The 70201-nt window shown below is 41.5% G+C and overlaps 2 protein-coding genes and 1 long non-coding RNA gene across 8 annotated transcripts; 2 read left to right on the forward strand and 1 right to left on the reverse strand.

The window, feature by feature from the left end:
* Positions 1-2502: 2502 nt before the first annotated feature.
* On the reverse strand, positions 2503-23668 carry ABCC6 (ATP binding cassette subfamily C member 6). 2 transcript variants are annotated; one of them, XM_069870330.1, is made up of 31 exons: positions 23627-23668; positions 23052-23228; positions 22560-22685; positions 21776-21913; positions 20626-20751; positions 20149-20210; positions 19235-19366; positions 18439-18651; positions 17957-18134; positions 17332-17493; positions 15742-15834; positions 14983-15186; positions 14660-14806; positions 14038-14125; positions 13667-13736; positions 13236-13362; positions 12571-12747; positions 11998-12165; positions 11306-11483; positions 10765-10828; positions 10133-10253; positions 9494-9701; positions 8498-8808; positions 7570-7769; positions 6962-7088; positions 6281-6382; positions 5382-5528; positions 4780-4938; positions 4373-4539; positions 3741-3935; positions 2503-3200 (listed from the first exon to the last, which is right to left on the reverse strand). In XM_069870330.1, the coding sequence occupies exons 1-31, from the start codon at positions 23666-23668 to the stop codon at positions 3092-3094; spliced, it is 4518 nt and encodes a 1505-aa protein (XP_069726431.1). In that variant the 3' UTR covers positions 2503-3091. The 2 variants fall into 2 exon arrangements, 1 of the variants encoding a protein (XP_069726431.1); XR_011338588.1 differs by lacking the exon at positions 4373-4539 and having other exon boundaries at positions 3087-3200.
* LOC138727679 (uncharacterized) lies at positions 11902-23074 on the forward strand. Of its 5 annotated transcripts, XR_011338591.1 has the most exons (6): positions 11946-13654; positions 15735-15868; positions 19275-19392; positions 20153-20712; positions 21399-21504; positions 21785-23074. It is a non-coding gene; the product is annotated as an uncharacterized lncRNA (long non-coding RNA). The 5 variants fall into 5 exon arrangements; XR_011338593.1 differs by lacking the exon at positions 21399-21504 and having other exon boundaries at positions 11948-13654; positions 21785-23073; XR_011338590.1 differs by lacking the exons at positions 21399-21504; positions 21785-23074 and having other exon boundaries at positions 11949-13654; positions 20153-21026.
* Positions 23669-24045: 377 nt separating the features above from the next.
* Positions 24046-48593, forward strand: LOC138727758 (BOS complex subunit NOMO1). Its single transcript, XM_069870527.1, has 31 exons — positions 24046-24192; positions 24757-24846; positions 26014-26059; positions 26482-26582; positions 26706-26812; positions 26980-27052; positions 27594-27746; positions 28212-28349; positions 28551-28640; positions 29251-29356; positions 29795-29945; positions 30576-30753; positions 31500-31641; positions 32538-32669; positions 33498-33634; positions 33903-33990; positions 34132-34195; positions 35260-35355; positions 37762-37971; positions 38284-38366; positions 39382-39541; positions 39664-39790; positions 40415-40528; positions 41180-41307; positions 41891-42032; positions 42841-42924; positions 43296-43406; positions 44386-44487; positions 44712-44831; positions 45767-45859; positions 46780-48593. Exons 1-31 carry the CDS (start codon positions 24046-24048, stop codon positions 46909-46911), a joined length of 3645 nt encoding a protein of 1214 aa, XP_069726628.1. The 3' UTR covers positions 46912-48593.
* The last annotated feature ends 21608 nt before the right edge of the window (positions 48594-70201 follow it).

A 70201-nucleotide genomic window follows, 5' to 3' on the forward strand; every position in this document is an offset into this window, starting at 1 on the left:
AAAGAATTTGCAGTAAAAAATTGTTTGAAAGATAACGTGTTGAGTCACTTCTCAGTTTGTATTTGACAAAGGGTTAGCTTTGGCAGCTCATGCCCACCAGGAGCATCTTCATAGCTGGTACTCTTGTGCTTCTGTAGGTTCTCACCTTGTGCAGAGCAGGTGGAAGCCTAGCTCCATGGTTTTTCTCCTTTTTTTCCCTCCTTAATTTTTTCTATAAGGATAGCACAATTAATTTCATTTAGGTCAGCATAAAGAAAATGGGAACTTTATTTGGCTGTGTTGCTGGCTGGTTTTGTGGTTTTTGTGAAAAATTTGCCAACACCCGTCTCTCCAGTTCATTCTGTGCTCTTTGCTCTCCCGACCATTTCTTCTACTCCAAGACCTGTATCTTTCAATGCAAAGCTTTGCTTTCTTTGACAACTGTTCTGTTTCAATCTGTTCATTAAAACATGAAGGATCTGTAAAGCCAGTTCAGATCCTGCTGTGCTGTATCTTCTATCTTACAGCAGTTGTGTGTGAGCTGCATTCCATGTGAAGATGGTGGTGGTGTTAAAATAAACATTAACATTTTTATAAGCATGATAATAATTACAGAAGAGTAAAAGAAAGTATTGAATTTACTGTATCAGATTTTGGTGCATGTAGATGGATCCTGGCTGACATTATTTGCTGCAACATGGAAGATGCCTCACATCTGGAAAAGCTGCTTCTGGTGAAAAGACGTGGGATTTTCAGGAGATCTGCAAATAATGCCCTGGTTCTTTGTGTGTGAATACAGCTACTACAGGGGAGATTTAGGCTGGACATTAGGAAAAAAATTTTCACGGAAAGGGTCATTGGGCACTGACAGAGGCTGCCCAGGGAGGGGGTTGATTCACCTTCCCTGGAGGCGTTTAAGGCACGGGTGGACGAGGTGCTGAGGGACATGGTTTTAGTGTTTGATAGGAATGGTTGGACTGGATGATCCGGTGGGTCTCTTCCAACCTGGTGATTCTGTGATTCTATGATTCTGTAAAACTACTGCTGGTCTTGAGACATCTCCAGATATCCCTTAGTGGTTCAGTCACAGCGTAGCACAGAAACAGTTGTGCTCTGGGTCACTGAGTCTTTAACGTGTTGGCAGTCCTGTGCTTCTTGTGATAGTCTATGAGTTTAGAAACTGCTCGGCATGAACTTGCTGTAAACCAATGCACAACACCTTCATTCTTATTTTCTAGCTTTAGTAATTTCAGTATATCTAAAACTTGGAATCATGGGACAAGAAAAAATTTTTTTAAGTTGTTTTTCTCTCCTACATGTGCTGTGCTTTTGCTTTGTTTGAGACAGCATTAAATGAGGAGGGAGAAAAAAAAATAAATTGCAGTTAAAAGCCTTAACTCTTGATGTCCAGATTAGAGAGATGACAGGAACAGTGAAAGTTTTAAGCACTGATTAAACTCTTGACCTCATTTCATAACAAAATCCTATACTGGTGGAGCAGGTGGCTTGTGTGGAGTGGGTGGCTTTGAGAGGATGGAATGATGCCATAGGTAGGTGCTCCTGCTGGGCTGGACCCTTGATTAAGGTCTGGAGAAAGAGGGGGAAAAATTGCCTCTCCTGGTATTTGAGCACCAGAATGGCAGCAGGCACTGGACTTGGATATCTTGGGCACTTGTCTGGAAAGAACTGGTCTTAACGTAGGGGAAGGGGCTACTGAACAGCTGTTAGAGAAGAAACTGCTGGGTTTTGCTGGCCTGGTTTGGCTACTCACCAGTTTGAACTGTCCCATCCCCTCCCCCATTATTTTTTTAACACTGCATGTACTTTAGCTTACTGAAGAGACCCATTTCAAGCTTGATTCTATTTTTATTTTAGCTTTCTAGAAAATGAAGTACTTTAACAAAAGTCAGAGTAAACAGCAGTATCTCAGTGTGATCTGTCTGTCGCATTGTCTTGTGATTCCTGAGGAGAGACTTGGGGACAGCTCTGACTGCAACTCCTCAGCACTGCAAGAAACCCAGGAAGGCTTTGCTTTCAGCTGCCCTTTCAGCTTATTGAAGTAACACTTGAAAGATGCCAGAGGCTCCGCAGTGCCAGGATGGCACATCAGGCACTCAACTTGCACTCAAGAAGAAAACCAGAAATGAACAGGCAAGTCCCTGCCGTTTTCCCCATCTGCCAGGCTGCCACGCTGCAGGGATCAGGGAGGACACTTTCCACCATAAAAACGCCTTGTGGCCAAATCAATTCAGTAATGTTTGTGTTGGTGTTTGGATGTGCTCCCCTGTGACCAGCTGGCGTGTGGCAGCAGGGCTGTTCCAAGCCTTCAAGCTTAAGGAACGATGTTGTGCTGCCCACTCCCAGCCACGTTACTGTCCTGTGTCAGCGAGCCTGTGGTTTAGCCGGCTGGCTTCCTGCACGCACTCTGCCTGCCCTCTGTATAGCACGAGTCAGTCGGGGCCTCTCCAAAGCTGAGGGGAAAGAGATGGAATGGGTCTCATCTCCAGCTGTCACAACAGGCGTCCCCCAGGCAGCCTTGTGCTCAGTGCCATCCCGCTTCCTTTCCCAGCTCCCCAGTGGTTTTGCACTTGGGGTGACTCGATCCAGCCACTGCCTTGGAGTTCACTCTGTCTGTGCAAGAACAGCGCTCAGGCAAGCAGTCCCTAAGACATCACCAATTGCCTGGAACTTGGAACAAGCTGTAGACAGTTCTGTTTGTTTGCTACCAGTTAAATTCTTGTTTGCTGCCCATAAAATTTCGTAGGCTTTTAAAAATAACCTGTGTAATCTTTAGTATGGCAGCATATTTGCTATCCGTTTGTAGCATAAATCAGAAATACTGTGGTCTTTTTCGTTGTTTGCTTTTGTACCTAAGTTCTGGCTCATTTTCAGTGAGTGAAGTTTTGGTATCTGGAAACATAATTAAAATGGAATCACTAAGTTTCCTATGGAAATAACGGGTATTGCAAGTCATCCCTTTTCATCTACTCACTGTGGTTATGACTCAAACAAGATTTTGTTGAGTGCCAGTCATTGTAGAGTGAAACGAAGATTATTCAATTACAAGATCAATTATTCCTGGTAGTGGTGGCATTATGGTGTACTCTGTGAGTCAAGCAAGGCCTGATTCTTCCATCAGTCTGTAGAACAGTCCCTTCTGAGCTATTAAGCGCTCCACAGTATCAAATTCAGCTATCCGACCATTTTCCAAGACTAAAATCCTGTAAACATTAAAACAGAAGGGTAAGCTTTGGGATACACCAGCAGCTGTAATAAACTCTGTTATTTCTACTTATTTCTAAAACACATTTCTATACTTGCTTGTTATTCAGCCAAGCTTTCCAGCAGCTTTTCAGCTGGGAAACAACTGTGGGATAGAAACAGGCTACTGATGAGTGACTATTCAAGTACTGAGTTTTTGGGAGTTTTGGCCACTGAGACTGGAGTAAGATTTGTGAATGTGTATTTTAGCTTTGAGATTATAAGATGAAGCAGAGCTGTAGCTCTGGTTTTGCTGTCAGTGCGGGAAAAGAGGGTATGAACAAAGGATGAAATATAGGTGAATAAATGACCTTCAATTAAACTATTAATACCTAGCTGATGTAAGTTAGCCCCTACAATCTCTAAAGCAAAGCTTTGAGGGCTAAACAAGAAAAGCACAGAAATGAAATCGCTGTTCTCTTAACACTCTATGGTTTTCTAGTTTACGCAGGTCGTCTGTCCTTAGGTTTTCTCCTTAGGAAAGTGGCTGAAGATATTACCTGTTGCAGTCCATGATGGTGTTTATCCGGTGAGCTATTGTTAACACTGTGCTGTCTTTGAACTGAGTCCTCAGTGTGGACTGAATCTGGAGATCAGTTTCTACATCTACTGCTGCTGTGGCCTCATCTAGAATGAGGATTTTGGCTTTCCGAAGAAGCGCTCTGGCCAGACAAACCAGCTGTTTCTGACCAGTGCTGCAAGTAAGAAGAGGGATGGTAAACTGAGAGCAGTACTTCCTTTTCCCTGGGTCAGAATAAGTGATTAATTTGAAAATAGTAATGAAAAGGTGATTGTTCCTTTTTCTTAAAAGGGTTATTGAGGCTGGTGGCTCTGCAGGTAAAGCATGAAACCACCTCAGGAAATTAAGGGAGTGTAATAATGTATCACCCAGGAGAGCTACACTTAGAATGGGATTCCAGTGTTTTAAGTACTGCACAAACACAAGCCTCCACCGTGATTAAGTCTCCAAGATCTACCACTTGCTGTCTTATGATTTGATTTCATGCTGCTAAGAAGGGCAATGTTGCAGCAATTTTTTTAAATGGATTAAGCTCCTTGTCCCACGAGCTGCATGTTCTCCCTGTGCGTGGGCTGGCGCTGCCCTGCCACTGGCTTTGTCCACATGAGGTACCTGAGGTTTTCCCCTTGGTCAGTGCACTGATATTCCAACTGATCTGGTAAATCTGCAACAAAGTTCTTGAGCTGAGTCAGTTCCAAAGCTGTCCAGATGTCTGCATCAGTGTATTGGTTTAATGGGTCGAGATTCATTCTTAGAGAGCCAGAAAACAAAACTGGATCCTGAGCACAGAGACAGTACAAACAACTGAAATGAATTGTAAAACTGAGCTCTTGGCTTTTTTCCTGCTGGGTGGAAATCTCTGGCTAATGTTATATTGGATGGGAGACTAGAATGGCGTACAGATTATTTCCAACTCAGAAATTTCTGAATGCCCCTCCTCTCACAGAATCTTCATAAACCTTTTGTAGGTGTTAAGGTTTAACAACACTGCTGAAGCATTTTGGAAATTAATTTTGTACCTGGGGAATGACAGTTATCTTGGTTCTAAGGTCATGGAGACCTAGTTGAGCGATATCTAGTCCATCAATTAGGATTGTTCCTTCTGCAGCTTCCACTAATCGCAGCAATCCCACAGCAAGAGTAGATTTCCCAGCTCCCGTTCTTCCTGTTATGCCAATCTGTAAAGTGCAACGGAAAGCTTTTGGTTTTGATGTTGCTTGTTCTCCACAGTTGGACAGGCCTGTCATAATTTGTAATTGTTTTGTATGAAAAGGAATCTTGAAGGCCTCTGATGGGAAGAATAACTACACAACTTAGCAGCTAGAATAGGGCCTTGATGTAGCACTAGATTTGGGAAGTGAATTCCCCTACTGTATCTCTGCTAGTCTTCTGTGATATGAAACTTCACTCAGAAGAACACGTGTATGCAGTGATCCTGGATACGCTGTTTTGTACTAGAAGAGGTCTGCAGTGTGACTGATGTGCTCACACCTTCCTGCAGTTTTCACACTTATAAGTTAATACACCTTGGTGAGGGCAGGGACTGTTTCTGATCAGATCTGATCTTTGCAAAGCACCGTTCACACTTCACAGCTCTTCTGAAACAAGTGGCTCTGCTTACCTTCTCTTGGCCCTTGATGGTTAGGTTGATCTGCTTCAGTGCTAACTCCAAATGTGGCCTGTATCGCAAACTGTAGTTCCTAAATTCAATTCTTCCTTCCGTGAGCCAAACTTGATCTCGAAGTTTACCATTTAGAGTCCAGGGTGCCTAAATAGATGAAAACAAACAGCAGTATATAAAGCTGATTTAAATGACCAAATCAAGTGGCCATACTGGAATGGGAAGCTTATGAGGACATCGGTGCCAAATTCCCCTCATCTAGTTACTGTTTCCAAAAGAGAAAAATGCTTGTAACTTTCATACAGTAAATGCTTACTTTTTACTTTATGCAAATATGCTACTTGTCTTAACTAAGAATGAGGACAAACATTTGTTGGCAAGTCAAGAGTTCTGACATTATGAGTGGCTCAATAAAAACAGATTTATATGTCCCTGTAAACAGGACTGTGAAAGTCTCCTTTAGCAGGATCTCAGGGCAGCATATGAAGAAATAGTTTTAATGATTACAGAACCAAAATGATTGCATTGGAGACTTCTAGTGGCTAAAAGGCTATCTAGCAGCCATCAGTTATCAGAGTTGCATCTGAACTTGCACAGTAAATACTCCAAATATGGACAGAAAATATGGCTCATTCCATGAGAAGTTACCTAGTGAAGCTATTTTAATGGCAAGCTAAGATAAGGGCTTAACTGTCTTAATGAAATAATGATGATCAGAGGTTGAAAACCAAGTCTAGTCAGTTGGATAAAAAACAAATGCTGCAGTTCTTTAAAGGAAATATAACTGGACTTTTAGAAGGGGAAAATTAGGGTGTTTGTCCATGTGGAACAGAAAAGTTACTTGTTTAGTTTGCAGAGATGTTAATCTTTGCTAGTAAGGTCAGTAATTGGTTAGCTACCTCCTTAGGAGTCCTCAAGTATTCTCTCACTCTCTCCACAGAAACGATGTTGTTCTCTATTTCCGTCCAGGAGCGCACCATCCAGTTCAGAACACCAGTTATCTAGCAGAAAGAAATGGAAGCATTGGGGCAGATAAAACAAGTTTTGACCTGTGCTGGAGGTATCTGGTACTTTGTATTTATTTATAAAGACCTTATCAGCTACTCACTTCAGAAATCTTCCCTTAAAAGGCTAAAAGATAACCATGAATCCTTGTGCAAGTTTGTAAAGCCTAACCAGCTCCCCCTACAGCTACTTCTCAGCAAGTTATAGAGAATGAAATGCTACTGACTTGGATGCTAAGAGATAGGGTAGCTATTTCTTAGGTTGTTGTGTAGCCAGTCTACAAGCAGATAAGACTGACAGTGAAGACAGTGCTTCACCTGCTCAGAGCAAGCTGTGACTTTGAAGTATGAGTTTAGATGCAGGAAGAAATAATGGCTCGTGCATGTGTTAATCCCAAGGGGCCATGCACTCCACATGCTCTGGGTTTCAGCAATAACAGCAGCGTTTGGTAGAAGACATCTGAAAAGCCACATAAATAGTTCATAATTTCTTAGAAATTAAAATGGAAGCAGAAATTAAAATGCAAATTGCTTTTGATGAAAGGCAAGCATGTTATCACTTAAATGCAGCATTACCTGAAGAGCGTATGAAATGGAGAATCCAGCGGTTCCGGGACTGAGATGTGTTCTCCCCATTGCTGCAAATAATGCTGCAAACAACACAACTCCATTGCCTAGAAACTCCAAGTTTGCAGCAAGCCACCTGAAAAAGGAGAGTAAAGGCCATTGCTAGGTGCCCTCTTCCTTCCTCTCAATACCATCTGTGATGATTTTGCAAAACACTTGTGGAGCTGCTGGGGTACAGGGTGCTCAAGAAAGCTCTGGTTGTGCCCTGTCTGCTTTTACCCTGAAGCTCATGAATGGCTCCAGTCTGTCCCAGCTGGCTCGCTTACAGTTTTGGTTAGGATTTTTTCCAAGGCCTGTTGGATGATACCTCTAGCAGTGGATCAGCACATGTGTGCACAGCCACATAGCAGAGATGTGAGCACATCAGTTGCGTGAGCAGCACGTTGCCAGAGAGAGGCGCACGGTGAGTGGCAATGAAAGAGGCTTCCCTACCCCCAAAACACTGTTCATTCCCATACCATCTTCTGGCTCCTCCACCCAAGCCCCACAAGCAGCCATCTCCACTGACCAAGGCCATCAGAATAAAACATGATTTTCTTTACGCTGCAGATTTGTACCTGTCAGCGACTGCACCAGGGAAGGATATTCGCTGATTCTCATCCACTAGAAAATTGCTCTTCAAAATAAACCTCTCCTGGACTTTGTAAGCACGGATCACACTTCTCCCTTGGAAAGTTTCTGAAATGTGTGAGTAGATGGGTGACCTGCTGGCAGCCTCTATGCGTCTCAGCTGGCAGGAGGTGATGACGTAGAAATGCTGGTACAAAGGGAAATTGAAGGGGAAGTGATTAGAAGGTTTATTCCTCCCTGGAGGTGCTCCCCAGAAAACTTGGGAAGGGTTCAACAAGTACTTAGTATCCTAGTGTTATAAAACGTAATGTGTAGGTAGATGTCCTTAAAATGTAAGGTAGCATTTCTGCCTGTATGTCCTATGTTCATTAAGAATAACACTAAGGTTAGTTAATGCAAAGTAGCCAGTGTATTCTGAACTCAACATTTACATTCTCTCGTAGACCAGCCCTTTGTTTGATGGAGAACAGAGGTGTACTTGCACCCTTATTTGCCCTTTCCTCATGTTCAGTCTTAGCTGGCAAAGAATTTGAGGTTTCAGAGCCCAGTGAGAGAGCTGCATGGCATATATGGATACATTAAAAAGCCGTGTAGGAATTCTGGAGGAAAGGAAAAAATACCTTTTGTCTTAATATGATTTTGTTTACAGTTATGGACAGAAGGAATGTAGCTCTAGGTGGGATTTGATCTGCAGATCAGAAAAGCACAAGCCTTTTTGTGAGGTCTCTGGGATGCTTTGAAACGCTGAGGTGATGTGTGAAGAGCCACTGTCATTATTTTTGTTCAGATGGAATTTGAGAAGATGAAACTAGTTTCTGCGTGTGTCCTCTCCTAAGAAAGGGAAGGAGGCTTTCTGCAGAGATACAGCCAAGCTGCCTCAGCCTCTATGGTTTGTGTATCGCTGTGATCTCCTACCTGGAATACAGCATAAAGAACAGTTAAGGGCACTATGGCTATTGCTGCCATCGGTGTAGCCACTAGAATCACAAGGTAGATCTCCAGCAAGTTGAACAAGAATCCCAGCAGGGACTTCAGCTTGTCAGGGATGACAGAATCGACAGCATCCATTTCTCTGGAGAAGCGGTTCAACAAGTTTCCAATGGGTGTTTGCTCAAAGAAGACCATTGGAGATCTAGCAACGTTCCCCAGCAACTGCAGAAACAGCTTGTGTGATGCTAATACGCCACCTAGAAGCACTGCTGCTACAGAGGCAAATCTGAGCAGGGCTGTAATGTAAAAATAACAATAATTACTAGGTCTGAACAAACTAACCTTGGAGTTCCGCTTTGTAAGGTCATCATTTTTTTAAAGTGACCAATAGAAGTGGCCATTTTTAAAGGGAAAGGTTTACAGAAATCTGGAGTTCCACAACTGGCTGTTTTTCTCTCTTTTTACACTCTGATGACCTAAACCAAGATTTTATTCAGCATGGAGAAAAGCCACTGCTCACGCTTTGATATGATTCATTTACACTGGAAGATGGCAAGGGATAAGAAGGAAGATATGCAGAAGCTATTGGATATATATGGGGGCAGGATAGAAAAATAAGGATGTTGTAGTTCTTCTATTGCTGAATTCTTTTTAAGGGCTCAGGTCATTCAGTTCTATTAGGAAATACAGAGGAAGACACTATTCATAGTGGTCTGCTGAAAGGCACATGAGATCATTTCTAGCATACCATAAAGCAGAATTTCAGGCAGTAGCACTAGAAATGTTTTGCCTTAGAAATCCTCTCTGTGCACCAGAGTCTGTAGCTTTAGGCCCTGTGCCAAACCTTTAGGGCTGGTGCCAGAAGCCCAGGAGGCTAAGCACCCATGGGTAAGCACTTGTTTATATTCCGAGAAAACATTCTGAATATGGGAAAGGGAGATGGAAATACACAGAAGAATTAGATGAGCAAGTTAAACTAACCTTGAATGACTCCTAGTGCACCAAAGACTCCAACTCTCAGCTCTGTGTGCTCTTGTGTCCCATTGTGGACAGGGTCATCTGTCCAGATGCTGAGCCAGTAACCACGAAAAAATGACACAGCTTGCTGACACGTGAACAACAGGATGATGTACACACACAGTGGTGAGCCTGTCGCCTTCAGGTAAGCTGCATAAATTGAAACATTAACCTAGAGCGAAACAGTTGGGGAAAAATAGAAGGAGAGGTTGGGAGGATCAAGCTTGTTAGCAAGGAAAAGCACCTTCAAATCGAGGAATGATTTATTATAGCATATCTACTTGGTAATATATCATGGAGTAGAGCAACTCTTAATTCATTTTTTGTTTTCCTTATGGATGCATAATGAAGCCATACTGAAACAAATCCATGGTATTAACGAGTTATGATCAACTGATGAACGTTATTGCAACAGGCTTGTGTTACTGGAACACATGAAAGGCTTTCCTTACAGAATCACCAGGTTGGAGGAGACCCACCGGATCATCGAGTCCAACCGTTCCTATCAAACACTAACCCATGTCCCTCAGCACCTCGTCCACCCGTGCCTTAAACACCTCCACAGTGTGTGTCTTTGCCTGTACAGCAAGGTGCTGTGCTTACCCTGCCATGCCGAGTTTTCTCTCCCTTTGTTAACCTTTCTTTGGTGGCTGCAGCAGCAGTACAGTCTTGACTTAGAGGAATGGTCTCCCTTCCCACAGCAGAAGCTTTGGCTGATTTGTCACTTCATAAAGAAAACAAAAATCCTTTCAGTTTTTAGCCAAAGCAATGAGTGTTCTAAAGCTGGATATCTTTACCCATCCACCCCTATATTCACGTCTATTCTGAGGGCTGCAGTTTTCGGGGCTCTCCAGACCAATCCCAACCGCTGTCTCTATCCCAAGGACTGGACTTAGTCAGGTTATTAACAAACAGAGGCTTTAGGCATTCACTAGTTGTGGCTGGGTTGAAATGATTCAGACCTTACAGCCCCACTGGGAAGTGAACAGCAAACAAATGCATCAGTGTGCTTTGTGCTTTAACTTTAGTACGAAGTCTGGCTCCTTGTGAGATACAGAGAAAATGTTAGTCACCATCCAGATTCAAGAACCGTTTCTTATCTATTCTTGAGTTTTGCTTGTTTGTTCATATTATTAATTTACAGATCAATCCCAAACTTGTATCATACTTAGTAAGAGCCTCCATGTAGGCTTTTGGAGCAAGTTATTCAGTGTCTGAGACAGCTTTAAGCTTACCTAAAGAGCCTCTCCTGTGAATGACCACTTCTAGAGGTGATGGTGCCTTTGGTGTCTCCTATAGCTGTGAAATAAATGCATTTTTTTCTCTCTAAATGCTTTAGAATCCCATATTGTCCTTTATAGCCTTTGAGAGATTAATAATAGAGGAAAGCTTCATTGCAAATAATTGTTTCTAAGGGTAGAAATATCAAGGTGAGGCTTGAAGAACAGCACGTATAATCAGTAATTGTTTACTGCATGATTGTCTACTAAGATGGATCTGTTTGTTGAAGCACCAATTTTAAGGTGATGAGTCAGCTCATTTGACAGGCAAATTTTCCCCACACAAAGCGGCAGCTTACAGTGATTGGATCTCTACTTTCAATGTCCCTAACAGAACAATCATAAGACTAGTTTTTCCATCCTCTTTTCCCTCTCTTCAACTACAAACAGCAACAGATTCCCTCGCACTCCCCAAGTTCCTTAATGTTAAGTGTAATATTAACGAAACAACTGACTGATAAACCTAGGAAGAAGGATTCCAACTGATTTAGATTACCTGGAAAACCAGTCTTCTCTTCTGCAGGAATGTGTGAATGAAGAAATTCTGCAAAGCCCCCATTTTTCTGTAAAAGTTCTTGGTAGGAACCAATTTCAGAGATTGTTCCATCCACCAGAAAAACAATGTTGTCCACTTGAGGCAAAATGTTGATCGCGTGTGTCACCAACACACGAGTCTGCTTGAACAAGGAGGGAAGGGAACAGTTACAATTGTTCTGCTGTTTCCGTGCTCACTCCAGCTGTTGCAGACAGACAAGTACTCAGTGTCTGTTATGATTTTTACTAATGTGGAGGTATTTTTGTGATTTATTCCTATCACTTCTGACTGTTTCTTTAATGAAGTTTATCTTTGCAGCATGGGTTTGTGCCCACATTGAAAGTGCAGAAATTGGGAGTGGAGGATTGAATCAACTTGCTTTGTGTCACACACAGCATAAAAGAATGACGATGGGGACTGAAGCCTGAAGTCCCAGGCTAGCACCCTGTGTGCAGGAGGACCATTTGGTTGGCTCACTGACCCAGTTCCCTGTTGTTGATTCCCCTCAGCCTGAAGCTCTCAAGTAGGATCATGTTAGCTGGAGAGTATGTCACATTTATTTTCACTGAGTAAGTATTTCAGAATCAAATTTGCGTCTGAAAACTTCATCAATGTGAATGGAGTTAGAGTGCAGTTTGGGATTTGTAACACACCTTGTCCTTCAGTAAGCCACTGGGTCCAAGAACACGTTCAAAAATGTGCTGTCCAACGTGGGCATCAACAGCTGAGAGGGGGTCATCAAGTAGGTACACTGAAGCGTTCTGGTACACGGCACGAGCAAGGTTCACTCTTTGCTTCTGCCCTCCAGATATATTTAGTCCCTGTAAAAATGTATTGACACTGTTTGTTCCAAAGCTACAGCATATTTGCCAACTCTTGGCTGCATTTTGCACTGAGCTTTTATGACTTCCTTATTTATAAATCAGCTTTTCTGCATCCACCATCCCCCAACCCCATCCAGGCTCTTGAGATGCAGAGGCAGCTTCTCTTGAGCTAAAAAGGACCCAAAGATGACTTGGATACGTAGATTTGGCATTAGGCGTATCTCTGGTTAGGTTAACTGTCAGGAGGTGAGCTTCAGATCCCATTACAACGTGGCCTGACTTCAGAAATTACTGAGCACCTCCTCCTGAATGTTTAGACCTTTTGCAGGTGTTTTAAGCAAGACACCCAAAGCTGTAGCTACTCATGGAAAAGTTGGCCAAAATCTAAACCTAAACCAGTACCTTCTCTCCGATTTCACTCTTCTGCCCTGCAGGGAAGTTCTCAAAGTCCAGCTGCAGTGCACAAGCATCTATCACTCTATTGAACCATGTTTCATCCATCTCTTTCCCAAAGAGAATATTATCTTCTACTGAAGCATTTTGTATCCAAGCTTGCTGGGGGACATAAGCTGTGGTGCCCTATAAAAATAGAAGTAGAAGAATGTTAGCAATCTTTTTTGCATAAACTCAATTTGACACTGTGGACAATCATCTTTGAAGAAAAGCTCTCCCAATTCCATAAAGCTAATTAGCTTTGTAGAAATCTGGAATGACCATCACCATTGACAAGTCTCAGAGGGCTTTGCAAATAAGCCTGCACTCTCAGTGTCTTTTAGAAGAGGAAACAGAGGTGCAAGTACATGACACGATTTACCACAATGCCCCTTCAGCTCACCCTCAGAGTGGGAAATGGAACAGGATCTTTGAATTCCTGTTCCAGTTCCCATCCTCAAGGGCCAGGGTCATCCAGAAGGTCTTAAGCACCTTCAGATAGTTGAATGCAGGCTGTTACATACAGCTTTTGTTAAAATTCAGCATTAAATGGGTTTTCATCAAATACCTTATGCCTTGGTTAAGTTTATTCCCGAAGACAGTCCAACTAGAAGCAAATGCTTGGGAAAATTTACCTTCATGGTCACCCAGCCATCTGTCTTCTCCAGCTCACCAAGTAACGCTGACAGCAAGGAGGACTTTCCAGCACCCACCTGGCCAACTACAGCAACCAATGAGCCTTGGGGCACAGTAAGATCTATGCTATAGAGAAAAGATTAGTCTCTTATTACCTTTTAGATACAGGTTTTAAACTGTGTAAAGATGATAGTCCCCATATAATAAGGCAATATCTAAATACAGGCACCTTCCTGTTTATGTGCTCCCAGGCATAAAAGCAAGATTACATTTTGTCTGATTTCATTATATATTTCCAGAATTCAACATTAAATATGAAGCAAACTCAGAAGCCTCTAGATATTCCATACTGATTTCACTTAGGCCCTGAGGAATTAGTCAGCATCCACCTGGACCTACAGAACTGAGATGATTAAGAGTAAGTCTGTACCTTTTAAGACAAGGAGAACTTTCTTTGCCCCAGCAAAAAGTCCCATTTCTTATGGTGATAGTTGCTGGTACTAAAACATGAAAAGAAATAGAACACTTGTAAATTCAATGGTAGGTACAGAAACATCCCTATTTATGTGACTTTATGTTTCAGTGCGTATTTATATTACATAAAATTAACCTTAAGTATGAAAAGAAGGGGTTAATTGCTAGATTAGATGTCATTGTTAGAAATAAATAGGCATGAGAAATAAAGCGACAGTAAGGGGTAAACATTTTTCTCTCTTGACAATGGGAGGCACCCCAAGGGTCGAAGTTGAACAATGGAAGCTACTCCTCTTAGAAGACCACAATGCTAACACAGAAGTTTACCACAGTCAGAAGTATTTCTGCTTGAGCTCTCAGGATTCAGTTCTTCCAAATTCAGAAAAGATGCCAAGCGGTTTAAAGAAACTTTGGCCTGAAATGAAGATGCACACAGAATAAGATCTATAATAGAAAGAAGTCTTCTTAGGGTGCAAGAGGGAAGTGCAATTTCCCAGTTTCTTACTGGACAATGACTGGGCTAGCAGGGTTTCCACTGATCTCCCACGGAGATTTTGTTCCATCTATTCTGAGGTGTTTGGGGATCTTGTTTACTAGTGGACAGGTATGGTTGGACTTGATGATCTGAGAGGTCTTTTCCAACCAAATGACTCTATGCTTTCTGCGATTAAAAACAGGAAGCAACTCTGAGATCTCATGGTGCTTGTGCCTGGCCCTAAAAGACTTAATAGCTCTTGGTGGTGACTGTTTTGTCAATATGTGGACTCCCTGGAAAAACAACACTACAAAGTACCTTTAGCTGCAAGTCCTAGAACTTTGCTGTTTCAATTAGCAATTAAATAGCTACCCGTGATGTTCAAAGCCCTAAGAAATCCATCTTCTCCTGTTAATGATGATATGCGAAAAAACGCTTATGGCCGAAGAAAAAGGAACACAGCCGGCAACTAACCTGGACAGCAGCATTTATGGAGAATGGCAGGAAGGAGTGTGCAGTGTTGAGGATGTTGATCAGTGTTAAAGATACAAAGGCCTTCTGAGCATCCAGAACATGTGTGTTATCCACCAAGGTGTAGACAGCAAACATGACAAATGCGATCTGGAAGGGAGCAAAGGAAACAAACCATTTGCTTCAGACAGGGAAGAGAATGGAAGAGATCACAAACTCCTCCAGGCAGACATTTTCTTTAGCTGTCCCACAGGAAAAAATCTGTCCAGACACGAGTATAAAGATAAATGGAAGTAACAGCACATGTAGGAAGGTGAACTACTAACCAGGAAAGTTGATGAATGGAAAGAAGCTAGTGATGCTGAGAAGAGAATCTGAGATCTTTTTAGGGCCTGAAGTTCTTGCTTCCGGATACCGAGTACTTTCTCCATGAAGGTTTTCTCCCAGCCATACACTTTGATTACTTTAATGTCGCTGAGAATGGCATTGGTGAGTTTGGCCCGCTCATCTTTATGTTTCATCTGTGTTTCCTGTAACAAATGGTTTGAGTTTTATAATTTAATAGGTTGAATGTTTAACAGTGCAATTATTCTGAAGAACATGCCTTATTCCTGCCTGTGAATTCTTAATAAGTTTCCCTGCAGCTAGGCCGTGTATACTGTTTTACTTATGAATCTTCCAGGCTACAGAATATTTTGCTTTTCATCTTCAGAGCTTTATTTTTACTGGCAGTAGGTTAAAAAGGGAGAAAAGGTGGGCAAACTGAACCATGCAAGAGTTTTCTCTAAACTTCAGAAAACTTTGCAGGCTTCAAATCCTCTTATGTTCCCACAGACCGTCATGATTGGCATGAATAACAAATATTAAGCCACTACTTGATGGCAATTGTTAGTGATATGCTTCAGTGCAGTACTACTTTTTTATTTGTTTTCTTTTGCAACATGCTTACTGTAATCATCAGTAGCCTTGGGTTCCATGTCATCCTTTCCTGGAAGAGCATGACACCTTTTAACTTAGATTTAAAAGTAGTATCCTAGCATAATTCAAGTCAGTAAACCACTTTGTTTTTATGAAACAGAATGTACCTGAAACTGACTCCTCTTCTTGGTGATCATAAAATTCAGAGGCAAAAGAAAAAGGAATACAACAATCGAGCTCAAGGCAGATGGCCCAAGAAGCTGCCAAAAAGAAAAGGAAAGAGGAGAACTTATGGTGATTACTAGAAATTACTGTTTTCCATTCTCCCTTGCTTTCCTTCCCTCTTATTTAAATTTGTAACAGGTATTCCTCATGGCTAAGACTTTAATCTTGTCTTTGTCTTTCCTGGGAATTGTGGTCTCTAAGCACTGTGGACTGTTAAATCTCCAGGCAGGGTAACTGCTGTCATCATGCTTTGCTGAATTTATTTGCTTCCCTTTTAGGAACCAGATTAGTGCTGAAAGCCATCCAGAAGCATGCTGGAAATTCAAGTAATATCTGTTTCTGCCCATCTGATCTTGGATGCGTTAAGGACATCTTGTGGCTGGCAGAATTAAGTGACCCAAAACAAAACCAGGTTTTGTTTAAAACACAAACTCAAACCCTCAACAAACTAAATAACCCAGCTTGTCTGGATTTACATCAACTGGTGAGACAAAATGGGAGCAGAACACTGTGCCACGTACTCTTGGATACCAGGGGTCATAACGACTTGCATATCAAACCAGAGAGCTCATCTCTCATGGTTTAGCTACATGGTCTCTACAGATGGCTGAGTGCTGTTTTACACAGAGAGAAAAGCATTTTTTGCACAAATAGTCTATTAATACTCGCAAACAAAGTGTAAATTATGCTCCAACTACATGCAAACACATTCAGCTTGTCATCATCACTATAGAAGGGATGATGATTTTTCAACAGTCTGTACCATGGCTACTAATTTTCCAAGGTCATAGTATCATGCCAAGTACAAGGCACAGTCCATCTTTGTTAGCAAAGGAAACTCTCAAAGGCCTCTGGAAAGCTCTTGGGAATAAACTGTCTCTGCAGTGCTCAGACTTCCATTTGGTGTGCTGCCGAAACAGGGCTTTATCGTGCTGAGAAAACACTATACATTGAGTTAGGGGAAAACAAGGACCTTTTAGATTATCATCCTATATTTCTAATTCAGGTTTTGTTCTCTCCTTGCTAAACTCCTTGATACCTATGAAATTCAATGTATCCAGTAGTCTTTTGGGATAGTACCTTACTTTGCGTCAAACTCTTTCACTGATCTTGTAGTAATCAGGCTTCAGGATGAAGTATGTCAAGTTACTATTTCCGACTACTGCCCTTTACGGTCTGTAACTATGCTGGAGAGCTGGAACTGGACGCTTAGCCTGCACTGGGCCACCACATTTTTGTTGGAAAGAGCTGGAAGTTTCAGTCAGCTCAAGTTGACCGTGCTCATGGTCTTTCCCATACAAGAGACAGAATACACAGGTGACAAAGAGAAGAGAAGGATCAGGTAAGGATTCTTTACCAATAACCATATCTGCTACAAAGAAAAGCGAACCCACCATACTACAGAGCTAAGAAAAACACAGAAATTTCAGGTTATTCAGACCAGGAAAGCTCTAAGCAGAATTTTGAAAACTCTCTTTTCCTTTGATACCTAGAATAGAAAAGGATTGATAGGTATTGTTATCATATTTTACCTGCCACAAGAAGACAAAGCAGATGATAATCCGAATAGGAGCAAGCCAGGTCCCATTAAAATAGATAATCAGGTCCATTAGCTTCTGGACATCAACAGATACCAGATTAACAATTTCACCTACATTTGTTACTTTCCTTGATGCATCTGACATAACTAGGATCTAGACAGAGTAGAGAAGAAATGAAAAGTGTCATCAAACAGCAACTTCAGTCCAAAAATCAAACAACTTTCTTTTCTGTATAAAGAAAGAAAAATAAGAGAATGGAGAAAACTGTCAAATCCTGGCTAATGAAAATGCACTGTTTGCGCCTGGATATGTGACTTCACTTTAAGATGAAGTATTTACTCCTTTTCCTAGCCATAATCTACAGCATAAGAAAGTTTATGTTGCTTTTTCCTCTTTCCTTTTCTTGGCTTTTCTTTCTGAGTTAAAAGCTGAAAAACAAATAGTAAAATGCCTCCCACATACTGTTCAGAGATGAATATAGCACAGAACTAAATCCTTAATGATTATAGTTTCTAATAACATCTCCCATGATCATGTTAAGAACAAAATACCAACATCATCACTAGTAAGGCACGTCTAGAAAAAAAGGAGGTTGAAAAGGAAGCTTCAGACTCACCTTCCTGTACACAAGCCCTGTTACAGCAGTTTTGAGTCTCAACCCCAGAACAAGACACATGTACATATATCGTTGTTCAAACAGAGTCTGGAGACAAGCCAAGAGGAACATGGTGAAGGCATAGAAATAACCATGCCAGCTTGGCGCTTCTTGATCTTCAATGAACTCCAGGAAAAGACTGCAAGTCACAGCAAAATGTTGGTGAATCCTCGTTGAACTGATGAAATATCAGACATGTAAAAATGCAGAAATAACAGGGATTTTTTCTGTATTGTCTCTGCCTGATCATTATCAGTAAAATGATAGAAGAACACGGAAGTGTCCTATAATATTCTGATTTTTTACATTTAGCAGGTTGAAGCAACCTCTGATCTCAGCATCTCCTCGAGGAGAGTGAGTGCTGGCACACACATCTCTGTGTGAACTTATGGACACAGCAATTTTGTACATATGATAAAAATATATCACAAATCTGTACATACCTCAGTACCTTTGGGACAGAGAACAAGAAGACATCACAGATAACTAAGCAGACGGTGCCGAAAAAGAAGTAGGTTCCAAACATGCTCCAAAACATTTTCAGTAAGGGCCCACTCTGACTGTGCTCTGATCGCAGTAGAAGCTCCGTCTCTTCAACTTCTGCTATGCCGCTTTCACTCTTCTGATCCTTTTTAAATGTAACAGACTCTGTTTCTCTAAAGAAAGAAACAATGGGGAAGCTATCCTCAATTGGAGAAAGCTTGGGTATCTTGTGCTTTCAAAGCTTCATTACGTATCTCACACTGGGTCTCATGCCAAGTCCAGTTTAAATGCTCATTAAGAAATGATCCCTCTCACAAAAAACTTACAGGCCTGTGCTTCCAGAAATGGAGGGATGTTCTCCAGCAGATTTCAACACTTAAAGTCAGATTTTGCACAAAGGAACTCACTCACTGAAGAGTAAAAACCCCCAAGTTTTCACAGCAGAGCATTACTTGGACCATTTTATGTATGCTATCCTTTCTTTCCTTCTTGTTTAATGGACAAATAATTCAGTGGGACCAAATCTTTCAACTACTCTCTGGTGTGGATGGGAAGCACCTAGCGGAGCGTACGTTCAGCGCCTGAATGTGTGCTGAAGCAGTCTATCTGACCCTTTGTGAAGAATAGAGAAGTTAAAACCTGTTTTGAGATGGCACACCAGCACTTGTGAGGGTATTTGCTTACACCATCTAGAGGCAAGGGAGAAAAAAACTGCCCAGGTGAGCCCATGATGCACACTCTAGATCAAGTACTCACTGCTGGGTTCTTCTGTGACACTTCTTCCACTCTCTTTCAGCCCAGGCAACAATTTCTTCAGAGGAGTCCTCTTTCCTCACAGACCACAAGTCATCCACCCCCAAGGACTGTTGAAAGCCTTTCTGGACAAGCCTGGAGAACACACAGACTGCTGTAAGGTAAGCACAGAAGTATTTGTAGTGCACGTAATGTTTTCAAAACAGATATTCTTTCAGTCAGTGCACCACAGTGAGCACACCAGGACTTATTTAACACTACTCAGGACTGTCCTTTCCCAGAATAAATATGAGTGTTCAGGATCAGCAGTTTTGCTTCAAATCCCTACGCTATCTTCTGTCAACATGATAAGCATTTGTGAGTAAGCCCTCATTTCTAGTCCATGCTGAGAGCTGGGTCTTGGCCTGTAGGGCTTAAGTTCAGTTTAACTTACTCTGTGACTCAGTGAAACACAGATGAGGCCTTATCATAGCGGCCCAAGGTATGAAATTGTTTTGTATCTGAGTACTAAGCAGCGGGCTGGGCCAATGTCCTCATTCACTACTTCCTCGTGCCCAGTATTTGTTACAGGAAGGCCTGGCAGGCAGATAGGCTGTGGCTGGTGTACAGTAATCTTTTGAGATTGCTGGGGTCTATTTCAAGATTGGGAGGGCAGAATGGAAGTTGGAAGGGGGAAAAGCATTATCCAGAATCACAAATTTGTATTTTGAACTACTTTGAGAAAAGTGTTAAATGTTTATAATTTCATCTTGTAAGAAGAATACCTCAAGTCCCCAGAAAAACAACTTAAAACCTTACTGCATAAGCTAACTTGGGGGCTGAGATTTTTCCTACTGGCTGTCATCTATATCTCTTCTTATGCTGCTGTTTTTTTTCTGATATTCTATCAAACCATGTCTTTTTCTGTGTTTTCTTACCCAGAGAACCACCAGTATGTGATTTTGGAAAGAAAAGAGCTGCTGGCTTCAGGACACTGATTCTGATGGGAGGAAAAACATGGGTGATATTTATATATAGAAAAGGGCACGTGTCAGATGAATATAGTCCCCTTGTGTGTTTCCCCAGGAAAAGCAATGAAGTCACACACACCCCATTCATTGACACCAACAGCATATTGTGGAGGATCAATGACTTTGGAGAATTAGACTTTGAATAATGTCTCAGATGGAGGCACAAACAATATAATTCTTCATACCCAAAGACATTTATTTTCTGAAGCTCTGCCACACTTGACTCTCAAAGAGTACTGCACAGGAAAGCATGAGGAAGCGGTATAAGCCCTACCTACTGGCTTCAATGAAAATAAACACGAACATGGATAGATGAGGTTTTTAGTTTTTAAAAACATGCATCGAGAGACAGAGTAATGTTACGATAAGCTATATTACACTTACAGGATTGTTGACAGCTTCAGAGAAGAAGGGAGGGTGATCAACTAAGCAGAATAACACAAGTTCTCCTAGCACCAGGATGGTGAAAAGGTAAGTTGTAACGTGGTGGAAACGGTCTTCCAGGAAGCCCTAAGAAACAAGAGTACTGTTGAGAATGAGGTTAAGAGGCTTCATGCTATATCAGCGAAGAAAGATAGCTTCTCATGTTTTACCAGTCATAAGCTCTGAGTTTTAGTTTGAAGTATGAGGTACACTTATTTTAACTATAGTTATGTAGAGCTACTTAAATACGTAACTCCTGAAACTGGAATTTCAGAAAATGCTAAATAATGGACACATTTTTTTTTTAGTAACAGTGGCTTCACAGCAGTCTAGTCAAATCAGACATCCACATGGCATCATTATTCAGGGAACTTGAGGTGTTTTGTGGGACAGAAGCTCCTTGCTCACCTAGTGGGATGACCAGTTGATAGAATAAACCGTCTGCCAGGTTTTATGGTGTGTTCAAGGGGCCCCATGAAGGGTGCTCTAATTAATTTTGTGAATGAGAAAGAGAAAAAACAAGCAAAAGGTCTGATTATTTTTCGAACTGAATTTTGATAGCAAGAAGCAACAAAGTGTTATTACTACAGGAATCCTTGTATCTGCATATCATTCAACACAGCAGGACAAGCAAGTTCCCAACTCTCTTTTGACTAGTGGCTACATATTTTTCCTTTATTACTTAAACACACAGGTAACACAAACTTTTGTTTATTTCTTTTTGTGATGGAAAGGTACAACTGTTTGCCTGAGGAAAACAGCCACTGACAATGCCTCAGATGTGTAAACCCAGCCAACGTTCCTTCACAGTCACTGCAAATACCCAAATAAGAAAACTGTGTAAGCTATCAACATATTCATACTGATAGAAAATCTGCTATAAGGTCACTTTTTAGTTGGCAGTGTTTATGTTCATTTTGCTTTTAGTCATGCTCTGCCTGCATTGAAAGAAACAACATGGATGGAGATGCCAAAGTGTCATCAGTCATTTTTCTCAGCATACACCTTAAGAGAGGAATTTCTCCACCTCTCACAATCAACGAGGGAAAAAGAGCCCTGTTGTTCAGAGACTTCATGCCCCTGCATGTCAAATATAGATGATTTCACTTACTCTTTCCAGGGCATGCTGGACTTTGGATGTAAACATCGCAACTGCAGCCATGAACGACAGCAGCCAGTAAATCAACAGGATGCCTGAAGACTGGATGCCTGTCATTCTTTCTGCTTGGGTAAGAAATATGGCAAGGATCTGTGAGGAAGAACAAATTTGGCCAAATAACTAACTGGTAATGGAATGCCAAACGTTATTATAAAATTAATGGACACAATAAGCGAAAAATCAGTTAGTTTCTTGCGCAGACATTCCAAGATGTTCAGAGCTGCAGTATTGTTCCTAAAAGGCTAAAACTGAAAGCATTATGTGCAATTTTGCACTCAAGAACGTCTCTCCAGAAAGGGCAAGTAATAAAGCTACAAGTGGGCCAACAGGCTGGGAGGATGTCGGCCATGAAGATGCAATGACAGAAGGGGAGGATAGGCATTTAACAGAAATCCCATTTCATTCTAAACCATACTAAATTGCACACAACGATTATGAGAAACTAGATCTTGTCTTGGGGCGAGACCTCTTTCTAAACTTGACTGTGTTTTCTAAACATTCTTGTGACTTGTACTCTGCCTGCTGGGGTCTGTACTGTAGCTGTAGAACCAGTGCTCCACCCCAGCTCCAAATCCCTTCTGTGTCACACAGCACAAAGTCACAAAGCTCATCTCCAGCCTTTCACTCCCCATCAGCTACCTTTGTGTTCAGTAATACTGAGGAACGTGGGAAATACAAGGTCTGCCCCAGGAGGGCTAAGCTGAGCCACATGCAGCCAAAACAAAGGAAGAATTACCATTGTGATTCCCACTACAGTGGGACTAACGAAGAACGCTGGAGCCCGTGGGATTCCTTGGGTTATCTCCCACAGTACGAAGAAGACGTTAGAAAAACACAGTATTACCAGGAGGAATCCAAGGACCTGGGGCAGAGAGAGCAAACACATGTTGGAACGGACTGAAATGATGGTGGGATGATCTATTGATCGGACTGAAATGATGGTGGGATGATCTATTGATCGCCTGGGCAGTAAGACTGGGGAGGTGGAAAATCAGGTTTGGGACAGAGTTTTATGAGAAGTAGAAGGGAACCAAATGAAAGTACAGGGGAGAAGATCTTATGCTAGTTCTTCCTAAAACTTTACTTGATTTACAGTGACCTGACTTTACCTGAGCCTGTAAATGTCAAAGCAAACACAGATCATCAGAAAAGAGTTAATGATTTAAAAAACTAAGTTCTGCATCAAAGCTGTGGTAATGCCAGGATCATCCCCATCCTCTACCCTTACCATTTTGGTTTTGAAGATGTGGGACATCCTGATATAGCCTTTGCTTTTGCGTCGAAGGTACAAGTAGTAAAGAGGAGAACAGATCCAAAGATAGGCACAGGGGATCCAAGCAATGACTGTACTCTGAAAGCAGCAGGTAAATCTCGGGGTGCTCGTATACCACGTCTGATTCCAGTCCTGTCACAGAATCAACACAGAGGGGAGACAGGAAAGCTAATGCTTGCAGAATTTCACCAGGTAATGCAAGTTGCTAATGATACAACTGAGATCGGCCTTCATTTAGCATTTGAAATGTCAAAAGCATTTGGCAGCAGAGGGGCTGCTGGAGAGCAGCGAGGTGTCACCCGTGAGCGGGGGAGGGAGGCCTCGGCAGCAGCTTGTGGAGGGCGGTGAAGGAGAAAAAAGAAAAAAAGCTCAGGAAGTTAAAGTTGTGGAAGCAAGGACGTGTATCACAACTCGAGACCGAAAAGAGAAGGTAGCTGAGTTACTGAATATGGAAAGAGGAAAAATAATTCGGGAATGACAAAGATTCTGGGAATAAGTGAAAGGTGTGGAAGCGAGGGCCGCTCACTCACCCCCAGCCCCGCGGGGCCGCACAGCGCGCCGCCCGCCGCCATGGCCCCGCTCGGCTCCGCTCGGCCCCGCTCGGCTCCTTTCGGCTCCCCTCGGCCCCGGCTCGGCTCCCCTCGGCCCCGGCTCGGCTCCCCTCGGCCCCGCTCGGCTCCCTTCGGCCCCGCTCGGTTCCTTTCAGCTCCCCTCGGCCCCGGCTCGGCTCCCCTCGGCCCCCGCTCGGCTCCCTTCGGTCCCCGCTCGGTTCCTTTCGGCTCCCCTCGGCCCCGGCTCGGCTCCCCTCGGTTCCTTTCGGCTTCCCTCGGCCCCGGCTCGGCTCCCCTCGGTTCCTTTCGGCTCCGCTCGGCCCCGTTGCCCTCCGTGCCGGCAGGGGGCAGCAGGCGGCGCTGTGGCCGGCGGCGGCGCTGGGGGAGGCGGCGGCGCGATGGGCGCCCGGCGGGCCGCGGGGTGGCTGCTCTGCGCCCTCAGCCTGGCCCTCGGCCTCGCCCCGGCGCGGGGCTCCGAGGACATCGTGGTGGGCTGCGGCGGCTTCGTCAAGTCCGACGTGGAGATCAACTACTCCCTCATTGAGGTGGGTGCCGCGGTCTGGCTGCGCGGCGGGGCCTCAGACCCTTTCCCCCCCCTCATCCCCCTTTTCCCCCCTCTCGTCCCTCCTTTCTCCCCTCTCGTCCCCCCCTTTTCCCCTCCTCGTCCCCTTCCCCCCACCTCGTCCCCTTTCCCCCCCCGTCCCCCTTTCCCCCCCCGTCCCCCTTTCCCCCCCTCGTCCCTCCTTTCCCCCCCCGTCCCCCTTTCCCCCCCTCGTCCCTCCTTTCCCCCCCTCGTCCCTCCTTTCCTCCCCCTCGTCCCCCTTTTCCCTCCTCCCGTCCCCCCTTTTCCCCCTCTCCCGTCCCCCTTTTCCCCCTCTCCCGTCCCTCTTTTCCCCCCTCCCGTCCCCCTTTTCCCCCTCTCCCGTCCCCCCTTTTCACCCCATCCCGTCCCCCTTTTCTGCCGAGCCCGAGGTTGAACTCAGCCCTTTGCTGTTTCTTGGGGTGAAGCCTTTCCCTGCCCGCCCTGCTGTGTGAGAGCGCTTGCTTAGAGAACACCTGCTTCCATTTGCTCACATTCTTTAAAAGATCTTTTGGTTTCTTTCTTTTAGATTAAGTTATATACGAAACACGGCACTCTGAAGTACCAGACAGACTGCGCCCCGAACAACGGCTACTTTATGATTCCCCTCTATGATAAGGTAAGAGACTGAGATACTAGTGCTGTCCACCCTGTGCTGGAGGCAGAAGCTGCCTGCAGACTCAGTGTCAGAACAAACACCCACCCACGAAACATCTGAGTAGGGTTATAGTTGAGTTTGATTTGGACCAAACTTTCAGCTGTTCCTGATGCGACTGTTCTGTTTCTTCGTGCTGTGCATTATCATAGCAAAGGCAGGTAACTCGCCAGACCCACTTGCGTTTGTGCTGTTTATCTGGGTGACTGCAGCAGTGGGGCCTGTGTTACTGCAGCAACCGCGTGCCAGAAGCTGTACAAATCCTGCACAAAAAGAATCTGTCCTAAAGTGTACAGATAAAGCTTTCAGTTATCTACTCATAGAAATGAAAATAGATGTGTATGAGTATGTGTTTTGATGTGACTGCATTGAAAATAACTTGAATGACTAATTACAGGTATTAAAAATGTCTTAAGAAAATGATACAGGAAGCTCTGTTTCCTAAGTTTGTTGTCTATTTAGACTGGAAAAATGTTTGCATTCGGGTTAAATACAAGCTGCCTTCAGATGATCTAAGTGTTTTGTTATAAAGAGCTAGTTAACTTAGGGATCAGAAATAAATCCTTCCCTTCTAAATCTAAGGATGTAAGATGCTTTCTGATCATAGTGATTTCATTCTTGGGTCTTGGAGCCTTTCCATGGATGAAGTTCAGAACATATGCAGTGCCCAGTGATTTAAAGAGGATCTCTGTGTAGATTAGTACTTTTTTGGTGCAGAGCTTTTAATAGGATTGAAGTCTTGTTATCCCGTGTTTGGGCAGAATGGACCTCCCACTGGAAATGCTGAAAGCTGATTCAGAGCGCATCTGTTAGGGCAGGTAGAGATAGCTTTGAACACTTTCTAACAGCTGCTTGAACATGAGCCAGGTTTGATTTGGAAGCTGTATAAACGTGGTGATATGTAAGTTTTGCTTTTAGCTGGCTGGACGTGAGCCCAGCATCCCAGCCTGCCTTGGTTGATATGGTTGCTTCTTTGAGCAGGTATCTTAGATAGGAGGAAAGGAAAATGGGGCACTTGAATCTTGTATTAGTCTTTGCAGTGTGATGCTTGTGTTTTAACTTGGTTTTTTTTATCCTTTGGCTAAATTGAATTTAGATCAATGAAGACAGTTATTGCATTTTTATTTTTAGGGGGATTTCATACTTAAAATTGAGCCTCCCCTAGGGTGGAGTTTCGGTAAGTGCATATATGTCTTCTTACAATAGGACAGTGTATCTGCCATGTGGGACTTAACTATCTCTAACTTGCAGTTGGCAGTGAAAATCAAATACTTTTCAGAAGAGATAAGCCCTGCTGTAGGGTTCTAATAACTAAAACGTACTCACTGTAGCAGACAAAAATAAAGCTATAAGGTAGACGTTGACAAAGTAACCCTTGTAGTGATTTGAAAGAATGTGGGGTTTTGACAGAAATAGCTGCAGTGGGAGGGGGGAAGAGCTTACTCAACATCAGGATTTGTGGGTCTTTTAACTTTGCTGAGGGAAGACTTCCAGAGCAACATTTGTGTGCTTGAGTTGTGTGAGTTTTGTAAAGCTAAAATAGGACTGCTTCGTGATTGCTCTCTCACTAACTACCGTACTCTTGCATTGTTCCTCCAGAACCAACCAGTGTAGACATTCACGTGGATGGCATTAATGACATTTGCACAAAGGGAGGTGATATTAACTTTGTGTTCACAGGATTTTCTGTGAATGGAAAGGTTAGACTCCTTTATCTTTATTTATTCCATCTTATGCTAATTCTGCCTTCCTAAAATCATCCTACTTCAGCTCTGCAAATTATCTTTATTCATTTATTCTCTGGTTTCTCTTCATTTTGACAGGTTCTCAGCAAAGGTCAGACATTAGGTCCAGCTGGAGTCCAGGTTGTACTGAGAAACGCTGGCAGTGACATAAACATACAAACAACTATTACACAGCCTGGAGGAAAGTGAGTGTCGGTGGCGCATACTGTTCAGTTACATGATATTCTTTCGATTCTGCCATATTGACTGGGATTTGAAATGTTTTTTTTTTCTAATGTGTATAGAGTCTGAGTTATTTTTCTGTAAACAAATGTTTGTGACTACTTCTGAAGAGACCTTTCTTGCCTTACAGGTTTGCTTTCTTTAAAGTGCTTCCTGGTGAATATGAAATCTTTGCATCTCATCCTACCTGGCTGTTGAAAGAGGTTAGAGCCTGCAAAAGTTCTGGTTTACCTGTTCAGTAAGGGTGGATCTGCTAGACCTTGTCTTGATCAAGTAGTGTGAGGAAGGGTTTTTGTGGGTGGGCGACGTTAATGAAGTTTTTGTAAATCTAACTTAGGTAATCAAGAAACTGCCTCATACAGGCCCAGTTTGGTGATAGTGGATCTAGCTGGGGAATAACTGGCAAATGAGCTCCTGCTTTCGGTCATCTAATCCTACGTGTTTTGCAGGAGCTTGAATATTATAGCACGTGCTCTAGTCCTTCTCTCTCAGAATGCTTGCCTTCTAAGGAGGTCTGGGATCGCAACCAATTCCTAAACTAGTGAAGCAGGAAAAATATTGTTTTGCTATGTATATTTGCCTTAGCATCTTTGTGTTTTGAAAAACCTGTGGACCTTCTTTGAGTACTGCTGGTCTGGCCTCTGTTTCTGTTGTTGAATATTCAGCTCCTGAATGTTATATAGGAGCTGTAAATAAGACCTAATGCCTACTTTTGATGTAAACGTATGTGTTTCTGTATTTCAGTCAAACACGGTGGTACGGGTGATGAGCTCTAATGCTTATGCTGCCAACCCTCTGATTGTTGCTGGCTACAATGTTTCTGGGTCAGTAAGAAGTGATGGAGAGCCAATGAAAGGGGTCATGTTTCTCCTTTTCTCCTCTTCGGTCACTAAAGAGGTAATGGTGCATTAGTACCTTTCCAATAATGAGTATGGATGTAAATAAGAAGCAGCTAAATAGCTTCTAGATTCATATTGTCCAGTTGCTCATCTCTGTCCTTGGCTTACGGGAAACACAAGCTGTACACCCCTCCAGCTGTATTGTTTTTGTTTAGTTCTTGAGTTTGGTCTTTTTTTTCTTTTTTCCAACAAGGCCTTTGAGCGTTTGTATACATGTGATTTTTCACATGGACGTGAATTTCCCAGTTTTCTGTCCTTGTTACCATAAAGTGGATTATTGGTTGGTTTTTGCCTCTTTTAGCTATGCGTGAATTGGAAGCCATGCTATGAAACTTTGCCTCTAAAATGGTTTTGTACTTGCTGTCCTCCATTCACAGTATATTTTTAACCCTCCACATCCCCCTTAATTTATTTTCTCTCTTCTCCCATGATAAAAAAAGGTGTATTTAATGTATTGCCACAGGATGTTGTGGGCTGCAATATTTCTCCTGTGGATGGATTCCAGTCAAGAGATGAGTCTCTATCCTACTTGTGCAATGTTGTATCAAAAGAAGATGGGTCTTTCAGCTTTCTTTCTCTGCCAAGTGGGAAATACACTGTGGTAAGTAGCTTTCATCTTGTTTCCATCTGATATACTGCCTTTATTCTTGTCTCCATCAGTCTGAGTTATTTTTTCCAGGAAGCCTGCAGCCCCATTTAACCCTTCACAGAGGTGTCTGATGGAGGGACACGGAAAATGGTAAAGGAAAACTGTTCTGTTGTCATAGCTTCTTAGGAATCAAACCAGTGTGTCTTCTTTCAGATACCGTTCTACAGGGGAGAGAGAATTACCTTTGATGTTGCTCCATCTAGATTAGACTTCCTTGTAGAGCATGACAGTTTACGAATTGAGGTAAGGCATTCAGAGGAAATAATCTTTTTGTGCTGTTCATTCCTGTAAGAAGTGTAACAGATTTTAGCAGAAAGCAGTGTTACGGCAAAGCTTGTTTGTAGGAAGTTTAAAGACATTAGTTATGCATACCCTCTTGCACAGTGCGTAGAAGACAATATCTAGCATCCTGCTACCTTTCTACACTGTGATCCGTTTTATTAAAAAGAATCAAAATGGGGAAAAGCTGTCTGTTTCTGTATATTTCATTTTATATTGCAAAGAGGCAATAATCTTGCAGGTTCCTTAAATGTACTTGTTCAAATCTCTGGAGAGGAGCCTGTAAGTTTGTATGGTTTGCAGAGTGCTCTGTGTATTGGCACCATGATCTGTAACTTGGGTCTTCTGAACTGCACTGATGCAGGTAAATTGAGAATCTGTTTCTGTATGCTGGGGTACAGTGTGTCTGGAGGTTGATATGTACTTTCATAGTGATTATCCTGGTAATTTTTCTTCTGAAAGCTGGAAATAAATTTCCTTTCTATATGTGTGTAAAACAGTCTGTGCTGATTGCTATAGGTCTGTGTTTGCTTTTACTGAATAAAAATTAATGTTAATTATTTTCCTATTTCAGCCTGTTTTCCATGTGATGGGTTTCTCTGTCACAGGCAGGGTCTTGAATGGCCCTGAGGGAGAAGGAGTTGCTGATGCTACTGTGACTCTGAACAATCAGATTAAAGGTATGCGGTGATTTTGGTCCTTGTTGCTACAGGGAAGCCTGTATTAAGCTTAAGTACAGACTAGCGTGCGAGAAGGAATTAAGTCTTCAGGGTAATACACTACTTCTGTTGCAATGTATTTGAAATATTAAACAGATTTTCATGAAGTTGATTTATTTTGTACTTTCTGGCTTAGATGAGAGTGTTAGGTATTAGTTTGTTTTGCTGTAGAAAATATCTTATTTTCTTTCAACCATATGCCAAATTGTGCTTTGAAATACTTTGAAATGCTTTGAAATGAAGCTTGGTCTAGTAAGAAGGCATAATACTGTTTCTTTGTCACACAATGTAAATTAAAAATAGCCTAAAGCAGTGAATTCCCTCTAGCTCTTTTGACACGCAAGGACAGAACATCAAGACGTGCTCATTTTTTTACCTCATCTCTTTAATTTGTTACAGTAAAAACAAAAGCTGATGGCTCTTTCCGCCTCGAGAACATAACAACAGGTACATACACAATTCATGCCAGGAAGGAGCATCTCTTCTTTGATACTATTACAGTGAAGATTGCACCAAATACGCCGCAGCTAGCAAACATCATTGCAACAGGGTAAGTACTGGTGTCATGAAAATGTAATTTGATATGTGGACAGGGTTTTGAAAATGGATAGTTCTTTCCCATGTCATGCCCAGACTTGTGTACTGTTGTTAGGAGCTAAATACTGCTCAGGAAATTAAAGGTAAATAGGACACCATGAGTTGTAGGATAACGTTTTGTCCACAGTATTTTGCTCAGTACTAGTTAAGGCTTACAGCACTTTCTTAACCTCTCGCTTGATGTTTGAGGTCTCTGATGCAAAACATTTCAAACCATTCAAGACCTGAGGGATGACAACCCTAAGTTAATTGCCTGCCTAGCCAAAAATTAAAATAGGAAAGAAAAATGGCTTGAAATGATGTGGTTGGTGAGGAGAAAGAGCAAAGCAACTTGCTGGCAAATAAAAACATAACATTATGGTGGCTTTATTGTAAAAGAAAACATAAGTTTGCACTTGCTCCACCGTGTTTGCTTAGAGTATTTCTTTTATACAAACACTTCCTGGAGAAATTAATTCCTTTTCATGGATTAGTACCTAAATATAGTGAGGTTTGTTCTTTATGGAAGTTTTAAAACAAGTATGTTTTTATGAGCACTGTTGAATCAATATACTTATTCCGATGGCTGGCTTTTATGTTACAGATTCAGTGTGTGTGGCCGGATCTCAGTAACTCGTTTCCCTGACACGGTCAAACAGATTAGCAAATACAAGGTCACAATGATGCCTCAAGAAAAGGACAAAGCATCATTGGTTACAACAGAAACTGACCATCACGGAGCATTTTGTTTTAAGGCCAAATCGGGTACATACAATGTTCAGGTAAGAATGAGTTTCGATTTCTTCACTGTAGAACTGTCATGAGGTTTTAGAAAATTTCAAACGTTTAATTTGTAAAATTTGAAAGTTGAATTTAGATTTTCCTGGTCCTTTTATCCTGTTTACACTATTTAAACAATTACATTTATTTCCTTTGTTTTCCTTAATAAGCTGAGGTTCCCATATTCCTTGGCCTTTACACTTACTGAAAGGACATCAGGCCACTGAGGTTGAAAGTTCTTATCTCTCCCTCCTCTTTTTTGTGGTGTTCATCAAATTACTTGTTAAATTAATATATTATCCTGTTAGTAGAATATGTAATTTGTACCTTTATCAGTTGCCTAAATGGTTCCTGAGATTATAGGTCACAGCGAAGCTTTAGCACAACCACGATGAATTTTGCATTGTGGGAAACAGTGCACAATGGAAGATAAGGCTTCTAACTGTCCTTGTAGATAACGAAACAGCCTAGCGTAGCAGCAACGGTACATCTTGCGGTGAAATTCACTCAGACTGTTGAAGCTAAGCTGTTTGGAGGATTTTTTAGCTCAGTGTTTTTGAAGTCCTTCTGAAGAAGTTTTAATACAGAACTTTGAAAAGCACGATTTAGAGAGTGGTATTGCTTTGCCTAGGACTTACAGTGATTTTCCATTTTCTAATTTCTGGTATGTGGATTGAACTTAGCAGCGTGGATGTATTTGGACTGGTATTTAAAAGCTGGTGATGTCCTGATGTCATATACTCTGCAGGTAATTATTCCAGAGGCTGAGACCAGAGCAGGATTGGCTTTGAAACCCAAAATGTTCCCTGTTACAGTTACAGACAGACCAGTAATGGACGTGACCTTCTCTCAGTTTTTGGCATCCGTCTCAGGGAAAGTCTCCTGTTTAGGTAAGCCAGTTTTGAAAGTGAAGTGGAAATGGAAACAGAGAACATCAGCAGTGTGTGTAGGAATGAGTGCTGTTTAGATCAAGCCACTAACTTCTGGCGCGCAGGTAAAGCAGGTCTTTTCTGGGGAGACCCTGCAGCCTAATAAGGTACCTTATTAAAGTTTGGAGTAAAGTTATGTATTTATTTTTAATATTTGTTAGGAATAGGCAAATATTCCTTCCTCGGGAAGGTGTTCTGACCTGTTTGTCTTCCCCAGAAGATGGGCAAGTTCTGGAAGAAAATGTTCCTGTCTGACACTAGAGATACTGTTCATCAGTCAGAAAAGTACTGGAGGCAAAAAAGACATTGGGGAAAAAAGCAGTGCGTGTAAAAACCTGTAGGATAGAGGGTCAGGCTGTTACCAGAAGCTTGCAATCTCCGTTTTCTTGTGTAAGCTTTTTGCCTTTATTTTAGTCTAAGGTCCTCTCCTGCTGTTTTCCTTGATTACTCACAGATTTCAGCAAATGGTGATTGGAGCTTGACTCCTGTCACTTATAACCCTTCCTTTTTCCTCTCTGAATCCCCTCTGCACTAGGTGTTCTGTCTCCTAGGTGTTTTCTGGCCCCTGTAGTCTCAGCAGAGCAAGGTGGACCCAGGGATTTAATGCTGGCCTCTGGTTATTATTTGCCGTAGATCAATGAATATTAACAGTCTTGAATTTCCTGAAGAAAGCAAAAAAGCAGTAGTAAACATGTACTTAAGAAAGAAAAGTATGAGTTTTAATTGGAAGTGTTCCTACTGGAAGAGAGTAATCATTTTAATCTTAATATACACAAGGCTTGCTTGGTGTGGGGGCTTTGGAGGCAAAGCTGACAAGCTAGGATGCAGTCTCATTTTCTGCTGTCTTTTCTGTACAGATGCTTGTGGTGATTTGGTGGTGACTTTACAGTCTGTGAGTCGCCAGGGTGAAAAACGCAACCTGCAGCTCTCTGGAAACATGGACTCAGTGGCCTTCACATTTGAAAATGTGCTACCTGGCAAGCACAAAGGTAGGATTATGGGGAACTCCTTGAAGTGTAAGCATAGTAGCTAAATTTGTGACTTAATCTGTATACTTTAGTTGTTATTGATACCATTTATGGTATATCCAACATGGAACTAATTTTGAAACTTCATAGAATCATTAAGGTTATAAAAGACCTCTAGAATCATGAAGTCCAACTGTTGAGAATCTGGAAAAATACTGTACACCAGTAGACCAAGTTTTATTAATCTTGTACATTAAACCCTTTTATTAGTTTACAGGCAGCTACTCCCCTGTGTTTCAGGTTCTACATGGCTGGTGTGAGGAAAAAGGGCTTTGTCATGCAGTGACTTGTCCCAAGCCTAAGAATAGGGGCACACCCTGGTTCTGCTTCCAGAGTGCTTCTCCTAAGAGCAATACATGTTTTGGCCAGCCTGCCTTGGTCTACTGTTAAAATAGTTTTCCAGGGAAATGTGTAGAAGGACTATACGCAGATTGCTCTTCCTGTATGCAAATCAATGTCTTTCTGCCAGGTGAAATTGGAGTTAGTTAGGTTCTGATGTCCTCTATGTTTCTCCGACTGTCACGATGGTTGTGCACGCTGCAGAACCTTCCAGGGTGACCAGACTTAATTATCTCTTTTTATAATAGCTTTTCAGTTATGAGATGTGTTGGATTCCTGGTAAAGCTGCAGTGCTGTGGTCCAGGTCTGTTACTGCAGTCATCGTTCTAGATCTGGCTTTGATGATTATTGTTAGGGAAATTAGAGTGATAAAAGCTTTTTTCTCCTGCAAAGCCTGCCTTTATTCAGAGTTTTTTATTGCTAAAATGATTTACGTGGTGTCTGTTCTAGTAAGCATTGTACATGAAGACTGGTGCTGGAAGAATAAGTCTTTGGAGTTGGAAGTTATGGAGGAAGATGTTTCAGGAGTAGAATTCAGGCAGACTGGGTACATGCTGAGGTGTTCTCTTTCTCATGCAATTACACTGGTATGTAAACATCTTTATTTTCCTAATGAACTTGTGTACCTAGGTTGGATTATGCTTGGATTCTAGGCTTTCTTATGCCTCTAGAGAGTCGTCTAGCACAGTGACATTGAAGTTTAAAGTGCTTTGGAGTTTGTCTCTTAGATGTGGTAAAATGCTCTTGTGTTGTTAACTGCTATAAAAGAGAAGCATTAATATATCTTTAGGCAAATACTGTTTTCTTTTTGTTGTTTGGTAGTTACTAATAGTGAATTCTGTTGGGGCTTTACAGGAATTTTATCAGGATGGAAACGGACCAGAGAACGTTGGTGTTTATAACTTGTCCAAAGGAGTTAATAGATTCTGTCTTTCAAAGCCAGGTAAAAGCTCAAAAATATTAATTTAAAGAAATGAAAAAATAAGCAGTGAACTAATACTGCTGGGTATTTGAAAAAAATAAAATCCTGTTGTGGTTTCAGAGAGGCATTGTTTTGCTTACATCTTTGACTTAATGTTTGCAGGTGTATATGAAGTGACTCCACGTTCCTGCCACCAGTTTGAACATGAGTATTACACCTATGACACGTAAGATCGTTTGCCTATCAGTATGCTCTCATAAAGCTTCTGCTGTAGCTGCTTTCTTTCAGCAATTCAGGATATGTTGCTATGACCGTCTCTATCCAACAGAGGGAAGCTCTAGCAAGGTTTTACAAGTGTTCTCTTGCCCTTTCTAGTCTATGAAAAAAAAATCAACTAATGATGGGCTTTAAAGATGCTTTTGCTGCTTTAAATGGATATTTTTGTCAGCCTCATGTATGTTTAAAGCTGGTTTGACTTTGTAACAAAGCAGAGCTGTTTCAGTGGAAAATGTTGATCGCTTGTGAGAGTTGAAATGCAAAACCAGAATAGTAAATTTACTAGGAGGCATATAGCACTGCTATACGTCCCTAGTGTTGTGACTCTGAGATGATTTGGTTCTGTTCACATTAGTTTTTGCGAGCTGAATAAATATTCATGCTAATCATAAGCAAGCAATGTTTGTCTTCCTAAATCAGCCATGTTTTATTGGTTATTTATAGGTTATGGTCTGGCAATGTCCTTAATGGCTCTTTGCTTCCAAAAAAGAGGATTTCTGTTCCCAGACTACTTCTAATTCATGAACGTGACAGAAAATGAATTCAGTATTAAAATCTCATTCTTTTCTGCTGTGTTAGTAGGTTAAAAGTACTTCAAAGAGAGATTTGCCAACCATTAGAGCCAGCACAAAGTGAATGAACGGAGGGAAGCAGAAACCCCCTTTTGCCACCAAAGCATCATTATACTTGGGGCATCTTGTTGAATTATGTCCAGCGTGACAGAATTTTTAATGTCCTTCTGCTTTAGCTTAAGCTTGAGAGGAAGCAGGAAGCACAAAGGAGGGAACTGATTGGACCAATGTCATGCAGTGTTTTGGGGTTCAGAGCTGGAAAATGCTCTCTTTTCAATACACTGTCATCTCAGTGCTACAGTTTTGCTGTGTAATTTGTATATTCTCTCTTACAAAGTGCTTCAAACATAGAGATGGGAGCAAAAATTCTGCTAAATAAGATTTGGTTATTGTCTCTTGGAGGGGAACCTTGAATTTATCTATTTGTTACTTTAATTTACAGATCGTCTCCTAGTATACTGACGCTCACTGCAGTTCGACACCATGTCCTTGGCACGATTGTAACAGATAAGCTGATGGATGTGACTATTACCATTAAGTAAGAGCAAAGAAATCTTGGGGCTATAAAAATGGGGGGGAAAAAAAGACATCTCTCATAAAGTTTGAGTCTGGTTTTAATATCACAGTGGCAGCTTTCTAAAGGATTGGCTTCAAACTGTAGACTGCAAGAGGTTTTTATGCTAAGCTGTGCTTTGAGTTCTTCGTAGATGGATAATTCCCAGCCCTCATTTTGAGCATTCTCACATCATTTCAATATAGTCCCTTTCTACTTGTGTGTCACAGTAAAAAGGAATGATTTTCTGAGCTTTTGTACACTTTATTGAATGGAAATTTCCAAATTCAGAAGGCATTGTTTTAGGTTAGGTCTGAGCTCTTTAGCATTGGCATCTATTTTTTCCATTTTTGTTTCCTCTGCTGCTTTAGAGCATCGTTACTGGTGTGAAGAGGGTTATAAAAGGAAAACCATGCAGTGTGATTACACACTAATGCTCCAATTTATGTTTAGCTGAACAGACAACTCACTAGGGAGCACTGGTTTGTGAACAGCTTTAATTGTATGAAATGCCAGATCTGCCTGGAAGTGTCTGATAATGACAAGTGCTTTATTAATGCGCTGCTGATGTCCACTTGTTCTAGACTATGGATTCTCAAACTTTTTTGAGTGTAGAGAACATAATTTCAGAGAAGAAACTACCTGTGGAGCATTGCCTCGGGTTCCCTGATTTTAACGAACCTATAACTGCAACTACAGCAGCTGGAAAAGAAACATTGAGACAGCAGAGAGCCACTAGGATTTTAAAAACCATGTAGTGAGGAGGTGAATATTATACTGACCTAGGCTGGTTGGGTTTTTGGAGACAATTAGCAAGTACTTTGAAGGCAGCTCAGCTGCCAGAGACTGTCTCAGTTCAAGCCTGCCTTTTCAGCTAAAGTCCAGTTTGTGAAGCAGCATCAGCATGAAAGGAACAACTCTGGACTTAAAAGCAAAACAGTTGTTTTTAAAAGTCTGTGCTTGTGTACCAGATCCATGGTGGTAACCTGTTAACTTTCAGTTAGTAACAAACCCAACCTCAATCCAACTGAAACTAAAGCTGATTCTTAACAATTATTCATGATGACTGGTTATATTTGAAAAGCGACACTGTAAAATTGTGAGACTGTGTGCCTGTCTGTGCAAATTTTTAATAGGTTTTAAGACAAAAACAAGTGGGTACGTTTCTGTGTTGTCTGTGGACTGCAGAGAAAGAATTTAAAGCCTTGATGAGATTTAGTGTGATAGAACAATAGTGTTTGTTTCTTTTAGAGACAAACTATAATATAGGTGAAGACTGAAGCAGGACTATCCTGATATTCTAAAGAGGCTGTAGGAAAAGTAGTGGTGATCATTTTAGTTCCCTCCTCATAGAGAATTCTGCTATGTTCTGTGACAATTTTTCAGCCAATTGTAGGGAAGACAGAAGATAAGTACAAAGGATGGTTGGAGGCTAGAAGAAATTGCAGGAAAGGGGATGTAAGATCATGGAAAGTGAGACGATGCAATTTCTGGACTGATTTAAAGAACTTGATTTAACTTACCTAGCAATCTGCAGTGGACAGTGACAAGAGAGCTGGATACTTCACATATATAGCCAGACATATTAGAACTCAGAATTTTCCTGGGAATTGCTAGCTATTGGAAGTGTTGATTTGTGATAGAAGTTATTTTCTCCTTTTATACTCTACTCCTGAGGGGTAGGTTCTGGGGAAAAGTGCCTAGTACTGAAAAAAAGTGTGATCTTAGCAGTCTTTTTGTTTATTTTATGTAATTCATGCTTTCTGTATTAAACTTGTCAGGTTTGGAGTTCTAGTTTTTCTCTGTAAGTCTGGGGCTTTGTTGAAGATACTTTTGCAAACTGGTCCTTTGAATTCCTTAATTCCTGAAGAATTTGCCGCTCCTGCTGACTTGCAAGTGCTTCCAAGAGAGGTTGTTGTCCCTGCAGCAGAGCTGCTGTCTGGTAATTGGTGCAGAATCAAGACTCTCTACTTAGCAAAACCTAAGCTAAGCAAGATGCTGGACTCCGGGAAGCTGTTGAGATGTAGGCATGTTGTCACTGGCTCTGCAGTGGCATTCCGAGGCAGGACGGGGAGGAGGAGGAGGCAACAGGCCCGTATCTTCTTGAATGGTTATAGCATGATGGGGCAGAATTTGAAAGTTGCAAGTAGGTCCTTTCCCTCTAGGCCAGGTAGATTACCTGTAGTCTCTCTGAGTGAGCCTTTCTAGTAGTAACCGATTGATATGGAGATTAAAAGTTTGTTATGCTTAGAGTAAAACACACAGAAAGAAATGGATTTAAAAAAAAATCCTGAGGCTTGTCTGCTGTGGTATAAAGGCAGTAAATAACAGATAAACTCTCATCCTTCTATATGAAAGGAAATGATTTTATTTTATTCTCCATGTTTTCAGATCATCCATTGATAGTGAACCTGCCCTAGTCTTAGGGCCCCTGAAATCTGTACAGGAGTTACGTAGGGAGCAGCAGCTGGCAGAAATTGAGGCCCGACGACAGGAGAGAGAGAAGAAGGGTCAAGAGGAGGAAGGGACCAAGCCACCAGTGCAAGAAATGGTGGAGGAACTGCAAGGACCATTCTTGTATGAATTTTCATACTGGGCAAGGTAATACCATGCTCCCATGGACAAGGTGTGTTCTTTGTACTATTGTCTGGTGTTTCCACTATACAGAATAGTGACAAGTTGCATAGAGGAAAGAGCTGCTGTGTGGGTACCTGTGTCGGTTCTTGTTGATTGTCAGCTAAACGGAAACTAGGACTGCATAATATGAATTTTGCTTATGTTATTGTTGATATTTTTTCCTTGTGGTGTTTATTTAGATGGGTGCTTTTCTTGAGTCAATGTGCAGTACTGTGTTCTACTTGAGAACTGCTAATTCCGTTTCTTTTGTAATTGTATCTTATTTGTGTTTTTTAGGTCTGGAGAGAAAATTACTGTGACACCATCATCAAAAGAGCTGCTCTTCTACCCGCCTTATGTGGAAACAGTTGTTAGCGGAGGTAAACATAAATAAAATGTAGTTTGAAAGGAGTAGATTTTTAAGACAGAACTCTTTCCTTCTAGGTGAATGTATGAATAGCTCTTCAAGGGTATCGTAAAGAAAGTTTCAATTGCAGCCATTTCTTTGGGCCAGTTTTACTCTGTAATTTGGAAGCGTGTACATTTAGTAGAGAGCGCAAATACAGATTTTATCAGCAGAATATGCTTCCAAGTGCTGAAAGACCGTCTGGCAGAAGAGGAAGGACTAGATTTCTGGCTACTGCACCAAATTTTCAGAATTGTTCCTATTACTCTTATCTATAAAAACTTGTGCAATAGCAATGTTTGCCTTTTGAGTTTGTTATCAAATTCAAGTTTCTGTTAAGTTTTCTTTGTAGTAAATTATAATTATAAAAATATTCATGAAAAAATAAACTTCAAAATTGTGACGATTATCACCAATCAGTTGATGCTACTTGTTCAGTCACCTTGTCCATCTTGCCCTCAGGTTCCTAAGTGAACATACTAGTGATTTTCTAGTTATTTGAAATCACTAGAAAATGTTTGTTACTCCATTTATGTGCCTTTCTGTTGTGCACATTCTTGATACATTGGAAGGGAGAGAAATATAACTTCACTTACGTCATTAAACATGACATATGCTGACTTGAATTTGATCTCCAGAAATTTTGTCACAGCTCAGTGGCGTATCAGCCAGAAGGGAATATTGATGGAATCTTCTCCACGTGGCTGCAGTATGTGTAACCTAAGGAATCCTCAGAGCACTTGGCAAATCCAGAATGCTTGTTTTGGATATGGGCTTATAGCTTTGCAAATTAGTTACTGATTTTGTGGCTGTTCAGATGTGTTAAGGTGTGTTTAGAGGCCATACAATTGCCTGGGTTGATCTCTTCTTCTAAAGTAGAACAAAATCAACTGATCACTTTGGATGTAGTTAGATTCTTGCTAAAAGACAGAATGCTGAGTGTATTTTGACTTACTGATTTGTCTTAAATCCCCTTTGCAATGACCAAGAGACTTGTCCTGGAAAGCTGATAGAGATTCATGGAAAAGCAGGCTTGTTTCTGGAAGGGCGAATTCATCCTGAATTGGAAGGTGTTGAGATTGTCATTGGTGAAAAGGGAGCAACTTCCCCACTCATCACAGTTTTCACCGATGACAAAGGTGCTTACAGGTAATTAACAGATTTGTTTCGATCTTTTGGATTCTTCAATTGAAGTGCAATGGTGGCTTGACAATGTGTGTTTGATATCCCAGTGATTCTTAAAATAGATTCTTTTTTCTTTTTATTTGAAGTGTTGGGCCACTCCACAGTGACTTGGAATATACAGTTACTGCTCAGAAAGAAGGGTTTGTTTTGACTGCAGTAGAAGGAACAGTTGGGGACTTCAAAGCTTTTGCTCTTGCTGGGGTGACATTTGAGGTAATGTTCTGAACACTTTGGGTTCTGAATGAATAGCATGTGCAGTTAGAGCTAGGCAGGGAAAAAAGTTAACCCACATGTCCCAGCAAAACACAAGTGGGTGCGAGATTTGGAGATAATTTTGTCACGGGGAAACAAATTTCAGAGGATGAGCTTAGTTGTGGATCATGACTTGCAGATATTTTGCGAGGTTTATAGAGTGAAACTTGGAGCGTGCAGTCGGAAGGACTGGCTTTATTTGCTTTTGTAGAGTTGGACCACCTTAATGAGTTTTATCCCTCAGGGTGATTTTTTTCAAATACAGCTAGTCCAATTAATACCTCGTTCTAGTCTTTGAGATACTTTATTCTGGCCCCCAGCATGCCCTGTGAAGTGACAGAGACAGAATGACTGTTGTGGTGGCACATGCTGTGTGCAGCTGTGACTGCCCAGATGCTGACAGTACGAGCTGCTGTAGCCCTGCAGTCCTGCAGGAGGGGATGTGCTGCAGATGTGGCTAGTTTGCTTACAGCTGAGTGCTCAGAGCCAGCGCATCTGCGCATTCTCTAAGGGTCTTCTGAATTGAACCCATCTTTGTAAAGCAGCCCTCGTTTACACTTGAAACTATTGTTTTTTCAAAAATAGATCAAATCAGAGGATGACCAGGCTCTTGCTGGAGTTCTCTTGTCTCTCAGTGGAGGAGTGTTTCGGTCCAATCTCCTTACACAGGATAATGGCATGCTGACTTTTTCCAATCTGGTAAGTTGAAATTGATTCTTCTGAATGTGCAGTGCTGTGTTGTTTTGCCCTCCAAAACAGGGATGCTGTCTTCAGTGGCAGGGGAAAGTAAGGAAGTATGGTCTCCTTTGAACTTTTAACCCGCAATGAGGGATGTAGGTCCCTCAGAGTGGACAGCATTTAAAATTGTAGCAAGTGAAAGTTTGGGGGTTTTTCTGCTAGCAACAGGTAGCAGATGATGTTGATTGATCTCAGTAATTTGCAGTCGGTAAATACAAAACAAGGCAACTTCTTGATGATCATTTGAGAGTCTTGAGAGGAAAGAAATCTAATTTAATTATTACTCTGTACTTGTGTGTAGATATGCCTGAATAATTTTCTTGGAGATGTTTTTCTCTCCTGGTCACATTCATGTCCTTGAGGTCTTGTGGTAAGGTTTTAGGGCCATAGTTTCCTTTCTCTCTTCAGGCTTCATCACGTGATAGAGTTGTGTTGATTTATTGTACGGTGCGCTCCCTGTTTTTCAGTGCTTGTATTTTCCAACCATTTTAACCTGCATTTGTGGCAGAGAACTTTACCTCATAAGGGAGCTCTTGCAGAAACACAATTGTTTGGAGTTGGTGGATTTTTGTGTCACTATCAGTAAACAGCTTGTTTTATGCCTCTTTGCAGAGTCCAGGGCAATATTATTTTAAACCCATGATGAAAGAGTTTCGCTTTGAACCATCATCACAAATGATTGAAGTCCAGGAAGGACAGAATCTTAAAATTCGGATAACTGGTTACAGAACAGCCTACAGGTTAGTAGAGCTGAAATGCAATGCAAAATGCTATGTGTTGTGCAAAATGTGTATTTTCACCTGATCTTCTGTTCTGAAGGTTTGGAGGGTGCTTTTGAAGGCACAATTTAACTATTATGCTGCCTATTAGTACTTTTTTCAGCCTTTTCTCATGCATGTGGATATATAGCTAAGCCCAGATGGCAGGGCTGTAACGAGAAATATTGCTGTGAAAGCACTTTGTCAGTGGCATTGGAAGCAGCTTGTGCTTTGTCCAGTGGGACAGGAGAGGACTGCTCTAGGGACAGTAGACTAATTCAGGTATCTGACTTCAAGCTCCTTCCTTTCCTTGCCCTCAGGGGTAAGTGCTGTTGTTCATGGAGGTCAAGGAACTTGGATTCCTGAAGTTGTGCTCTGAACTGCAGCTAATTGTAAGGCATTAAACAAATTTTACATATACATTATAAATTCCCTTTTTCTTGTCTGTGCCATATTCAGTATATTATGTATTTTTTCCATGACTTATAATAATAAAATATCTTTAAAATGTGCATCAAAACAGTACCTGCACATTTGTAGCACTTGGTTCTCTTTATACTTCTAGCTGCTATGGCACAGTTTCCTCTTTAAATGGAGAGCCTGAGCAGGGAGTCTCAGTAGAAGCTGTGGGGCAGAAGGATTGTAGCATCTACGGGGAAGACACGATAACTGATGAAGAGGGCAAGTTCAGGCTACGTGGCCTTCTGGTAAGGATTAGAATACTCACTCTCATTTAGTGTGATAAAAAAGCAATAAAAGGCATTTTACTAATTAGCTACCAATTCTGTGTTTCCTGTCATGTTTGCCAGCTTAGATTCCCTTCAGTTGCTCTGTTACATGGTCACATAGCGAACATTTATTGTAATAAGGAGGGAAAAAAACTTAATTTAATACTAAGTCTATGGAACTTGCTGCCACCATGCTGTAATGGGCTTCTGCAACACGGAACAGTTCCCATCATGTTAGCGTACTGAATGTCTAACGTGCCTAGCAGCGTTCAAGTGCTGTAGCAGTGAATTTGCTTAGGCAAAAGAAATTGGGGAAGCATTTGGTCTCTCTTGTGAAAATCCCTTGACAGCGTATTTCTAGCAGGGTGTCGGGTGTGTGTATGATGGTGATTGTACAGTATTTGTGTGAATTAGGCTGTTCTGCAGAACACATGGAAGCTGAATTGCTGCAGCCGTTGTGTGTGGAGTAAGAAATAATGCTGAAGTAGAAAGCAGTATTTCATGAGGCTTTAATCCTGTTTAATGCATTTCTTTCTAGCTAAAACACTTCACAGCAGATATAGTAGTATAAAAACTTAGGTCTGTGATGGGACTTCTGTATTTGCTGGCAGTAAACCTCCCTAATGGTGTTATTGAGTTAAATTTTCCATTTGGGATAAGGAAAACTTCAGCTGGATAGAGTTAGATCTGTTTGGGTGGTGTATCTTAAATGGAATCTCTTACTGTCTTCTAAAATGAAAGTATGTATTATTCAGTGTTGGTATTTATCGTTGAATGTTGCTTTTAGCCTGGTTGTGTGTATCATGTCCAACTCAAAGCTGAAGGCAATGATCACATTGAAAGAGCTTTACCACAGCATCGCGCAATTGAGGTAATTTTTTCTTTTTCTTAAATATCAAATGCATCTTTCTAGGCATTATGTCTGCTCTGTCAGCAGCAATGTAGTTGAATGCATTTTTGTTTAGACAAGAGGCTTTCAGCAACTTGGCTCTAAATACAAGCCCTGTATTGTGTGTCAGCACCACAGCTTGAGAGTGAGATAAAATAAAGCAAAAACAGTAAACAAGTGAAAAGAACGCTCTCATTTCTTGACGTATAGTTTTTGTGACTGTGAAAGAATAAAGGTATAGAGTAGTTCTCACCATATAAAGCAAAATTCACTTCTTGAGCAATATTTTTTTTGTGCTAACCATCCCCTGTTAATTGTTCTTGGTAAAAACACGACTGTGTTTTATGTTGCAGGTTGGGAACAGTGACATTGATAATGTTAATATCATAGCATTCCGGCAAATTAATCAGTTTGATTTAAGTGGAAATGTAATTACATCTTCTGAATATCTCTCCACATTGTGTGTAAGTTCAAGCCTTTCATCGTTGTCAATTGTATTTGCCATTGGTTTCACAGGTTTTTTTGCCAGGCCACTGGAAATTCTTCAGTACCCAGAGTGCACATTTCATTCAAATTATGACTAATAGCTTAATGAAAGTGAATTTGAATTCCAGATGGAATTAAGATTCCAGTGTTCCTCACTACTTTACTTCAGTGTTTCCATTTTTCATGGAATTATGTTCAAGAAATACTTGCTCAGCTTGGCCTGTACATTCTTGGTCTGCTCCCTTGATTAGGGATGTCTCATCTGTAGGGAGAGCAAGACACTGGGGTGCAGGAGTCCTCTGTATCAGAGAACTGTAATAGTTCCTGAATTGCCTGGAATTTTTGACATGCACGTCCTCTTGCAAGAAGATGCCATGTGAATGCAACGATACCATAGGACACATGAATTTAAAAGTACAGTTATCAGGGAGAGTATGAGACAAACAGTAAAGCTGAGATTTTCAAAATCCAAAAGACTGCACTCTGACCTGAAATAAAACTTGCTAAGCATCTGTGATCCTTTTGGCTTCTGGTGCAAATGCTGCAAGGATGTCTAGCTTGTTAAATAAGTGTAGAGAAATTGAAATCAAGCAGAAGGAGCCTATTGGGGAATAAGAAACAACCCCAGCTCCATATTCCTGTGAAACTGCTGGAATTATTTAAAAGAATTGTTCAGTTCTGGTTGATGCACAGCACAGACTACTTTTGATACACTGGTGTGTGGAAATGTCAGACATCAATCGTGCCTAAATTATTTCAAGTTCTGTAAGAAGCCTTTTTCTGTGACTTTTCACATCCTGGATCCGAACAATTCCAGGTGTTTTTACTTGACAACTTTGTTTATAAAACACGTGATGAATTTTGAAGTGCTTTATCCCTTAAGATGCAGGATATCAAAATATCTGTTGTCGTACAGGCTTAGAAATACCTGGTTTGTCTTTCTTCTTCCCCTCATAGGTGAAGCTTTACAAGAGTGAAAATCTTGACAACCCAATTCATACAGTCAACTTAGGCCTGTCCCTGTTTTTCCATTTCCCACCATTGCTCCGAGATGGAGAGGTAAGAATATTGCTGAATAATGAGCTTAGATCCCACCCCCTTTTTTTTTTTCGCTAAGGACATTGAAGTGTTATTTCTGGTGTGCCTACAGTACTGTATCCGTGCTGGAGTGCCCAGTGTCTCGGAAGAATTGAAGCCTGTTAAACTGACTTTTGTCTTTAAATCCGATTTTTAACTCAGACTGTCAGTGATGCCGTGGACTGATTGTATTTCTTTACCCACAGAATTACGTGGTGCTCCTGGATTCTACATTGTCTAAATCACAGTATGATTACACCCTGCCTCAAGTTTCGTTCACCGCTATCGGGTATCACAAACACATTACACTGGTCTTTAGTCCCACTGTAAGTACAGAAGATTCAAGTGTTCAAGCAATGCCTGGTAGTATAGCCTATGAGTATATTGTGGTCTTGGCTCAAATTTCTATTAATGTCAATATTAAGAGATTATGAGGGGTATTAAAGTGACCATGAATTTGGATTTGGCCACATTTAAGGTATCAGGCAGGGATGGAATAACCTGGTATATTATGGGAGACAGGTAGGGAGTTCAGGAAGCAGTTGCAGCTGTGACGCTGACTGGAAAGATGCAGTAACTGGGGGTTGAAGGAGAAAGGATTGTTGTGAGAATTCCTTTAAGGACTTCTTGGTGTATGAAAGAAGTATCACCAGGCCAAAAAGAGAGCTCTCATTATTGGAGCTCAGATATAGAGAGGGTAAAGCAGAGGCGTTCACACACAGGCATCAGGGGAAAACTCCCTTGAGAGAGAGAAGTGTCTTTTTGCACTTCTGAAAAGTGTGGTCCACTTACTGAAGTGTTTGTTCTGTAATACTTAAATGATTTAGCTTTTTTCTGCACCAGCGAAACATGAAGGAAACATGAAATGGAAGTTATACATGAAGGATGCAGATGTGCCTGAAAGAGGTTGTGCTAGTGTAGTTGCTGTAGTGTCACTGGGTTCACAGAAGTGTGGGCAGCACGTGACAGGTAAATCAAAGCACACCAGGTTGACTAGGTAGCGGAGACAGACCATCGGTGAATTAGCTTTAAAAACAGCAAACCCCAGGAAGAAAGCAGCAGATGAACAAAATCTGATCAAGGGGACTGCTTTGACGTTGAAGTTAAAGTAAATTTTAGAGCAGTACTTAGGAGGAAGTCATATGGGAAGTGCTGGACCTGCCACGTGATCCTGTTGGTGATGTTGCTTAAAGCTGAAGGATTTCATAGTCAAAATGAGTGTTGAAAAAGAAAAAAATAATCCACGGGTTTCTGTTTGCAGAGAAAGCTGCCTGAACAAGATATCGCCCAAGGGTCTTACATTGCGTTACCACTGACACTGCTTCTGTTGTTGGCTGGTTACAACCACGATAAGGTAGGCCATGAGTTTTTTGTCTTATCCAAATAGTATTTTCCTATCACTGAATACTTTGTACTGTGTTAAGTGGGGGGGTTGTTGAGGTTGTTATCCAGAGAGAGATGTGCTCAGCAGTCACCTTATGTGACAAGGAAAGCCACAATGGAGCCAAGTTTTTGGACAGTTATCTTCCTTTAAAAAAACTTGATGGGAAGATGAGTTCCAGTGCCATTTCTGAATTCTCTTTTGTCTTCTTGCTTGATGGCTCTGGGGAAAAAAAACAACAGAGCATCATTCAAATTCACATGACCAGACTCTGTGATAATAGGAATGAAAATAATTATTTTATTGGCCCCAGGAACAATCGGACTGGATAAATATTGCAAGTCATTGAGTCTGGTTTCTTTAGCTTTATACTGTCCTGTCTCTAGTGTAAAGGTCTTGAGGAATGTAACAACCTACCATATACCCCCTCTGTCTTTGTTAACAAACCATGCTCTTCCGGTCTGCTGTGATCTGACTGGATTTCTGTTTAGCTGATAAGGAAAAGGAAATTAGTCTGTGTGGTTTGATTTCCTCTCAGGCATGGGTAAGAGCAGAGAATGTGGGATTCTCCAGGATTTTCTACAGTGGTACTGAAAGTGCTGCCACTGAAAATGGTAGCCATCTTCTAGACTCAGGACTTAAACTGTTGTTCTTGGCTAGATGGCTGCAGGAAAAAATGTTATTGACAATCATTTTAGCTTTTGTTGATCAGAATTTCCTAGAAGTTTGGTCTGATTCCTTCCCAGGATTTGCTGCCGTTTTCTGATATCTTTGTAGATGTGCTGTTTACGCAGTAGATTGATTGTTTGGGGATGCATGAGTCTAAAGAACGTTTCATTCAGACCTTCCATACCAACGTAATCACGAGCGGCTTCCTCTTGTTCTGTCCCCAGCTTATTCCCTTATTGCTACAGCTGACAGCTCGGCTGCAAGGAGTACGTGCTCTTGGACAGACAGGATCTGATGCCGGTGGCTCAGAGGATGCAAAGAGACAAATGAAAAAACAGAAAACAAGACGGACGTGAGGTGAAAGGCACAATTGCAGTGAAGTGGTGCTCTGTCAAACTGGAGCCTGAGGAAACGAAGCCACTAAAACACATTTTCATTGAATTTGCGGACTTTACATTTTTGCTATTGCTACGTGAGTGCCGTTTGTCACACCAGCTCCATCTTGGTTGTAAATTTTCTATGGAGTCTATAGATTTCATATTAAATTAATGCCTCTCTTGTCACTGTGAGTGCATCTCCCATACTTGAAGACAATTCATGCATTTTTTTTCTCTTCAGTGGCACATCATGCTCTCTTCATTAGTGAATTGTAAAAGCAGTGCTAATAAACTGCTTGATTTAAATTTCAGTCTCTAGATTTTGGATTTTTCCTTAGCTTCTGAAATGCCCGCTTTACAGAAGTTGCACGTAGGGATTTTACTGCATCAGTGGTGCTTGGAACAAAGTTTTGAGGAACATACATGAACTGGTGAATTATTTCTTTGGCAATTCTAGTTCAGCAGCTTGATTGAAGAGTCTGTCATCTGCACAGCTGTGATTTCAGTTCTTGTCCAATGGTTATGTTACCTTTGATTAAAATCAAGGTTTTGCCTGATGAAGACAAGTGGTTAATGTCAGGTAAGGCTAGTTGTTATTGTCAGGTAAGTTCTGTAGATCCGACTGCACAAGCAGTGTTTAAGTTGCAGTTTCATACACAACGTCGTCTCTTTAGACCTGGTGTATTCCTGAAGTGGCTCCAGCTGGTTGCACTATTCGTTCCACAGCTCTGCGGTGGTGGTGGTGACGCCCATTTGCCGGTGTCGCTGTCACATCCTGCTTGGGCAGCGTGACGCCTTTTTACCCATTGATGACCGATTTAATTTTTTTTTTTTTTACTTTTTTTAATGTTAAGAAATGGGAGCTTTTTGAAATCTCCTGCGTGAGCAGTCCCCATTCTGCCATCTGTAATAAATAACTGCTTCTTACAGGCTATTTTTTGATTCTTGTTTGAAGCAGACAGTTGGGCATACACAGTTTAAATGTTAATGGGGCTTTTTATTGACAAATAGTGTAAAGGTTAATAGAGCTTCTGAAAGATGCACGTAAATGCTTACAAATATTGCAAAGACGTTGGTACTGCCAGTAAGTGGCAATGTTTCTCTTTTATAGTACTTGATATAAAGCCCCTTTACATTTAAATATTTTAGGATTACAAACCCTACCGTTCTTAGAAATTTAGACACTAAAGGCTTTATGCTATTTTTGTTGGTATTTTGCATTAGTATGGGCCTAAATAATTAAAACTTAATCAGTGATCATTCTAATCTCTCTGAGGGAAATTCTATCAAGATCGTAATAAAAAAGGATGTCAAAACCGTCTACATATAGAGTTTGAGGTGAAACTCTAAAAATATGATGTCTACTTAATGACCTTGAATTTTATATCGCTGTGATGAAATACATGGGGAAAAGACGAAGTGTTGTTGGGTTTAACAATAAATTGTACGTTTTCGATACATCTTTATTTCAAGCTGGTGAATGTTAAGAAAGTTATTGCTACTTTGGGGGATTGTATGAGGTAGAAATGCAAGTGTCCATGTTCCTTGAGAGGACTGCCAGATAGTCTGACCTTGGAACTGTGGAACCTGGTGATGATTGACCTTAAACACTGGAAATGCTGTTAATAAAAAGAAAACAAAATAAAGAAGTGTTAATGCTTGCTAATGTAATGCTTGTTTCTAAACCTAGGATTTTCCCAATGTCTCATCTCAAAATTTTCTTTTCTTTGCCTTCTGCAGCGCACTGGTGGCCTATTTGCTTGCAGCCGCGTGTTTGAGGTTTATTCTCCCTTTGACGTGTTTATTCCTAACACAAACTATAGCTTGCGGTTTCTCACTTGGCAAAGAAGTCGTAGTGCTCTTTGGGAACACGGGGAGAACTAGTGCATGGGCGAACCTGGTACCTCAGCAGTCTTGGCAGCCCTTCACCCACAGAGCTGAGGTGCTAACAGCTCAGTTTTGTTGGTATATAACAGAGCACGCAGCTCTAGAGGGTCTTCAGGCAGCACCACTGCATCACAGTGCCTTTCAGTGCAAAAATGGCAGTTCAGGTTTACCTTTTGTACTCTTCTGAGCTTAATAATGAGCTATCATTTGCTCTGCATGTCTTTATAGTTCTTCTGGTGCACTTAAAACCAAAACTTGAGTACCAGTTGGACTGGCCTTTTCAGTACTTCCTATTTGAAATGTGAGTTAAAGCTGCTTGTTGCATTTTTAGTTTATGTTAATACAGAGAATAAATGCAGATTCAGACAAATATTTAGATATTTAGATTCAGACAAATATTCAAGGCTCAGTGTTTACTATTCTTTTTTACAGGCACAACAGCGAAAGAATGATTAATTCATTTGCTTGGTAGGCGAAATATAGGCAAATGGCAAATTTTGTTGGAAGTGAAAGTGAGGCCCTCCAGATAAAGATGGCATTGCATGTTACTGATTTTTCAATCAGAATCAGCAATGGATATTACATATATTTGGTTGGCTCATCAGTGATGCACAGAATTCTATTTAAGAATTAAATGGATCATTAGCATTGAATTTTACAATTTCTTTATAGATGGTTCAGCTTAGTTTCTAAAGCATCGCCTTTTTTTTAGATGGCTGTCAGATTCTAAAACCAAGAATTTTTGCTGCATAAGCAATGAGATACAGCATTTAAGAAAAAAGTGTATTTAACAGCAAGAAAAGAAATACTTCAAACAGTGAAGTGAGCATTCTCAGCAAGGGTGGAGAAGCATGTTTTGTCATGGTTAGTAGTCTTTGTTGCATTTATTTTTAAAATCTAGATGTTAATATTTGCTGAGTTGCACTAGTTAGTATAAAATACCTAGCTGTTTGACTCAGAATCTTGGGGCTAAGCATGCGTTTGTTTTTCTTAAGAACACGTAGGGTGAAAATGGGGAGAGTAGATCTGTAAGTCTCTTTAGGGCTGAACAGGGGGTGCTTCCCTTCCTATGGAGGAGAAGATTTTGGGAGGAAATCTCTGAAATGAATGTCACTGCTGTATATGCCAATACGCTGACTGAGGCTCCCCACATCCTGCCAGGTTATTTTTTATGTAGTGGAATAGCTATGATCCTTGTCAACTTCTTTTCTTTCTTTTTTCGGTGTTTAAAAGAAAATTAATTCAGTCAAGGCTGACAGCAAATACGGCATCCTCTGGTATGGCAGTTCAATACTGTGGTGTTATCCTTGGGTATTTTGCCTTCTATCAGCAAATATGTCTGTTCTGTGGAAATAACAAGGCAGAGCTGTGGGCCTCCGGTAGCATCCATCTGAGACCACAACTTATTTCTTGCTGCTGTTCGGCCTTGTGTGAATTTTGTTCTTTAGGTATTGGAAGTACAACTGTAGAATCAGCTGTCTTAATAAGTAGTGAGCACCTTTCTCAGCTCTATGCTGAGGAAACATGGACGTAGCATTGAATCTTTTGAAGATAAGATGGCTTTGAAAGTCCTACTAGACCTCTAAGTAACTGACTTGTCCAGAAAAGCTGAGGCTGAGTGCGGAATTGAACACTGCAATGATGTTTTCTTCCTATTCAGTATTTCCTAATTTGTACAGTATCTGTATTTCTATTTTTTTCCAGTCTGAAAGTAATTTAAAATGGGCCTCTTGCAAAGGTAGAGTCAACAAAATGAGTGATGTAGAGAAGGCCTGAATAGTAGCAAATTCCTAGCTGAGCACAGCAGCATATGCTCAAATCACCCCAAGTGGTGGGTTCACATTGCATGCGGTAAGTCATGTTTTCGTTGCAGATAGAGTGGTGGCTTTAGAAAATCTCTAAAAGCTTCTGAAAATCCAGTACATCTATTTCTGGTTTGTTATCGACTGATGCCAGAACTCTTAATTTTTTTTTACTTTTAAAAAAGACCAATGAGTCTCTGTCATTCAGTCATTTATTTAAATGTGGAACCAGGCGTTGTACAAATGTACGTCCTTGTACAAATGAAGAGCAGCTCTATGTTAATTAGCGTTCCCTGAGCCTTCATGGATTATTATTAGCAAGTGCAGCTTTCTCCCCTTGAATCTTTCACAGAGCTTTTGTGAGCTTTTTAAATCGTGTAGTTTGTCCTTTCAGTTTTCTTTTATACCTTTTGTAATTGCTTTCTGTCTATATTTGATATGTTGTTGCTTTACTCCAGTAACTTCTATTATCAGTTTTAACTGTTTGTTCTTACTGGGATCAACACGATTGTGTTATTTACTCTGTTTGCTTTAAATATCTTTTTTTCCTTGTTCTGCCCCCTCCTCTCCTCTCCCACCATCTTTCTGGGAATATTTGAGTTTAGCAACATGATGCTGTCTGGAGTCTTATTTGTTACCTTCATAGCCTAAGACCATGATTACTTTAAGCCTGGTGATACATTATCATAAAGCACTAAACACCCACCAGACCGTTATTGAATTTATCATATCACAGGGCTCAATAAACAGTGAAAGATAAACCTGTTTTTTACTGCCTGTGGAAGTCAGCAGGTTGATTCCTCCTTTAATTCTCACTTTTGTCGATACTAGAATAATTAAATCCCCATCTCGAAGACTGTAATTTCTTCACAGTCTTTCATCACACTGAGTAGCTAGAATTTTTTTTTTTTTTTTAAAGCATGGGGTTGTGGTAGACGGCCAACAAATTCCCACTCTAAGCCTTCCTACTGTCTGGCACAAAGGAAGCTAATAGGGGCTTCAGTAAAGTACAGGAAAAGGAACCATTTTGTTTCTATGATCTGTAGTGTTTGCTTCATTAAAGTGGTTTCTACCGGCGTCATCAGGAAGCACGTTCATGTGCTCCATTCTGTACCGCAGGGCTTACTCCTGAAAGGGGGGGACGGGATGCTGCCCAGGCTGTCCTCTGCCCTTTCCTCAGTACATGTGATGTGTGACCGATACGGATGACTCCTCTTAGCAGACGAACTCAGGAGTTCATTAAGTGCACATCTGCAGGTTTTGGGTCTGGGTTGTTTGTTTTCTGCTATGCAGACAGGCTTGACAAAGTTTAACCAGCACCTGTGATTCCCAGCCCAGCTGAAGCAGCCCCCTCTGTCACTAGAGGAGTGAAGCCCTTTATGTGCAGAGACAAAAATTACTTTGTTTTAATAAGCATGGAAATTGAATGCAAATTTGCTTATGCATTTAAAATCAGAAATGGTGTTTCCCTTCTATTCTGCACTCCAGCTGCATGTACCGCTATCCTCGTGGAGGTTTGGTGTGATTGTGGAGTACAAGCACAAGGGACTCTGTCATTCTGTCTGGTGTAACGGAAAGAAAGACCAACTTTAACAAGTAAGTGTCAGCTCTGAAACAAGCTATGTAATGATTGTAAGCTCATATTAATAAAGATTCATGCAGCTATGTGTGCTCATACAAAGCACCATCCAGCAGTGATATCTCAAGCCATGGTGAGCAGATATGGAATCACAGATAGGATGGACAGGATGATTAGCATCATCAGTACTGACACTGATTTGCATGTACACCACAAAACCCTAAATAAAAACACAACAGATTCATCCTGTACTTAATTAAACATGAATATTCAATACATTAATGGCTTAAGCTTGCATGCAGGTATTTGCCCTTACTGGTAGCTGACTTAGACACCTACCTTATCCTTATTTGCTCATTTTTAAATTTTTTTCTTCTCATTATAAGAGAGTAAGATGCTTCTAGAACATGGTTAGCCCAGTGGTGATCATCACCTTCGTTGGATGCTCTGCTGTCACACACTGACGTTTTCCTAATCTTCCTTAACATACAAGCAGGCTGCTATCTGCCCTTGTAACTGTGCTTCCTGCAGCCAATGTTTAGCAATAATTCAGTATCTAAGAGATGGAATTTCTAAAAGGATTTAGGGAAGCAAGGCCATTATTCCACAGGATTTTAATAATAATTACAGAATTATACACTTCACAATATCTAATAAACACCTGTGTGCATTTTCAGGTACCTCAATGAATCTCTTGACACTGGTCCTGTAAGCCCAGAACAGGGTCTTGTAGCACTTTTCATGCTGACTTCTTTTGACACTTTGTCCTGTTTGTCCCAATCAGGGAAGTTTTGCCACGTATTACACTAAGAGAACTGCCTGTTGTAGCATTCCTGGTCAGTAGCTTGCGAAGCAAGGTGTGAGTCATTGTCATCCACTTTGAGGGACAGGGATGCTGAGGCAAGTCGTTCCAGCAACACAGGCACTTCAGTAGCCAGTCAGCTCATCTGATTCCTAGTCCTGCCAGAGTCACTCCTCAAAGAGAGAGTGAGGGGAATCTAGGCTTTGAAAATCAAGCAGTAGGAGTTGCAATAAGAACACAATATTAATTATAAAATGAAAATCTCTGCTTCTGGTCCTTGAAACTGCTTTCCCTGCTGTGTCTTAAAAATCCAGAATAGATGACTAGTTCATAACTGAGCTGTTGCTTTTCCTGCGTTCACTGCCACAAGGGCAGTGGGTAGTCAAACACGTGTGACCAGGCTGCAAGCATGACCTCTCCAGAAGACTGAGGCTATGACCCAACAAAATGTTTGTTGGGTAGGTCCTGTTTTGCGGAATCAAACTCGGATGTGGATTTGTAAGAACAGCTTTAGTCTATAGGTAAGTTTCTGTCTCATTTCAGCTATGTGCACTTTAGATCTTCTACAGCAGAAAATGCAAAATACTGAAAAAGCTCAGCTTTTTAATAAAGAAAACATGACCTACACAATTAAAAAGCTTCCTCTCTGTCACAGCCTTCAGTCATTTAAATATCAGCTGAATAAATAAGATAAGAAAGTGGCAGAAAACATAAAAGATCAGGGTACAAACATATTTGGCTATTTAGCTTTTATTCCTCATTGTGCTGTGCAACATTTATTTCTCCATCAAACTAATTAGCAAAAAGCTCCATCCATAAAGCCCTGCCTGAGCTTACCACTAGGTCAATGAGCCTGTATCCTTTCTGGTAGTGAATGCTGTATGTGATTGCATTCATTAATTTTTATGCAACAAATAATACTTCTGCCTTGATCTATATAAACACACAGATTTCGCTTCCAAATCAAACTTCCTTCATACTGTGTGCTGTTGCTGGGAGGGCAGCAGAGTCAAATCAACTTAATTCCTTTCCTTTCTCCTTATGTAACCCCATTTTAGGTGTATTGTTTCAGTTTTGTTCTCCATATCACAAGAAGAGAAGAGCAACAGATGCGCTGCCCCATCTCCTCCAGGGTCTTGCAAATCTTGCCTGGGGGTATTTGTTAGTTTCTGGTTTCTTCTAATTTCCTTCTGCTTGAAAGAATAAGATGTAATAGAGAGAAGCCATATGCATATTTGTACTTCTCAGATGAGGATTATTTCATTTGCGAGGAGCTTAATAGAATTCTGAAAAAATCAGATTTGTTTATCACTTTAGGGAATGAGATGATATTTCTGCTTAAAAAATAAGTGCTAGAATATAGGACATTTCTGAGACCTTGCCTGGACTGAGAAAAAAAACCCATGCTCTCAAGAGAGCTATTGGTCCTTTTGCCATTTGTAAAACCGACCGTAAAAGAATGCCTTTAGTGATTAAAGACTGAACGAAAGAGGTCTCGGAATAACCAATGGATTCTCCAGCATATGTTAATATATTCTGTTTGGAAAGGTTACTTCCATTTATATTCCAGACGAAAATACTTTGTGACTTTATGGCATGTAATCAAATTTCTTTCTACAGAAGCCGAGTTCTCTAGTTAACACTGCTAATAAGAATCTAAAAAGTTGTGATGGATTAAATTAATGAGGAAGCGTTGATTTCAATAAAACCACATTTTAAATGATTGGCAATAAAGAAACATACTGATAGGGTCATTTTATCATTTTTTTCCATTTTATTATATCTTATATAGTAGTCATTTTATAATGATAAAAATAAAATGATGGAATGAGAGTAATTAATTTAATAAAACCAGGTTTGTGTTTTCCTTAAAAAAATTCCCTGAAAAATGAATTTTACTGTTTTTTAATTTTTTTTTTCTTAAATTCATGTTGTTACAGAAAGAAATCTGAAATTGCCAGGCCCAGGAAACTTGTATATTCAAATTACTCCATCCAGAGCACCCAGAATGTTTTGCAGTGAGCCAAACCTTTTCTTGAAAGCTCACAGATATGCAGGCCAGCTGCCTGCTCTGAGAAACTCAGGTGGATACGTGATACATCTGGCGTTCCTGGCAGGCAGCAGGGTCCCTCATCTATGTCTTTGCCATTGTGAGAAACAAGCTTCTCTCCCTGCAGAGATCTATCATTAAGGTAAATAAGGACTGAGCGGGAAAGAATTTTCCAGATCCCTCAATGGTTTGGAACTTGGAAAGTCTCTTCTTCCTTTTCCATCTAAGATATAAACATGTCTTTCCTTCATTTTTGCCTCAACTAGTCCCACCCTTGCCACTTGAAGCACCCATTTGGCAAGCAGGAAATCATTCAGATTCTAGTTGGCTCTCCCTGTTAGACTGGGTGAAGGAGATCTCAGCATCTCCAGAAGGTGTTTTAAACATAAAGCTAGGACTTACAGTGATCTGAGCTGTCAATTAGCTGTTGCAATGTTGGACTCAGCACAGGAAAACTTGAATAAATAAATCGGGGATGGTAGCTTCACAGGACCATGGTTAAAAAGCGACAAGCACTGAAGGGAACAAGTTTTAGGGAGCTCAGAAGTCTCTGTGACACACTGCAGTCAGGTGGCTGTGAGCATCCCCTCAGCTGATGATAATAAAGTGTTCTGCAGCTGCAGATAACAACAATCCCACGCAGTACTTGGACCTGGGGGTAGCATTAGTAAAACCCAGATTACTGAATAGTCCAACCTGCTGGAGCTGCAAGTATCCTTTACCCAGGGAAAGAAAGAAATAGCCAGACAGAAACACAGAATGTTTTGTGTGGGAAGGGACCTCAATGATCATCTAGTTCCACCCGCCCTGCCCTGGACAGGGACACCTCCTGCTGGATCAGGCTGCCTTAGCCCATCCAACCTGGCCTTGAACACCTTCAGGGATGGGGCCGCCACAACTTCCCTCGGCAACCTGTTTCCGTATCTCACAACCCTCATTGTCAAGAATTTCTTCCTTATGTCTACTCTAAATCTTCCCCCTTCCAATTTAAAGCCACTTCCCTGTAGCCTATCATTCCATGCCTTTGTGAAAAGTCCCCTACCAGCTCTCTTGTAGCCCTTTCAGATACTGGAAGCTGCTCTAACGTTTCCCTGGAGCCTTCTTTTCTCCAGGCCCAACGACCCCAATTCTCTCAGCCTATCAAAGTAAACTCCTAATTTTTACAGTGGTGCTTGGAGCAGATTTGTTACTTGAAATTTGGAGGGGTTGAGAGATGGTGATTTTTGCAAACTGATTTGAACAATACTTTTAGCATATAGAATCACAGAATAGTTTAGCTCATTACTGAGATGAAATGAGGCTGCAGGCTGGTATAAACAGCCCAGCCCACAGACAGGTGAAGCCCATGTTTGGGGTCAGCTCATGAGAGAGGCAGTCTGGGGGGAGGGACTGATGCAATTTAGGAGCTACAAGTACGGCTGAGGGCTGTAGAGTGCAGTGAGAAGATCTGGCTGTGGCTGAAATCCCTACAGAAACAGCAACTGAGAAGTTTTCTCTGTGATGGGAGGATGCCATGCTTAAACCCTCAGAAACCTAAAGCCATAAAATAAAAAAAACCCTTATAACCAAAAGGTTTAAATCTTGTGAGATGAGCGGGTTTCCATCTGTGTCTCCTGAAGAAAGTCTTTACACTGGAAGGCGGTAACGCAAGCTGAGTTTGCAGAGGGTGACACAGTGAGGAGACAAGCCCCTCTCTTGCACAATGAGGTAAGGTCTCCCACTATGTGCTTTGTCTCGTTTGTGGGCAGCACTGTGCCCTAGCACTTGTGTGTGTGAGAGCAGATGGAGCTGCCATCAGCAGGGTAAGAACTGAAGAGTTACCTTCCACCCTGCAGTTACTGTGATATTGTTAACTGGTATTGGGTACTTTCTTTCATAGATGGTGAATTTCTTTCCCCCTAAAAGAATGGCTTAGACCTTTGTACAAAAGGTTAATGGAACAGTGGACTTGCACGTTCTGTTTTATTGTGTTCTAGGAGTCTGCGTGTCTGTAAGGCAATGAGTTGGAAAAGCAAGGAAGAGTCTGTAACAAACGTCTGGGCTTTGTAAGACTAAGAAAGTTTGCTCGCTGCAAATTGTGTTCTGCGGCTTCCCTTACTCTGCTCTGAACTTACTGGTCAGTCTGAGCTCTTCAGGTGCCGTTTTGCACTGTGCTGTAAATGAGTGCTATTCTGTTGAATACTGCTTCTTTAGACTGGGGACTTAATTATCACTAAATTAAAGACCCACTTGCAAGCTAAACGCTTGAGCTTGCAAACTGTTGAAGTTGAAAAATCACTTTTTCTCCCTAGTATTTTTTGTTTTAATATTCTTGTTCCTTTTCAAGTCTTGCTGTTCCTGGGAGGAGGAATAGATTGTTTTCATTACCGTTATTTTGGAGTGGGAGGCAGGAGATCATAAAGATCCTATTTCACACTTTCCTGACTTGCCATGCGGTGATGACATATGCCTTACAGCGGGAAGTACTACCAAGTGGCTCTCAATTTATGCTGAGCCACATTGCCATTCTCAAAACTTTGTGTGTTTTCTGCAGTATACCTGGTACTCCCCAGACCTTTGTAAATAATTTATATTCGTAACTCCTATGCAGTAAGTTGAGGATTTATAACGACATCTTTTTAACTGATCTGAGGTATTTGAATGTTGTAGTCATTCATCTTCCATCAATAATATAAACCAAGTCTCCTTCAGTTTGTTAAATTTTTCATTGTAGAAAAAAAGAGAAATCCACAAATCTGGGTGTCCTGTCAGCACCCCCCATCACAATCTTCACACTTGGCTGGAAATAACAAAAGAAGCATTTGAGGAAAGGATGGAACTTCCACCTGCTGTGTGGATGAGGTTTTTCTAAAACATATTATTCTCTGTCTCACAGATATGTATATAGCTTGTATTTTTACAAGCTTTTATTTTTGGATGACTGGTGAGGCACATTTAGGTGTGGAGTAGGATCTGAGCTCATAAACCCTCTTGCTCCTAATCTGAGTTTGTTTTCCATGCCAGACCCTGGGCAGCAGTATCTCTGCATGACTGATCTTTCCCTTTTCTTAGAAATTGGGGTGGGGAGGGAGAAATCTGTCTTGCAGGAGAGATCTGGAGTTAACATGTAAAATTACTGTATTAATTCACTGATGGATTTGCTTCTGTGAAATGAATAGCTGTGAACTAACGCCCTATTTGTTTAATGGGAATATGGGAGGAAGATAAATCTTGAAGTGGGATCTTAATGACTATAATAATTAATGATTTCATCTAAAGCACGTAGGGGTGTTCGAATGGCCCAGTATCACGCAGCAGGGTACAGACACAGGCCCGGAGCCGGTGCTGCAGGAGGGCGAGGTGGCCGCCTGCCCCACAGCGCGGGCAGCGCTGCCTCCACCGAGGGCTCCATTAAACCCCTCTGGACTCAGCTTGCTGCCGGTCAGCACGAACCGCAGAGCTCCCTGCTCGGGGTACTGAGGGAAGATGGCTACAACAGCTAAAGAAACGCGTTCCCTGCCCTCTCTAGTGTTCACTTTTAGCACCTCTGCTGCGGGTGACAAAATGCCTCCCCCAGGGGGATGGGGTGTGCCTGTGACTGTCTTATCCTGCGCTCTGCAGTTCCCTTCTGCTCCTGGGTGAGTGGTGGGTGCCCGCAGACCTCCTCCCCGTTCCCCTGCTGTAGGGGGTTTGCGCCCTTCGCCCCCCGGGGCTGTGGACTAACGCCCTATTTGTTGTGTCTGGGCTGGCTGAGGGGAGCTCTGGTGAGCACCGCGCCTGGAGCGGCTGGGCTGCCTTCCTGCGGGGCTCCGGACACCCCAGGCCGTGTCTGGGTGCACTTACTCCGCCCCCGGCTCTTAAGGGCCCTTGGTGCTGTTAATGGGAGGAGCCAGCCCCCTGGGAACGGGTGTTCCATGTTCCTCGGTCGGTGGGGCTGAGGGCACGTGAAATGGCGGCGGGCGGCACGTGAAATGGCGGCGGGCGTTGCCTCAGGGCGGGGGCCGGCGGGATGGCTGACCCTGAGGCGTTCGTGCTCCCTGTGGCTCAGCGGTGAGGGTACCTTCTGTCTGACAGCAGAGGAAGGCGTGTGTGTGTAAGTTCGTAATTTCAGAATAAAATCCTGATTTTTTTATTTTTCTTTTCCCGCCTAAAATCCAGCCCACAAAATAAGATCTGTAGGGAGGTGTAGCACCTCTTGTTCTTCCAGCCGCAGCTGCTGCTCTAGATAGCAAACTGGGTATGCGGGTTTTTCCTTCAGGAAGGCCTGTTTGCCTCAGGTTTTTAATCTCCCCACAGGACGGCTGGGAGCTGCCTCCTGCTGTCCTTGGAAATGTGGTTTCCATCTTTGTACAGCCTGCCTACCAATTAAAGGATGTGGTGACTTCAGGCTGTGCCAATAGGGCTGTTATGTCATAATTTTCTTGTCCTCTTCCTAAAACTGTGCTTTTCATGTTGGGAATATTCAAGTTGTTTGGGGATACCTGTGTACCCTCGTATTTCCAGTGTATCCTGACAGACGGCAGGTACATCCCTTTGCTCGATGGGGCTGTTCAGGAGGGTAAGAAACACCTTTAAAAGGACGCTGTTTCCTAGATCAGGATCTTACATCATGGATTTCTTTTAATGTGGGCCGTGCTGCTAATTGTGAGCCTGGAGAAGAGGAGGCTGAGGGGAGACCTCATTGCGCTCTGCAACTACCTGAAAGGAGGTTGTGGAGAGGAGGGAGCTGGGCTCTTCTCCCAAGTGACAGGGGACAGGACGAGAGGGAATGGCCTCAAGCTCCACCAGGGGAGATTTAGGCTGGACATTAGGAAAAAATTTTTCACAGAAAGGGTCATTGGTCCCTGGCAGAGGCTGCCCAGGGAGGGGGTTGAGTCCCCTTCCCTGGAGGTGTTTAAGGCACGGGTGGACAAGGTGCTGAGGGGCATGGGTTAGTGTTTGATAGGAATGGTTGGACTCGATGATCCGGTGGGTCTCTTCCAACCTGGTTATTCTATGATTCTGTGGTGTTTTTCCCTTCTTTTCCTTTTAAAAACATTGAGAGAGGGGCAAACACTTGTACTCAGAAAGAGTTCCCGCAATGGCTCTGCAGGGATGCCACCCAAATATGCTCTGTGTCCCTTTGTCTTGGATTTCAAGTGAAACCTAAGCCAGGTCTCGGATGAGAATTTGCATGCAGCTGGCCATGGTGGGAATTAGAAAAGATGGTATTTCACATTGTGGCATCCTCCTGTTGCTTGGAGAGGTGGTAGGAAAGCACAGTTGAAGAAGAAAAGCCTGACTGGTATATTCTAAAAAGCCTGATGTGTAAGAACAGTGTGGTCTACATATATATGTATATATCCATGCCTTGTTATAGTTGATGCTGTCCTTTCTGCAGGATGGGCTGTACCAGCTTGGTCTAGTCCCAGGAAAGCTTTCTGTGCTTGTTCCTCAAACCTATTAATTATTGAGCAAAACCCTGTAACAAATGTTTGATCTCTCTCCCTGCCTAGGGAGAAAGTTCCTTTAGTCAGCTGGATCTATGATACTTGTGTCTGAAAGATTTCCTACGCTGTTAGTTCAAAGGGTGCTTGAACAAGGTCACGTCTCCTCTACTGTGGAACTATTTCAGGAGAAAGCACTACTTAAAATCAAAGTACTTTATTTATGTAAATCTATTTTACCATTGCACATTAAGGAAGCAGTTAACCTTAAGTTGTCCTTGTACTTGAAACATTACTGTTCAGCTTTTTCAACTTGTGGGCTGTTACGTGTTTTAAGCACAAATTTACAAAGCTTGTCCTCAAGAGGAATGCAAGCAACCTGCCAGTCGTTCCTGGCATTTCTGGTTTTGGGGAGGGAGGCAGATATCTAGCAAAGTCTTTCTCCTTTAAGTAATCCTGCCAGTTGGCAATGACTGTGTTCCAGCAATGGAAGACTTTGGCAGACAGCATGATGAGCTGTGGTTATTGAAAAATAGGCTGAAGTAACAGCAGCTGGCAGCTTGAAGAATCTCTGACAGTGTGATGATAACCTGTCTGGTACTGTCATTCTCTGAGCTCAGCAGGGCCAGAAAATATCCTGATGACCTAGGCAGGATATGGAAAAGTTGTGGTTTCTTTCTACTCTAGCAAGGAATGACTCCTTTCTTGCAGCATGAAGGATTTTTTTTTTTTTTAAATTTTTTTTAGTGTTTGAAGAAATAAAGCCAGTGCATCTTGACTGGTCATGAAAGACAGCCTGACCTAAGCGTACAGTTTGATTTCTTCAGTGGAAAAAATGAAATAATCAGCTTGAGCATCATATTTTTTTCAGAAATCTTATTACTACAGCAAATACCTATTTCTTGAAGGGATTCTGTTTAATGTATGGATTTGGCAGCGTGCTAGCACTTCGTTTCAGTTTGAAGCAAGTAGGTGTTCTGCAATGTAACGGGGAAAGATCGAGTGAAATCCTAAATAGTAACTGGATGATGATTCCTGGGTACAGAAGCAGGCAATGTTCTTGAATAATATGGAACTCTGGAGCTGTGAAGATAAGGCGTCAGAAGGGACAACTACGCTCATCTGACAGGTCAGATAATTCTGCAGCCAGCATAAGCAGTACTGCAGGGTGCCTAATTGCTATTTTAAATGAATATCTGAACTTCGCAATTGTGAAGAAGCCAACATTTTAGCCTGGGTTGAGGGCCTTTTAGCCTGTCTCTGATAGTATTTGGCTGACATTTTGAAGAGTAGCATTACTGACTGTCCAAATGAATTATTCTGTGCACCCAGGCTAAAGCTAAATAGACCTTATTTGTCCCTTCTGGAAAGAATGTGTGCCAAAACAAGGGCTACTGTGGTGGTTACTGGGAGGTGAAGATGTCAGACAAACTCGTTTTGGTGTTTAGTCTGCAAATAAGACACAAGTTTGCATTTTAAAGATCTAAATATATTAAGGCTGTCTTTCTGCTGAGTGGAAGAAGTGCACAAAAGAGATTCATATATGCATGTGCACAGAACTGATAGGCTTCTGGGGCTAATCACAAGTACAGGGTATTGTCCTGCAAATAGATGAAGATGGATGTGGATGGCAAAGCTCCTGTATCTGGAGAAGCTTGCCTGTCTACGCTAGGTATGGATTTGAACTAAAGCACTGGAGTGAAAGTCATCCTTTTGGGAATTATGGGCAACAATTAAAATCTGGAACCAAGCCTTGTGCTTTAACTTAGTCCAACACTTTGCTCAGACAAGCGCTATTTCTCCTTAGCAGCTACCTGAAAATGCTCTGGAAAATGTCTTATATGAATATAATAGATTAAAATACAGTCTAGGTATTTATACAGTGCCAAGTATTAATTAACATGAAAGATACCAGCAATTGACTGTACCCTCTGCAAGTAATTTTATTAATATGTTTAATCCTTATTAATGACATATTATAATTATTTAGGTACATGTTTTCCTAGCACATTTAACACTTCTAGGTTGACTCTTGGGGTTTAGCTTATCTGTACTGTAAAGGAAACGGTGGAGTCTGAGCTCTAGTTTCCAACCTCTAGCTAAACCTCCAAGCACTTCACTCTAGAAGGAGTTGCTGTAAAGGGCAGGCTTGGAGACCATCACAAGAGGTGCAGGTATGCTTTTTGAGCTAGGGAGGGAAGCAGGTGTTTCCCAAATAAAACTGAATCCCATTTGAAGGTGTGCATCTGACTCCTTGGAGCCTTTGAAAATACCATCTGATGTATCTGCTTCAAATTGTCTTTAGCCAGATTTGATGGTGGATTTGCATGATGGAATGAATGAGTTTTCAGCCACCTGATGAAAACAAGGATTATATCTAAGACTGTAGTTACGGTACAGTACCCATCTGAACTCCAAGTTTAAGATGCTATGGCAAATGAGCCAGTTTGACATTGAATTATATTTTCAAATGACTCAATTCCTTTTCTAGCCCTCCCTGCCCCTACAGTCCTTGGATGGATGGATGGATGGATGGAAGGCTTCACTGAGTGCTTTATTGGCCACTCTCTGAATAGTGGCTGATAGTAGTATGATGACCTTCCAGTGATAAGAGTTGCAAAGACAAAAAAAAAAAGCTAAGAAGGTAATTCACACTTGCAAGGACAAGGACAAAATACATAAATCATATTAGAGATAAAGAAATCCTCAGGCTTATGATGACAGTGTTTGTTGTATGTGATATTATCACAAGATGCTGTAGCTAGTTTATCTTGCAGTCTAACGCACGGACTAGACATGCCAGTTTAAAAAAACAATTCTAACTCAAAAGAGCTTATGGGAATTAATTTTATGTGCTTTGTTCTTCTCTTGAATGAAAATAGCAGTAAGAGCTAAAACAGAGTGATGAACATACCCTGTAGTCTATTGGCAACTGGTGCCTTCCATGTGCTTTTGTTATACTTGCTTTTTATTCATGCACAAGCAGCATTAGATCAGAGAACAAAATGCAGGCTTGCTGCTGTGGAGCTGGAATCTTGGTTGATTTATATTGACACGGGTGCAGCACCAATATTTTACACATGCTCACAATTCTGCACATACATTAGTTTGTCACGCTAAATCAGTTTATATTCCTATTGATTTTTGTAGAGGCTTTGAATTACCACACCTTTGACAGAATAACATTTTATTCATCAGGTCTTCTTTAAGTGACTTTGGTAGTGTGCTGCTGGGTCGGATGTGCACTGAAAGTAAAGCACAAGGCTCAGTCAGATACTTTTATTCCCAATTTCAAACAGCTACAAGAAATAAATGATGCCTTTGAAGGTGTGCAGCTTTACAAATGCATGTGTAGTCATTGTGATAAATGTTAAGAGTTACCCAGTAATAGGAGAGTAATGCTTTAATTCTGGAATAGCATCCTGTTAATCTAAGGAGTGAATAGGAGTTGAGAAGAGAAATGAGAAAATTAGTTTGGTACTTGAAGTAATGTTTCATCAATTGGAGAAATAAAACTCCAAAGCCTACATAGCTACGAAGTTCGTCAGTGCAGGCAAGTAATTAGTTTTCATCCTACCAAATATGTTTTGATTTCTAGTAATTATAGGAAAACCAGAAATGTTTCTTCTAGGAATTGCTTTTTCCAATTACTGTATTTGTCAAGAATATTTACTAATAGCTGAATATAATGACTATTACTTTTCACTATCTCGATTTTTCTTTAAATGGATCTTGCTGAAGGTACTTTAAATCCATCCCAATTACTGTATCATACAGTTATTGTAAAACTTGTAATTAGATATGATGCTTTTCCTGTTCTGCATTAAAAAGCTTGCTTTGCTAATACTGTGTGATTTCCCCAGTCACCTTTTTAGTGATAAATGTTTATTACCACAAATACTGTGAAGTATGTGGCAGCAATGATGATAAAGGAGTTGAATTCTGTTATTCAGGGGGCTGCTAGCAAAGCACCGATTGAACGGACTAGTTGGATAATACACGAAGTGTTGGTGTCTGTTATTGCCAATGGTGAAAACCAAGCATTGTGCTGAGGATTTAGTTATACCAGCTGTGTGTTAATAATGGGAGTGAGGCTGGAATCGTGCCACATGTTCCCTTGCGGTGGTGTGGCTCTTGGGGGCTCCTCTCTGTCCCCTTCTTGAGTCATTACTGTTCAATGCAACCTCTGTGCAGCTTTCCTGGGTTGGTGCATTATAAGCTCCTGCTGCTACCTGAAGTGGTTAGCTGGCTCTAAGTTTGAATGGACCACACAGGGTATAACTTGAACTGCCATCTGTGCAGTGCAGTACATGTTCTGGATGTGGTTGCAATGTGAGACCTGCTAGGGGCTGAGATGTTGCTGAAGAATGAGAAGCTGATCCCTTTCTTGCAGCGGAGAGAACTGTATTGCAGAGAGCTTGAGAAAATGCCACTTCAAGCTCGACCATATAGACCTAAACCCTTGCAATTTAAAGTTATTTTTTTATCCTATAAGTGACAAAACTGGTTGGAAATGTAAGGCTGCAAATGTTAAGATTTGTCTTTTGTAGATGCAGTTGACTGAGGAGGTAGTGTGGACCACTTTTCCTCTACTTAGATAGTATTATTTCACAGAATGAATTAATGAATAGGTGTAAGAACGACAAGATGGGGAAGAAACCATTAACAAAATTACTTAACATCTGAAGTATGAGATTGTTTCTGGAATGTTGGGAAATCATTGATTTTTGTAGGAGCACACACTCCTGTGTTATTGTCCAGCCTGGGTCTGCTGAATGTGAATGTGCCAGGGTCCGTCCTGTGCTTAGTACCACTTTTGGTGGAGGCTGGTTGGGCAGCAGGTTCCACGGGAAGAAGTGTGTGTGGTGGGAGCTCTGTACTCTTCCTGACAACTTGGTTTTAACTCAAATAGCGTAGGTAATGAAAAGTGTCTCCATATTACTGAGTATTATTAGGGATGTGCTATATCTGACCAGCTGTGGAGAATTAGTAATGGTAAAATTATAGGTAAATCGAATATACTGCTTCAGCAAAGTTGACTTTAGGGTAAAATAAAACCCTGAAGGCATATCAATGAAAAATATTAAGGATGTCAAGCAGTGGATAGCGATTTAAATAAAATTAGCCTAACAACCTGAAATACTTAGAATAATAAACATCTCTAGCCACAAGAGGCTCATTTCACTTAATTCAGAAATATTAAGTAGTCTGTAGAATCATACTTGAACACATGATGAAGAATGCATATGGAAATGAGTGCTATGTTTAAATCTACTGAATTAGACTGGAAGTATACATCAACACCTAATATGTGCTTTTTTCTCATTAAACACTCCAGCCTGTTACCACCTTCAGCTGGAAATTATAGAGTAGAGATTCCCCTGTAGCCCGTAGTGAAGACCATGGTGAGGCAGGCTGTGACTCTGCAGCCCATGGAGGTTAATGGAGGAGCTGATCTCCACCTGCAGCCTGTGGAGAACCCCACACTGGACCCGGTGCATGCCCAATGGAGGCTGTGACCATATGGGAAGCCCATGTTGGAGCACGCTCCTGGCAGAACATGTGTACCTGTGAAGAGAGGAGCCCACACTGGGAACAGGTGTGCTGGCAGGACTTGTGGCCCCATGGGGGACCCATGCTGGAGCAATCTGTTCCTGAAGGACTGCACCCCGTTGAAGCATCTGTAGATTCCTGGGGGTTGTCTCTTTACTTAGACAATAGCTGGCCTAGAAATCTGACTCCCGCATAAGTTTCCTTATGCTTTTGGGTGCTGTGCTGATGAAATGGTAGACATTTAAAGAAAAGCTATAAATGGCAATGGATGGCTGATTCTGTTAGCATTTCACTTCAAAACTCAACTGCTATCCTGAATTGAACCTTCCACTCATTGATGTTTACTACATGTTAGTTTTGTGACTGACTTTAGTGCATGTGATGGTTCAGATTTCTCCAAAATAAATCAAGGTGCACTCCAACTGCTGATACAGGTGGTCTGCAGGACATATTCAAAATATGTGATGGAAATGTGCAACATAAGGGACCAGATTAATTGTAGTACTAAGTTAAAAAAGCCTTCTGGTTTACAAACCGTCAGTGCAAGCTCCTTAGCACCAACTGCTTCAGTTAGATTGCCTACTACAACCCTGAGTTTACTGGATAATATAGACATAATTGGTCTTGATCCTATTCTTGCCACCCAATTACCATTTTGGGTGGAAGATTGGGTTGTTCTATATCCTGAAATTCCCAGTTGCATTGGGTTTATGTGAATCTAGAGACAAGGAAAAGAGCAATTTGGATATTGTAGTAGGAAATAGTATCTATGATGCCTAGATCATGACTTCTATATTAATTTTTCCTTCTATTTATTTGGTTCAGTGTGTTTTAATCAGTTTGATGGTACGTAGTGCTGTACCAGTTATAGACCAGAATTGAAATCTGGCTACTTTCCAAATCCCGGGGTTTGTGTCACACCCGTCTAAACTCCCTCCCATCTGAGGAGGATGGATTCAATATTGAGTCTGCATCCACAAGAGAGGACTGGAGCTCTGAAAAGGGATGGATGTTAGAAATTCACATGAAAGGTTATCCTAATACTAGAGGATACATAAAACCCAGGCTAGGGTGAAATCAGTTGAATGGGTCGAGGTGTTTGCTCCCTGCTTGTACTTAGTTACAATGTGAAATGTGTTGTTGCTATATTAGATACGATGTGGGATGCAGTGCAACACCACCCTTGCCAACAAGTCTGAGCATCTTGCTGTGGAATGAGTCCCAAACCACTATTTGGACATGGGCTATTAACAGGTTTAACTGGAAACATACCAAATAATTAGATTGCTTCCCAAATAGCATGCATTTATTGACTGCCAGCAATGATCTGATCCTTCAGTAAATCACAAACCAATCAATGTGAAATAGTTTTATTGTGTTAATCTGTCTCGAACACTTATGTGTTACCCTAGCAGAAGTCTATGCAATGACTTAAAGTAGGAGCTGTGAATGCAGAAGAGGAGGACTGTTAAGGAAGGTAGTTAACGTTATTGAAAATAGAATTTGTTCCTGTAAGGTGGGAGTGCTGATGGAGCATGTGAGATCCACTTTCATTTTGTTGTGCAATAGATTTTTTTTTTTTTTTTAAATTTTTTTAAATAACACCCCAGGAAAAGAGAGAATCACTGGAGTAGAGGTTTTTTGAATATTTTATTTATATCAGCTTAGGAAATACGCAGAGTTGGTTCTATGTGAAATAGCTGCTTTGCAGTACACAAAGTTATGAAAGAAAAAACGCTAATCTGCAGTTAAATGATGTCTGTTTGATGTTAGTAACTTGAAAAGCCACGTTTTAAATTTAAACTAACAGCTCAGCTTTGACATCTGAACTTTATTATTAAGTTTGCTTTTTTTTTCAGCTGACAATAGAATTTTTTACATTAAATCAAGACATGTTTAAGAAAAATGTATTTCTAAGCCTCAGGTACCTTTTGGAGCCCTTAAAAGTAAGGATATACATTATCCCTAGTATCTATACAGGGATGCTGTAAAATGTATATAAATGCCTGTGCTTATACATGAAGTACTGCAGCTGCAAATTGTTCATGCTGAGGATTCCAGAACTGGACACAATACTCCAGATGAGGTCTCTATGTTGCTGTGAGTAAAAACATATATAAATTTGTTCTGTCAGTGAACAACAAAAAAAAAGCAATTTACTTGTACAGCTTTGCTAAGGAGCAGTGTGCCTTTTTTATCACTTGCTTTCTTGAGTGTAAATGCATTTTAATTTTATTTCACTTGTAAATACATTTTAATTTTATTTCAACTTTACATTCTTCCATTTTTCAGGTTTTTTCCTTCCAGATATTTATATACAGTATTTGAATTACATGGACAAGATAAGGATGCTGCTCATTGAAAAGTGTGGCAGGCGAGCATTAACCTGTCCAGAATTCTTGTCTGATAGAGTAGATACTGTTTAGATGAATTATATATCCAGTCTCTAAAAGCTTTTCGACGATAAACTGAAGCCCTTTAACAATAAGGTAGTATGAGATCAAATCCCTTGTACATTTTCTGTAATCCATGGTCAGCATGGAGTCACTAGTGCAGCGTTACACAAGTACATCTGCCTTTCAGAAGGATGGAACAAGCTATTCTTGTTGTTTTGAGCTGTGGTTTGTAGGCTGGTGTTGTGGCGTTTTCCTTGTGGGTTATTAAAAAAAAAAAATCCATCAACAGATAAGCAATACGTGGCACTGACAGAGGGATCATTCACTGCACCCGTCTGAAGCAGTGACCTATGGCTGGCAGTTATGTGGGTATTTCCTCTCCTTTGGACTGGCCCCACGTCTGGCTGCAAAGCAGCGTCATTGAAGGCTTGGTGCTGGTCTGGTTGGCTGCAAAAAGACTGCCTGAAGGAGGCTGTTCATTCTGGCAAGCAAAAAAACCCCTGGTCTGTGGAGACTAGATGAAGCTTTTCCATTGTTCTTTGACACACAGATGCTCTCTGACACTTCAGTTCGGGTACTTAGAGTACCTCATGCTTTAAAGCAGTGCTCATGGATTCCAGAGTGTTATGAAGGAAAGTGCTAAGAAAAGGAAGGTTCATTTGGAGATAGAATGCAGTGCTGGGATGATTTGCAGCACGTGTTGCCACTAGTGCATGTTTGCTGTTTTTGTGGAGTTTAACTTTCTGTTAAGCTGCACTAGATGGCAGTGGAGGTGAAAGGGATTGCCTGGCATGCTTGCCAGCTTCTGTTTCTGAACCTAACAGTGGCTGTAGACACTACTGTCCAAGACTGGCTGTGGGAGAGCTCACCACACTCTTTGTGCCTTTGGACCCCAGGAAACTCAGCTACACTGGCCAGGCAGAGGACTATCAGCCACTCCTGGGTAGGGGGGGCAGCCCAGGACACAGCTAGATGTCCAGCCAGAGACCTAGCTGGAAATGGGCAGCCCTCAGTGAGGGGGTGTGAGACTGAGGTACAGGGGGACCAGATAGACTCTTGGAAGGGGCAGAGTGGTGTGGGAAGGAGCTACTAAAAAAATTTTTTTAAGGTGTTGGTTCAGGAATTAGCACAGACCTGCTAGTGGTTACTAGCTTGTGACTGCTGAACTGCATTCTTTGAGCCTTTTGAAAGCTATTTGTTTCCATCTCTCTGACATAGTGTTGTTGTTATTCCTCTTGGAAGCCTGCATGTCCTGTGTAGTTAAGCTTTTTCTCTTGTCAGAGCCCACTGGCAGAAGGCCAGAGCTCTAACCTACCTTCACCCAACCTGTCTCAAAGTCACAGTGGAAGGAAGTGGTGTTAAAAGCTGACTTTCGGGTTTTAGCAGAAGATGTGTCCTGCTGATATACTTGAGACTTTGGCCTGCAAGGTGGAGTACAGCAATTGCGTCTGTGGGAAGCCAGCTCGATTATCACGAGGATTTGGTTTGTGATTTGGTGGATATGAACAATTAAGTGTTTATCAAAGGTCCTTCTCCTGTTCTTGGACTCCATCAATGGATGGGACCCCTGAAAATCCCTGTTGTGCTGTGAAGTGTGGGTGACTGAGGATTCAGCCAGGATTAAATTTTCAGCATGCAAATTGGATAGAGTTGTAGACATAACATGTTTGTAGATCAGCCCAAGTGTGTGAAACTCCCACTAGGAAATGAGATGCAGTGCCAGTCTACAAGGAGTATGGTGGGAAGTGAATCACAAGAGATAAACGTGTCTATCTTATTAGGGAAGATGCTAAGA

The sequence above is a fragment of the Phaenicophaeus curvirostris genome, chromosome 16 (assembly GCF_032191515.1).
Source record: "Phaenicophaeus curvirostris isolate KB17595 chromosome 16, BPBGC_Pcur_1.0, whole genome shotgun sequence".
NCBI classification, from domain to species: domain Eukaryota; kingdom Metazoa; phylum Chordata; class Aves; order Cuculiformes; family Cuculidae; genus Phaenicophaeus; species Phaenicophaeus curvirostris.

Excerpts from the sequence above, each read along its gene's own strand:
- ABCC6 (XM_069870330.1), bottom strand. The coding sequence starts at position 23,668 with ATGGCGGCGGGCGGCGCGCTGTGCGGCCCCGCGGGGCTGGGG. Across the intron at positions 18,135-18,438 it reads TCTGTCCCAAAGGTACTGAG|TCTTTTCCTGGAGTTCATTG; the intron begins GTATGTACAGAT and ends TGTGACTTGCAG. Across the intron at positions 4,540-4,779 it reads AGATAACTGTCATTCCCCAG|GATCCAGTTTTGTTTTCTGG; the intron begins GTACAAAATTAA and ends CTCTGTGCTCAG.
- LOC138727758 (XM_069870527.1), top strand. The coding sequence starts at position 24,046 with ATGGGCGCCCGGCGGGCCGCGGGGTGGCTGCTCTGCGCCCTCAGCCTG. Across the intron at positions 27,053-27,593 it reads CTACCTGGCTGTTGAAAGAG|TCAAACACGGTGGTACGGGT; the intron begins GTTAGAGCCTGC and ends TCTGTATTTCAG. Across the intron at positions 41,308-41,890 it reads GGTTACAGAACAGCCTACAG|CTGCTATGGCACAGTTTCCT; the intron begins GTTAGTAGAGCT and ends TTATACTTCTAG.